Genomic DNA, 72,089 nt, shown 5'->3' with positions numbered 1-72,089 from the left:
AGTCTCCTCACACCAAACCCCACTACATGATCAACTCCTACCTCTTTAACTGGAATGGCCAGTGACCATCAGTATCAGATTTCGATAACTGAACAGTAATGAAGAAACAACTGAGAGAACTACACAAAAGAAAAGCTGTGGGGCCTCGAGTTCTTAAGGCCTGTACTGACCAACTTTGTGGTATCCTCAGTCACCTGTTTAGTCTGTCCTAAGTCCCCAGAACATGTCACTGCTATGGAAAACAACATTGTTCTGTTCCAAAGAAAGTAGGCAGGCCTTTTAATGACAACACACCAGTGGCACTTACGTCTCACATTATGAAGACCCTTGGAGAGGCTGGTCCTGGACTATATGAGTCCTGTTGTGGTAGACCACCTAGACTCACTGAAATTTGCCTATAGCACAAATATTGGAGTTGCTTCATAGGCATCAACATCATAGGGTGAATGTGAATATGTCTATATATAATTTATTATTCATCATTTTTCTAATTAGCTGTGTTCTGACTTCTTTTTCTTGTCTTAAACCTATAGAACTTAGTATGTATACTATGGAAAACACCACAATATCCTCTGGAGACATTTTGTTTCGTTAAAAAGAAACTAACAGAATTACTTTAAAGACTATCCATCCCTTTTCCCTGTTTTCAGTTCTCTTGAATCAGATTTTGGGTTAACAATATTTTCTAGTTTTTAAAAATCTATACAGTTTAATTGGAAAAAGAAAATGGGATGAGAGTAAGATGACTTTTAATATTACCTCTGGGCAGTACTGATATTTGGCAATGCTGTCTTCTAGGCCTTTGTTACTGACATTTTGAACGATCTACTAGTAATATATGATAACATATTTGTACTTATTTTTCTTCTGCAAAAAGCTGATGTAAAACCTGTTTTCAGGTTGAGGCAAAATAATGTTTTTGTTAAATTGGAGAAATTCAAGTTTCATGGCTCAGCACTTTTTTTAAGCATATTAAATACCTAGAACAACAACAACAATTTATGTTTTGTGTAGGTGTATCCAGCAGGGGGCACTAGCTCCCTTGTTGGAATGAGTTCTTTTTTAATTGCGGCATGTTACATAACCCGAAACCATATAGATATAATATGAAAAGACAATACCCCTCCCTTAGTGATACGGCGGTAAGAAATCACATAGGAGAAATAACTTCCATCCATCCATCCATTACCCAACCCGCTGAATCTGAACACACGGACACGGGGGTCTGCTGGAGCCAATCCCAGCCAACACAGGACACAAGGCAGAGAAATAACTTAGCTTTCTTTAATGACGGTTTATGCCTGCATAACAGACGAATGAAGCCATAACAAGAACCTAGTTCAGGAGTGGGGGCCCGATGTATACAGTCTGCCATTTTCGTTGCTGTGTTGGAAGGATTTTCTGGATCGGAAGACATTATCTCCCATCCGTCCGTCGGCTTCAAAGGTGTGCCGGGCAATGTTCCAAGGCTTTATACTCTTTCTTCATGTGCTGGCCCCCACTTACTGTAGGTGAACCATGCCAATCTAAACAAGGCAAAGAGGATACAGTTTCATGCTGAGTTTGACACACAAAAATAATATACAATGCCCATTTCGCAGTTGTCCCTGTCTTGTCTTTTAGCTTGCCTAGCAGTTCCAAATGATGAGCCCCTCTGCTAAATCTATCTTTATGTTATTTGTACATGTGAGTAGAAAGAAAAGTAGATTTATAAAATATTTTTGTACAGAGCACAGTGACATATTAAAAATATACACTTATTACAATAGCCCAAAATCACATAAGGAGTGCGGTAATGAGCTTCAACAGACCTTGTTTTTTAACAGACCCCCAGCCTTAAATCCCTAAGAGAACAAGAATAAACTCCCAAAAAAACCTTGTAGGGAAAAAATGGAAGAAATCTTGGGAAAGGTGATTCAGAGAAAGATCCTTTTCCAGTTTGGTTGGACATGTGGTGTCAAAAAATGGGATACATACAATACACAAAACACCCATCATTCCATTATCCAACCCGCTATAGCCTAACTACAGGGTCACGGGGGTGTGCTGGAGCCAATCACACACACACACCAAGCACAATTTAGGATCGCCAATGCACCTAACCTGTATGTCTTTGGACTGTGGGAGGAAACCCACACAGACACGGGGAGAACATGCAAACTCCATGCAGGGAGGACCTGGGAAGCGAACCCGGGTATCCTAACTGCGAGGCAGCAGCACTACCACTGCGCCACCGTGCCGCCTACACAAAACAAAACACATATAATCCTCTTCACAGATCTAGAAGGCCAATCTACCATTGCCACCTCAGGAATACAATACAATAGTACAATAGTAATAGGACAAGCTATAAAGTAACATGCAAGGGTAGATTATATCACATATGGGGATTTAGATTTGTTCTGGAAAAGCTGTCTCCGACCTACTGGCCATACCACAGCCGAGTCAGTGCTGGGCAAGCCAATCTAATGAAAGGGCCCTTCTACCTACCTACTTCCCTATCAGAGGTGACTTTTCCTTAGGCAGGCAAACAACTTGGCAATAGAGCAGTGGCACCAAGTGCCACATGTGAGTACAGACAAGAGAAACAAAGTAGGTGTGTGTGAGTAACAAATTATAACTCTCATATTACTTATGTTGTAGTACTGATGCAGTATGCACAGTTTATCAGCATCTCTAGTCTGGGCATACTGAACTGAAGTAATGAGTCTTCAGCAGGGATTTTAAAGCTGAGACTGAATAGGGCACCTCTTATGGTATCAGGCAGACCATTCCACAGCTTCAAGGCTCTGTAATTAAAACCTCAACCTCCCACTGTTTTTTGTTGAGATCTTAATGTGAGCTCCGGTAAGTAATGATAAATTCAGATAAGATAGCCAGATCCTGGCTTTTAAGGCTTTACATGTTAAATGGAAGACTATGAAATCTGTCCTAAACTTAACCAGGAGCAATTGTAAGGATATAAGAACTTTTGTTTGTATTTTCTTGTTCTTGTAATAATTCTTGCAGCAGTATTTTGAATTAACTGAAAGCTGTATAAAGAACAAGTTGAACATCCAGTGAACAATGCATTGCAATCCTTCTAGAAATAAATATGAATTAATTTCTCAGAATCCCACATATTTAGAAAACACCTTAATTTTCCAACATTTTTAAGATGGAAGAAACAAGCTTTGGACAATTTTATAATGTGCACTTTAAATGACATGCTAGACTCAAAGATAACGCTCAGATTGCTGGATGATTCAGTAATACTACTGGTGAATCCAACAGTTAAATAATGACAAAATATTGTTATGATCAGCATCATTCCCTCCAATTATTAACAAATCTGTTTTATCTGTGTTTAATGACAAGTAGTTTTCATCCATAAACTTCTTTAATTCACTAACACATCTAATTAAGGACAATTTCGGAGCAATGTCATTTGGTCTAAAAGAAACGTATTACTGGTTGTCGTCTGTGTACAAGTGAAAATTAACATTGGCTTCTAATGATAGATCTCAGTAGAACCATGTAAAGTGAAAACAGTAAAGGTCCCAGTACTGAGCCCTGTGGGACACCATATCTAACTTCTGAGTATAATGATGGAGCACCGGCACCTTTACATACTGAAATTGATTTGATAAATAAGAACTAAACCAGGCAAGGGCACTGCTTGTAAGCTCAATGTCGTTTTCCAGCCAGTGTGGAAGATGAATGTTCTCTTCGTTCCCTTGTACTAATCCTTGTCTAAGGAGTTAAGCAGAAGTAAGCTTTAAAAACATTCTTTGCTGAGCAAACAGAAAAATATTTGTCAAAAGGACTCAAGGTCTAAGCATTCCACACTGAGACTGCCTTATCACGGTTTCCCTTAGTTTACATCTGAACACCATAACAAAGGAGCCAAGGAATCAAGTTGCACAAGGAGCATTGAAGGGGCTCAAGGATTGTCTATAATAAAGTTTTGACTGTTGCATTTTCATAATGAATATTAAATCACGTATTCTAGGGGCATAAAAACTTTGCCCCACCCAACAAACAGTGTTCAGAAGAGCCCTGACGCTGTCATGTAATATTGATTGCCTGCTTTTCTGAAACCTGTTCACTGTGACGATGAGAAAATAAAGCTGCTATATGACCACACCTGCTGTCTTGTCTAAGTGATCGTCCACAGTTTTGGCACCCAACGTGGGGCAGGAGACGGGCAGACGACTCCTCGAGCAGAATCGTCCAGAGGATGTTCGATTCCGGCCGGATCGAAGGGGACCAGCTCCGTTTAAAAGTTAGGACTGGCATACCTTGGGCGTTTCCTGCGTGGGGAGTCCCTGACCTCCTCCTAGCCGATATGACGCACGACTTGATGAGAATTTCCAGGCAGGAGGATGGAGTCACAGTGAGTAGATTGGGGGGATTCCCGTTGGTTTGACTGGTGTGCCAGAAGAAATATGAGTATAAAAAGAATGAAAAGCATACTGTGTCAGAACCATAGGAGGGTTCTAGGGACTCACGGAAGGTGACGGCAAAGTGTGAATGTTAGCAAGTCACCCCTTGTGAAATGGAATAGAAAGGGCGAGTGCACGCTCCTAAAATAATAAAGAGGAATGGGGGTGAAAGGGCATAGTTAAAAGTGTGTGTCTAAATAAACGGGAGGTCAAGTTTTCCATCTGCTGTCTAGTCATACTCTTGTCTCAACGGGTTACTCAGGTGACGGAGACTATACTCTGGCAGATTGACGCATACAAGGTGTGTTTAGCGGAAGGACTCGGGGTATAAACCTCCATAGTCCAGATGCCATACTGAGTATTGATGTAGGATTCTGCTGACTCGAATAAACAGACACGAAGTCACCTGAAGTTGAAATCCGGGGATAGGAACGGACAGCGGGTAGAACGGAGAGTAATCGAGGGCTGAGTCACTTTTTGCTGATATCCCGCCGCTCACTATGGAAAAAACAAATAGCAAGCCAGTCAAACAGTTCCCCCAGGCTCCTCAAAACCTAATGTTAGAAGGATTATTTTCAGAGAATCACCAGGCTCCTAGTACACCGTCGGGATTGAAAGGCGGGTCCCCTAGAAAGTTAATAGAGAAGCAGACTGGGTTGGATTTTAAAAAGGCATGTAAGAAGTGGAATAAGCAGAGGCGTAACGACCTGCTGGCTGCTGAGGTCAAAACACGAAAAGAAAAGGAAGAATTGTTGCTAGCGTCGCAGAAAATGAAGGTAGAGACAGCGCCCAAGCCTGAAAGTAAAAGAAAGCAGACCAAAAAGAAAGACCCCTATACCCCATAATCTGTCCTCCCCCTCTTTACCAAACTCCCCCGCTTCCACCTCCTGCACCCTCTCCTCCAACTGTACCCCTGTTAACAGACGAACCTTCTGGAGCAGGTTTTTACGATGAACAATATCATTATGACCCGTCCTCACATATTGACCCTGAGGAAGATAATTCAGATCATTCACAAGGTGCTACTGGGTTGCAATGGCAGAAACCAGAAGAGTCATCTGTCTCCCAGCGCACGAGAAGTCAGACCCTCCGCTCTCAACCTAATGAGCGGTTTTACTTCCCCCTTCGGCTCTCCTAAGCCTTCTGGCTCGACATTCTCTTGCCCCCTCATTGAAGTCCCCAACCCCCGACATAATCCCGCACAACCCCCAGGCAATAATAATCCCACTACTGTAATGATTCACCGAAATTGGGACATTCAAGAATTAAAAGATGTGGTGTCTGAACTGCCCGACCCCAAAGCGGTCGGTGGACTGAAATTTGTGGAGCAGTTACAGCAGCTGGATAACATGTATAAAACAAATGCTGCAGAGTGGACACAGGTGCTCCGCCGACAGCTGGGTACCACATGGGCAACTGTAAATCACGGTGATCATAACGGTGCCCCTTGGCGTTGGAATGAAGCTCTTCCCCGAGGCTCCGGGAATGAAGGTCCTTTCCTCGCCCAGTGAGAGCCTTTGAAAGGAGCCCTGGCAGGAAAATATAAAAAGGGCACAGACTGGTCACTAATTTCAGCCGCTAAGCAGAAAAAAGATGAGACAGTGGATGAATGGGCTCACCGGTTACAAGATCTGATGGCTAATCACTCTGGGCTAGACAATGCAAATGATAGAACTCGTGCTGCAGTGCCTCCTTTCGTCTTGGGACTGAGAAGTGACATTCAAAGCAAAGTCTGCATGTCCTGCATAAGGCTGGGAGACCGCAACGTTCGAGGAAGTCAAGCGTCATGCAGAGCATGCTGAGAGACAGACTAAATTAAAAGAGTCAGACACACAGACCAAACTTTGGGCTGCACAAATAACTTACTATACTGGAAGAAATGACCCGGCTAGGGGGAAAGGATGCGGAAAATTCTTTGGAGGTCAAGGGCGAGGGTGCGGAAGAGGATGCGGGTTCCATTTATCAAACCCTAATAATCCTTTCGCTCAGGTGCCTAACCCTTCGGAGCAGACGCCAGCGTCATATGCCTGTTACGGCTGCGGTGAACTTGGACATTTCAGATGCAACTGCCCACACAAGCGCCCTCTGCCACCCCCTCTCCCTGAGCCTAATGACATTCCTTGGTCCTAGGAATTCGCAGGGACCCCCAGCCACTCTCTTCAGTTGCCTTTGCTCACTCGCCATGCGGACACAGATCCTTTATTGACTTTGCTGGTGAATGGCACTGAAACTGCTTTTCTCGTTGATACTGGAGCTACGCGTTCCATCCTTTCGCTGAAGGAGGTCCCTGCCTTGAAAGATACAGTAACAGTGCTTACTGCCTCGGGACAGCCTCATATTTTGCTGGTCTCAAAACCTCTGCAATTACAGCTCAGCACTGACAGTTCATCATTGACTCGTTGCTTTCTGTTAAATCATTTGTGCCCTGTGAAACTGCTGGGATGGGATCTTACGACTAAATTGTCAGTCTCAATTTCTTTAACTGAACAAGGATTTTACTGCTCCATTCCTAAGCTCCTGTGCCAAACTACACACCCTACGCCCTCTTTTGCAGCCTGGACCTTGAACATCTCCCCGCACACCTTCCTATTGAAAGCCCTTCATTCTTTCCCCTCATGCCTATTTCCCCACTTACAAGTCCCGGACACCCTGCATTGTACTGCCCAGTATTTCCCTGCTGAAGTGGACACACCTTGGTTAGAATCTTTTCTTTCCTCCAGCACATGCCCTAAAACTTTGCATATTCCATGTATTTTTGTTTCATCTGCTAAAGTTGTTGCTTCAGTTCACCTCACATATTCACAAAGTGTTTTCTATTTAGGAGATTCGGTTCCCCATGTTTCATTAGCACTGTGGTCCCAGGGGAAAAATGATTATGGAAGGATAGCACACTGTGAGCCACTGGTGATTTTCCCAAAATCTTCCTTCCGCCCGCACCGTGTCCAGTATCCTCTGTCTCCCGAAGCAGAGGCTGGCATCTCCGCCGTGCATTCCGATCTCATAAAACGTGCAGCAATTATTCCAATTACATACTCTCCAGTCAACTCCCCCATTTTTACCTGTTAAAAAGGCTGATGGTTCATGGCGATTTGTCCAAGATCTTCGACCAGTTAATTCTGCAATTTTTCCCAGAGCACCTATCGTTCCTAATCCTTCCACTATTCTTTCTACAATACCCCCGTCCGCCCGTTATTTCTCTGTTATTGACCTTGCTAACACTTTCTTTTCTATTCCTGTGCATCCTGACTCTCAATTCTGGTTTGCTTTTACTTTCCACAACCGCCGCTGGACCTGGACCGTCATGCCTCAGGTATACACTGAAGCCCCTTGTGTGTATGGTCAAGTGCTTGCTCGAAATCTAGAAGGATTCTGGCCAGATAAAGATAGTATATTGATACAGTTTGTGGATGATATAATGATGTGTAGTACTACTGAAGAAGATTGTGCACATGACACTCAGAAATTGCTGTTGTTTTTAGCAGAATATGGCCATAAAGTGTCGAAAACAAAACTGCAGTTAGTCCAAACTACCGTTAAATATTTAGGTCATGACATTTCTTGCGATACAAGAGCTCTCTCTAGCGGCCGTATAACTACCATTCAAAACCTTCCAAGACCGGTCACAAAATAACAGGTTAAGTCAGAATATTCTCTGTGGCCGCATAGCTTTTGATGGGAATGTTTTCTTGTTGTGGAGTTGTGCTGTGTGATTTCCCGAAGTGGATTGTCTTTGATTTGTCGCTGGAACTTGGGTCGCCACGGAAATGAGTGTTTCCTTGTTTGTCGCTGACCCGGTTCCGCCACGGACTTTTTCATGATCTGGAAACTAGCACGTATAAAACCACGGTAAGATGAATTCCTAATTTAAAAGTAGTACCAGCTTGCAGCCTGTGAAGTTGTTTGATTGTAAGTTTTTCAGGAAAAGCACAGCCTTTACAAAATCTAGCTAACACTGCCATCTGGCCGCATGCAGTAGAATAGCAGGCTGAGAAGGCTCTATGTGATTTAAAAAGTGCACTATTCTCCTTGACTATTTCTCGTCCATTCACTCTGTTCGTGGACGAAAAGGGGGGATTTATGAATGCAGTTCTAGCACAACTCCATGGAGATAAACAAAGGCCAATACCCTATTTTTCGACAACATTGGATCCAGTGGCTGCAGGATTTCCACCTTGTGTCAGAGCTGTAGCAACCACAACAAAGGCCGTGCTAGCCAGTACAGATATAGTGCTCATGAGCCCCCTAGTGGTAAAAGTGCCTCACGCCATACACTCCATTTTAGTACAGGCCAAAACCTCACATCTCACTACTGCTAGGGCAATACACTATCAAAATGTACTCTGTACGTTGTCAAACGGTGCCATAGAAAGGTGATCCACCTTAAATCCAGCTACTCTTCTTCCAACTGAAGAGGAAGGGGCGCCCCACAACTGTCATGACGAAATAACTAAGGCTATAAAACGTAGACCAGACCTACAGCAAACACCCTTAGGAACAGGGGAGATAATTTTTGTGGATGGATGTTCTTTACGATTGGAAAATGGAACATCTTCAACCAGCTATGCAGTGGTCAAAGGTGACCACCTGCTGGAAGCAAACCGAATTTCTTCAAGTTTAAGCGCGCAGGCAGCTGAATCGATAGCTCTCACCCGAGCTTGTCAGTTGTCAGAGGGAAGAAGTGTAACTATCTATACTGATTCTAGATATGCTTTTGAAGTCTGCCATGATCATGGGGCATTATGGAAACTCAGGGGATTCAAGACCAGTACTGGTAAGCCCACTCAGCATCAAAAACTAATAGAATCCCTCTTAGAAGCTATAACCAAGCCATCAAAACTGGCAATAGTTAAATACCAAGCCCATACTGGGAAACAGGACCCTGTCAGCAAAGGAAACGAATTAGCTGATCACTTTGCTAAACAGGCTGCTTATAATAGCACACCAATCTCTTTATTTCAACAGAAAGATGACAAAGACCCTGATAATCAAATTATCTCTTTACAGAGTGCAGCGACGGACAGAGAAAAGAGAAAATGGTCCAAAGAAGGATCCCTCTCTGATGGAGTCTGGACCCATAAGCAAAATAACAAACCTTTCCTCCCAAAAGCTTCTTTTCCAGGTATGGAAAAAATTGCACATGGCCTGGATCACGCTGGAAAGGATGCAATGGTTCAAGAAGTTGAGAGACATTGGGAAGCAGTAGGTTTCTCTAGATATGCAGAGCAATTCTGCAAACGTTGTGCAGTATGTCAGAAATTTAATGTAGGAAAGGGTATTCAGGTAAGTCCCACCGTTTCACCTAACCCAATGGGTCCATTTGAACACCTAATTGTTGATGTGTTCTCACGATGGGTGGAAGCTTTCCCTTCCAAACATGCAGACGCCAAAACTGTGGCAAAAGCTTTGATAAAGGAAATCATTCCAAGATGGGGAATACCACAGAAATTGCAGACTGATAAAGGCAGTCATTTTGTGAATTCTGTAATTAATGAATTGCCTACTTGGCTCCAAATTAACGTACATCACTATTACAAGTACCATCCTCAAAGTGGGGATATAGTAGAGAGATGCAATAGTACCTTGAAATCTAAATTGGCTAAAATCTGTGAGCAAACAAATTTAACTTGGCCTGATGCTCTACCCCTGGCCTTAATGGGATTAAGAGGAAGGACACACCGACAATTAGGGCTGTCGCCATTCGAAATTCTGACTGGACAGCCCATGCCAGTCTGCATGGTCACAGGTAATGTTACACTGCATACTGTGGACAATGATCTTCTTTCCAGTGTTACAGGTCTCCGAGCTTCTCTGAAGGTAGTCCACGAGCAGGTTAATCAGGCCTGGAGAACTAATCCTCCATCAAAGGACTCCCTGATTCCGTTAGGAACCTGGATTCTGGTTAGAGATACTCAAAGGAAACATTGGCATCACCCTCAGTGGAGAGGACCGTTCCAAGTTCTGCTGTCGACACCACACGCTGTTAAAGTTGATGGACTGCCTGCCTGGATTCACGTCTCACATTGCAAAAGATGGCACCCTTGATTGTGGTACTACTATGTCTTTCCTTGCCCCCCTTGTCGACTGCCCTGGTCACCTTGACCTTCCCTTTCGGAATCACCACATCAGTTAAGGTTGATTTCTGTTCTATTATTGACTGTGGGACTGGTCGACAAGTCCAGTTGATCTGGTCTGACAAATATGTGTGTGTAACTGTTACAAACTCTGGATTCGGAAGTAACTGTGATGAGTGGGAATGGGTTTTTGCTAATACTGGAACTGATGACTGGGGTTATCAACCCTATAAGGCCCAGAAGTATGGTCTGAAATATCGGTTTTCTATTATAAAAGGACATGCCCCTTATGAATGTGCCGAAAACCATTGTAACCCCTTGATCATTACTCTGAAGAACCCCTCTTTACATGATTCAGGAACCTATATCTTAGGGGCGTATGTATCTGGAACAGATACTCTAGGGAGATTTCAAATTAAGGTTGAAAACCCTGTTACTAACACCTCCCATTTCCCCACACACACACCCATCTCCCCTACTCCTGGTCCAGACCCGCCCCCTGTCAAGGTCATGAATATTTCCACACTTTCTTCCACTTTTTCGATTGAAACTGAGTATGGCGATCAGAACCATTGGCTGCGATGGGTATTGTATTCAGCTAGACAAGTAAATCAATCTGATTGTTATGCCTGTGCTACTGCTAGGCCACATTTGGCCACTGTCCCTTTTCCCTTTCTAATATATCTGATCCTACTGGCCTTCCTTGCCTACTTGCCCTTTTTATCTCTTCCTCCATTCCAACCTATTATTTATTGTATCAGTATGCTGCTGCTGAAGAATGTGAATTTCCCATTGGGATTAATAAAGTATCTATCTATCTATCTATCTATCTATCTATCTATCTATCTATCTATCTATCTATCTATCTATCTATCTATCTATCTAACCGACTCTAATTGCATTACACTTTCCCTTCTCTTTCCCCCCACTCTTCATATGACTCCCCCGATGTTCCAGCCTCATGAAGGTAATTATACCTGTTTTTTTTTAGAAACCTCACTTCCTCCCATGGCACTAATGTTGGTAATATCCCGTCCTCGTTCTGTTTCCAAACTTTTCCAGTTAATTCTTCCTCTTTAGCTTCCAAATTATCAATTTTTCTGATTACTCAGAATACTCCACGAGCCGGTATTTGGTGGATGTGCCATAAGTCTAAATTGCTTGACATTCTTCCGCCTGACTGGACTGGCACTTGTGCTTTAATACAACTTGTTATGCCTTTCCGACTTCTCCCTTTAACAGCCTCCCGTGTGTCGACCAATTCTGGCCGACGTCGTTGACCCCGTTCTGTGGACCCTTCCCAGTTTTCCCTACATGGCCCTGGGGTGTATTTTGATTCCATTGGGGTCCCTCTGGAGTCCCTGATAAGTTCAAGGCACGAGACCAAGTTGCTGCCGGATCTGAGTCTATTTTTCCTCAGGTTACTATAAACAAAAATGTTGATTGGATTAATTACCTCTATTACAATTAACAATGATTTTTAAATTTTACTAAAGAAGCTGTTGAAGGTATCCATGAGCAACTTGATAAAACATCCCTTAAGACCTGGCAAATTGATTGACATTAGATATGCTCCTGGCTGAGAAAGGAGGCGTTTGTGCTATGTTTGGTGATGCATGCTGCACCTATATCCCTAATAATACAGCTCCCGATGGATCAATCACCCGTGCTTTAGCAGATTTGACTGCTCTCTCTAATGAACTAGCTACTAATTCTGGCATTTCTAATCCTTGGGACCAATGGTTTATGTCCACTTTTGGGTCATGGGGTCAATGGCTTAAGTCAGTTTTCATTTCTCTTACAGTTGCTTTTATCGTTCTCCTGCTTGTAGCTTGCTGTATTGTTCCCTTGATAAGATACATTGTATCCAAGTATTTTACTGCCTCTATGGCAAAGGCTTACTTTTTACACGAAGAGAAAATGCTTCAGATCAGCACAGCCACCCCACACTCCTCCGCCCACTCCACTCCTTCCCCCTCTCCTACCCTTTCCCGCTCAACTCTCCCCTGATCAAGTATTTTTTGTTTGCTCAAAAGGAGGGAATGTGGAAGATGAATGTTCTCTTCGTTCCCTTGTACTAATCCTTGTCTAAGGAGTTAAGCAGAAGTAAGCTTTAAAAACATGCTTTGCTGAGCAAACAGAAAAATATTTGTCAAAAGGACTCAAGGTCTAAGCATTCCACACTGAGACTGCCTTATCATGGTTTCCCTTAGTTTACATCTGAATGCCATAACAAAGGAGCCAAGGAATCAAGTTGCACAAGGAGCATTGAAGGGGCTCAAGGATTGTGTATAATAAAGTGTTGACTGTTGCATTTTCATAATGAATATTAAATCACGCATTCTAGGGGTATAAAAACTTTGCCCCACCCAACAAATGTGTTCAGAAGAGCCCTGATGCTGTCATGTAATATTGATTGCCTGCTTTTCTGAAACCTGCTCACTGTGACGATGAGAAAATAAAGCTGCTATATGACCACACCTGCTGTCTTGTCTAAGTGATCGTCCACACCAGTGTAGTAAAATTTAATGGTTAATGGTGTCAAACACTGTGCTTAAGTATATCAACATAATTACAGAGAAATTTCCTTCATCAGATCATATCAGAATGTCGTTTATAACACACATTAGTGTTTTTTCTGTACTATGATTGGTGCGGTAGCCAGACTGGAATTTCACAAGTAAATTTTGATGTGTAAGGTGTGACTGAAGCTGATTGGCTGGTACTTTCTCAAGTATTTTAGACAGAAATGGTAAATTTGATATGTTGATATGATATAATTATTAACCATATGTGGGTCTAGGTCTGACTTTTTAAGTAATGGTTTGATGACTGACATTTTTAGTGCATCACATATTGTGCCATGTAATAATGAACTATTAATATTGCTAAGAATAAGTGCTGCAAGAACATCCATTGCAATTTTCACTAGATTTGTTGCCACTGGATCTAGGGAACAAGTAATAGGTTTAATTTTAGAAATTAATATTAAGACTTCATGTTCTGTTACAGGATTAAAATTTCTAAAGTATTGAATGCAAGGCAATACAGGATCTGCCAGCAGTTTGTGCTGTAATGCTGAGATATGGGATCTTATATTTTAAGTTTTCTCATTAAAGAAATTCATAAAGTCTATACTGCCAATGCCTGTTGGTCTTTTGCACCATAGTTGTTAATTCCCATTTGTTAGATTAACCACTCTTCTAAACAGTACATGAGGATTATTAAAGATGTTTTATATATTATTTTAGAAAAGTAGTCTGAGAGAGGTTTAAATAGAGCTTTTTTATATTTTTTAAACACTCTCTATCCATGCAATTTGTGGCTTTGTTGTTGTCCATCAATGCTCCAGTTTTCAACACTCTAATTTAAACTCTTGAATGCTCTCATTAAACCAAGGTGAGTTTTTAAGTGCTTTGATTACTTTTGTTTAAAGGGGGACCACTGAATCCAGAGCATCTCTCAAGGTCTTAGCATGTATTACAGTATGTAGGCTGTTCAGAAAAGGCCAATACCTACATTCAATGATGAGGTTAGTTATATTTTTCAAATTACTATTAATGACTTTTCAAACATTTTAGTTTGCTTATTTCATCTATCTCCAAGGAACAACAACAAAGGCATTTTGTTTGAACCCCCAAAGCCCAAGAAGCTTTTGTAAGACTCAATTCATTGTTTATTTCAGCTCCTGTTCTTCATCAACCAGACAATGTCCTTCCCTTTGAATCTGAAGAGGATGCCGTCAGTGTAAGGATATGAGCTTACATTTCTAGAGAAATGTTTCCTGCAAAGCATTTATTATGTCAGAGCAAAAAGAGAATTGTTGGCTGTGAAACTCACATTACAGGAGTGGAGCCATTGGTTGGTGGGGGCTGAACATCATTTTGTGATCTTCACAAATCAAAAAAATCTTTTTTATTTAAAGGCTGGAAAAAAATACATGTCCTTTTGAAAATACCATGTCTTTGTGTTGAATCTAAGTCTTCATTCTGAATTTTAATTTTAATTCAAGACTGAAAAAACAGTGACTCAGAAGGTGGGCAATGAAGTTATTGTGTGAGTTATTGTGTTATTGTCAGTTTCAGTTCCCCAGAGAGGGAACAGCTCATAGAGCATGTTTCAGAAGGCCAATTTGCAGATTTCTCCCTTCACAAGAGAATCCCAGTAAGTCCAGCGTGCGTCCAAATAATAAACTCAGATGGGATGAGTCTAACTAGCTTATGAAGAAAGGCGTAGCCTGTCATCATTGGATTTAAGTCACTTCCATCTACAAAATCAGGGTCTTCTGATAGGTGTGTTATTCTGTCCATCTTAGTTGTTATTCCTTTATAGGTCTTTGTTGTTGCTTGAGTCCATTTCATGCCTTCTGGCTCAAGAAGGTTGCAAAAGAGCCTTTGGAAAGATGTCAGTCCAATTCTAATTTACACCTTTGTTATCAAATGAAGTGCAGGCAAATCCTGGTACAGGCTGGAGTTCAGTCACTTAGTTTGGAATTCAAGTAGGAAAAGCAGTAGCTGGGTGACTGTTTAATCTGCTGCGTTAACAGGCCTGGTGTGCCCAATTTGTCCTACAAATTGTTATGCTCTGTGCGCAGGCACCCTTTCATATGCTCAGAATCCAGTAACTGGAGTCCTACCCAAGTGGTGGATTTAAACACAGAGAAAAAAAAAAATGGTAAAAACAATACTTCTTTATTGGTTGCCAGATTAGTATTCCAGTGTCATTCTATCAAAGACAATACAGTTCTCTGCAATGAAACAGAATGTATATACAAAAAACTAAAATAAGTGTTGGAGATGCTATGCAGTATATACAGTGGCTCTAAAATAAAAGTGCAGAAAAATGAGATAAGCAAAAATTCTTGTTTTCCTGCTTCCAACAAAATCAATAGGACAAAAATACTGTTATCAAAACTAAAAAGTGAAAAATAACACAAGCACAAAAACAGAAAAAAACACAACACTAATTTACAAGGAATGCTCATTATAAGCATATATTGCCATACACTCACTCTGCAGTTCTGCCTTCACAATCAGCGTAAAGTCAAAAGGTGACCCAAAGTTCAAGTCAAGTTGGGGAGCATGCAGTGTGTTGCTGCACCCAATACACGACGAAAAAACTCGGGATCCCGGTTGGCAACCCCCCAGGCAGACACGCAGTCTAGTCCCACCCTCCGGAAAAGACCTTCTATCTTCTGCAGCCTGGTATTACGTGGGCGACCCCCTTGGCCTGGTCCAGCCACTCAGGTCCCCAAAAATGAAGATGTTTACGGGGAAACGCGCCACATGGCTGTAGTGCCGTAACTGACGCTCCCTCACAATGCAGGTAATGTGCCTCATTCGGGACTCCATGAGCAACCGCTCATTCGACACAAAGTCAAACAAACAGTACCCAAGGATTTTCCAGAGAGACACAGTACCAAAGGAGTCCAGTCTTTGTCTCAGTTCACTGGTTAGTGTTCATGACTCACAACCATATAGCAAGACAGGAAGCACCAGGACTCTAAAGACTTGGACCTTCATCCTTTAGCATAGATATTGGGAGTGCCACACAACCCTTTCCAGCAACCTCATGACCACCCATGCTCTCCCTATCCGTCTACTGACCCCAGCTGGTTCTAATTGTTTTATATGCCATGCACTGCTAACCTGGCCAATTTCCTTACACAACTGCCTGGCACAACCAATCAGAGAAGACTCTGTGATGTCCACTTTCTATCCTGCAGATGTATGCCCTCTATAATTTTGTTTTCTCTGTTGTGCGCATGTACTTGCCTCCTGTTTCTGGAACCTCCTGTCTCTTACAGCTCTTTGCACAACTGTTTTCCTCTTCAACTCACACGGACTTAAGTGGAAATCTGTTCCTTTGCAGCCATGGAGTAACACCAGAATGTTGGCACTTTGGCACTTGGTGTACGTGCAACTTGATAGGCCTCACCACTAGCCATCTGCAGCTCCATCTGACATGTAAATTCATATAGCTGCCCAGCCATTTCTTCCCAGAGCCTATTCCATCACTACCTCCTAAATACACAATGTATAACTAATTATAAAAAAATATATAATAATAAATACAGTGGTGCCTCCTAATAGAAAGTGAATTAATCAGTTCACAGACCCTAAACAACATCCATGCCGATAAACTTAAACAGGAAATACACATAATTTAAGGTAAAAATAACACAATTATGTCCTAAATAATAAATTAAAACCTGAAAACAAAAAAATAAAATTCATAAATACTATATAACAAAATGAAAATTGCATTTACTGCAACCTAGTGAGGAGTGGTGATGTCCCATGTGGCTGGTGGAGAGGAAGAGAAATATTACTGTTTGGAAGTGGGAGTCAACTTCCATAAACATGCCAAATAACTGGACTTCAGGATAAGTTCCGTTTCCACCTCAATCGTCAATACTACAACCTTCCTCTTAGGCTTTGTTCCTTCCACACTCTTTTTTGATGCCATGGTTAATAGATAGGGGTTATATATATGACCCAACACACCAAAAATAAAGTGAAAAAAGCACTGAAAACACCCAAGTGTCACAGAGAGAGTGAGAGACAGCTTGGGTGCACAACTGATGACTTCTACGCTTGCTGTGTAAACTCCATCTGTTGCTGCATTTTATTCTCACTGCATGCACAGTTTGAACGTAGAAGCATCATTCGAACTCTGGATCATATTTCTTCAGAATTTAGCATTCAAACTTTGAAATGTTCAAAGTTAGAATCGTTTGAAGTACGAGGCACCACTGCAGTTATAATACATAATAAAATCAATAACTGTGATACAGTTTATCAGAGGAATATATAAACATGTCTTTTCAGCACATTGGCAAATTTTAAATGAATTGTCTGCCTGCACACAGGGCTTGATGGAAATGAGTTGAGCCTTTTTATAACAATCATTTTAGGCGAGCATCAGACTTTAAAAGTTAAACTGAATTAACTGAACCCCACCCCAATGACGGTAAAATGCTATGTTGATTTCATTAAAAAATGTATTCTACTTTTGACAATCATTTAAATGAAGAAAAAGGGAGCTTATAAAATGTGTGAATGAAGTTAATATTAATTTTTGTACATAATGTGTGCAATATCCTACCTTCAGGTGATCACAACACATTCAGTTGTCATAATAAAAATGACTGCAACATACAAATTACAGTAAGGGCTCACAGATTTTTAATCAATTTACATAATTAATTCACGTGAGCACTTGTGAAGGTTGCTCTTCATGGAAACTGTTGATAGTTAATCTGGTGACAAGTGTCCTCTGATCCTCGCCACCACCCTCCTTCATTGTCATGGTCATCTCATCCCTGGGTTGCACCCCTTTCTTGGTGTGTCCAGGCATCATTGGTCTATATATTTCCCACTTTAACTGTTCAGGGTAGTAATAAAGGTAGGTCAGTGCAAAGTGGACTCCGGTGGGGGTAGCCTCACTCTTATCTTCATAGTTTACTTCTACTTTTCCCTTTTGGAGAGTTATAACTTTATTATTGAACATTCATTTCTGTAAACCTTGCAGTTTTTACATGCTGAGCTTAAATAAAAATTATGCCACAAAAATGGATTCTGTTGATATGGACAGTATGTATATTTCCTCTGTGTATACTCTATTATTATATTGTTTTAATAACGTAATTCATCTGGAGAGGAAGCGGATATTGCAATGGAAACTAAAGTAACAGTGAAGGGAGCAAGCCATGGAGAAAGACAGATACCAATACAGATTCTCACTTGGTTGCTACGGTAATACTTCTCAGTTTTGGAAAATATTCCATTAACAAAGTTTTTCTTATCTGACATTTACAGCTGTCTGAGAATAAGTAATGCTTTATTAATGTAGTTTTACCATGAACTACACCATTATTTTACAAGTATTTATTACTTTTTTTATTAAAGAAATGCTTGCTAGTAAGTAATTTGAGTCATACTTGATTAACTGTGTCTTAATTAAATCACAGATTTTGCAGTATCTGTTGTCTAGAACCGGCACTTTGGCATGAAAAATAGAATAGCAATGTATTCTTGTTTAAATATAATATTTAATAGCCCCACTATAAAGTTTTAGTCACTGCTGATTATTTTTCCTCATAGAAATACATCAGATTCAACTTGGTTTCAAGAATTAGCTACCCAGAGACCCCATCCTGGTTACTTTGTTTGGTGGCTTAACCTCCTCTGTCTACATTACATACTGTTTGATTGTGACAAATGAAAGAGAAAGATATTGCAACTGAGTAATTCATTGGAAACAGTAATGGCATAAATGCAAATCACATCCCTTTGAATAATTTTGTGAAATTTCTGCACTAATTGAATGTATGTACAGTACATTAAAATATATGCATTCAAATATGAAATGTTAAAATGATAGGAAGCCCACAGATTGTATATTTCTGCATACAAAGAACAATACTAAACATATAAAACACACTCTGTAGTTCCTGGTATACACTTTTATTTTATACTGCATCATATATGATTTATAAAATAGTTCATGTTGTAAATGTACAAGCATGACACAAGAATTACACTTTTGTCTGTCTGGTTATTCTTTATATTAGCTTTCTGTTGTGAAAGCTGAACACTCCATTGAATAATTTAATATTGTTTATGTCTAATGAAATACAGAATGGTCTGAAATATACGATTTTAAAAAATCAGCTGAAAACACAATAATGTCCACTTGAAATGACCATAGCAAGCATTTCAAGGCAGAATCTGCCTTCTTTTGATACATATTGAAATGCATGATTCAAATATCAATTTATCCATCCATCCATCCATCCATCCATCCATCCTCTTCCGCTTATCCGAGGTCGGGTCACAGGGGCAGCAGCTTGAGCAGAGATGCCCAGACTTCCCTCTCCCTGGCCACTTCTTCTAGCTCTTCTGAGAGAATCCCGAGGTGTTCCCGGGCCAGCCGGGAGACATAGTCTATCCAGCGTGTCCTGGGTCTTCCCCGGGGCTTCCTCCCGGTTGGACGTGCCCGGAACACCTCACCAGGGAGGTGTCCAGGAGGCATCCTGATCAGATGCCTGAGCCACCTCATCTGACTCCTCTCGAAGCGGAGGAGCAGCGGCTCTACTCTGAGCCCCTCCTGGATGACCGAGCTTCTCACCCTATCTTTAAGGGAGAGCCCAGACACCCTGCGGAGGAAACTCATTTCAGCCGCTTGTATTCGCAATCTCGTTCTTTCAGTCACTACCCATAGCTCATGACCATAGGTGAGTGTAGGAACATAGATCGACTGGTAAATTGAGAGCTTTACCTTATGGCTCAGCTCCTTTTTCACCACGACAGACCGATGCAGAGCCTGCATCACTGCGGACGCCGTACCGATCCGCCTGTCGATGTCACGCTCCATTCTTCCCTCACTCGTGAACAAGACCCCGAGATACTTGAACTCCTCTGCTTGAGGCAGGATCTCACTCCCAACCCTAAGAGGGCACTCCACCCTTTTCCGGCTGAGGACCATGGTCTCGGATTTGGAGGTGCTGAGTCCCATCCCAGCCGCTTCACACTCAGCTGCGAACTGATCCAGAGAGAGCTGAAGATCACGGCCTGATGAAGCAAAAAGGACAACATCATCTGCAAAAAGCAGTGACCCAATCCTCAGTCCACCAAACCGGACCCCCTCAACACCCTGGCTGCGCCTAGAAATTCTGTCCATAAAAGTTATGAACAGAATCGGTGACAAAGGGCAGCCCTGGCGGAGTCCAACTCTCACTGGAAACGGGTTCGACTTACTGCCAGCAATGCGGACCAAGCTCTGACACCAGTTGTACAGGGACTTATCAGAGGGTCCGGTACAAAATACTCCCGGAGCACCCCCCACCAGGATTCCCCGAGGGACACGGTCGAATGCCTTTTCCAAGTCCACAAAACACATGTAGACTGGTTGGGCAAACTCCCATGCACCCTCCAGGACCCTGCTAAGGGTGTAGAGCTGGTCCACTGTTCCGCGACCAGGACAAAAAACACACTGTTCCTCCTGAATCCGAGGTTCGACTATCCGACGGACCCTCCTCTCCAGAACCCCTGAATAGACTTTTCCAGGGAGGTTGAAGAGTGTGATTCCTCTGTAGTTGGAACACACCCTCCGGTCCCCCTCCACCCTGGTCTGCCATTCTAGAGGCACTGTCCCTGATGTCCATGCGATGTTGCAGAGACGTGTCAACCAAGACAGCCCTACAACATCCAGAGCCTTGAGGAACTCCAGGCGTATCTCATCCACCCCCGGGGCCCTGCCACCAAGGAGTTTTTTGACCACCTCGATGACCTCAGTCCCAGAGATGGGGGAGCCCACCTCCGAGTCCCCAGGCTCTGCTTCCTCATTGGAAGGCATGTTAGTGGGATTGAGGAGGTCTTCGAAGTACTCCTCCCACCGACCCACAACGTCCCGAGTCGAGGTCAGCAGCGCACCATCCCCACCATATACAGTGTTGATACTGCACTGCTTCCCCCTCCTGAGACGCTGGATGGTGGACCAGAATCTCCTCGAAGCCGTCCGAAAGTCGTTCTCCATGGCCTCCCCAAACCCCTCCCATGCCCGAGTTTTTGCCTCAGCAACCATCGAAGCCGCATTCCATTTGGCCTGCTGGTACCTATTAGCTGCCTCCAGAGTCCCACAGAACAAAAGGGACCAGTAGGACTCCTTCTTCAGCTTGACAGCATCCCTAACCACCGGTGTCCACCAACGGGTTCGGGGATTGCCGCCACGACAGGTACCGGCCACCATACGGCCACAGCTCCGGTCAGCCGCCTCAATAATAGAGGCATGGAACATGGCCCATTCGGACTCAATGTCCCCCACCTCCCTCGGGACGTGGTCGAAGTTCTGCCGGAGGTGAGAGTTGAAGCTACTTCTGACAGGTGGCTCTGCCAGACGTTCCCAGCAGACCCTCACAACACGTTTGGGCCTACCAGGCCTGACTGGCATCCTCCCCCACCATTGAAGCCAACTCACCACCAGGTGGTGATCAGTTGACAGCTCCTCCCCTCTCTTCATCCGAGTGTCCAAGACATGTGGCCGCAAGTCCGACGACACGACCACAAAGTCGATCATCGAACTGAGTCCTTGGGTGTCCTGGTGCCAAGTGCACATATGAACACCCCTATGCTTGAACATGGTGTTTGTTATGGACAATCCGTGACGAGCACAGAAGTCCAATAACAAAACACCACTCGGGTTCAGATCGGGGGGGCCATTCCTCCCAATCACTCCCTTGCAGGTCTCACTGTCATTGCCCACGTGAGCATTGAAGTCTCCCAGCAGTACGAGGGAGTCCCCAGAAGGTATGCCCTCTAGCACCCCCTCCAGGGACTCCAAAAAGGGTGGGTACTCCAAACTCCTGTTTGGTGCATACGCACAAACAACAGTTAGGACCCGTCCCCCCACCTGAAGGCGGAGGGAGGCTACCCTCTCGTCCACCAGGGTAAACCCCAATGTACAGGCTCCAAGTCGGGGGGCAATAAGTATGCCCACACCCGCTCGGAGTCTCTCACCGGGGGCAACTCCAGAGTGGTAGAGAGTCCAGCCCCTCTCAAGGAGATTGGTTCCAGAGTCCAAGCTGTGTGTCGAGGTGAGCCCGACTATATCTAGCCGGAACCTCTCAACCTCACGCATAAGCTCAGGCTCCTTCCCCTTCAGAGAGGTGACATTCCACATCTCAAGAGCCAGCTTCTGTAACCGAGGATCGGACCGCCAAGGTCCGATTAAATTATCAATTTAATTAAGGATTAATGATTTTGCAGTACCAAAACAGATAAATCTGATGCATAACCTTAAGGACAAAGTGTATTCATTTTAAAAGGGAAAGTCATGCCACAAATCTTTTAAGTAAATAAAAGAGTAAGTCTTTTAATATGTTGGTGCCAAATAAAGAACACAATTTAATCAGTAGATAGTTATGACCAAGGGTTTAGGCTTGGGGCACAAAGCACAAACAATTTGCATTGTTGAAGAAAGCATTCCTTCACTTTTTCAACTTGTGCTTCTGATAAAAATTTAAGCAAATTGTTGATTAGATTGGAGATACAAGTTATCACAACTGCATGAAAAAATTAGTGTGTTTATATAGAATTTTAAAAAACAGTGATTCACAGAAATGTTACATATACCCTTAAGAGAAACTGGGATATGAAATACTCTGTCTCAACATTTCATAAATGGGTAAATTTATGTTGATGAGCTGAAATCACAGCCACACAATCTCTGGAGACACAAACTTCATGCTTCATGCTTGTTTTAGGATTCAGTTGATGATGTTTAATCTTTTTTTCAGTGAAATTTATGACATCGGACTGAAGTCTTTGTAAGGCATTTGGATCTAGCTGTGCACTCGGTGGAGCATTTTCTCAAAAGGAGAACTCATGCATGTAACAGGGAAACCAAATTTCTGCCGTATCTGCGTTACTCAGCTTATCTCAGTTTTGCTTGTGTGTGTGTGTGTGTAAACGTACTCAATGATGACAAATCTGCCCATTACTGAGGAGCATAACTCTTTAGATTGTAAATTCCATTTCATAGCTTGTATGTCTGATTGTCATATTGGCTTATTCAAAGATATATCCAGCAGCCATACCCAATGCACTTCAGAACAGGTCGTTCACTTGAAGCTAAGCATGTTCGAGCCTGATCTGAATTTAGAATGGGAGACCAACTCAAGAGAGACCAAGAAGACCCAGGAAAATCTTGGTCTGCTGCTGGAACAGGAGTTTACAAGGCCAGCAAGGGGCACTTACCTTGTGGTCTGAATGTGGATGCCAATGCTGTAAAACTGGTGCCATCATTCAGATAAGACATAAAAGCGAGGTCCTGACTCTCTGTGGTCATAAAAGATCCATGGGAATCCTTCCATCCCAATGTCCTAGCTAAACTGCCCACCTTAGTCTAGTCATTCTGGCCCCCTAATTATCCCTTGTCTCTAATTGGCTTATTATCTCTCACCCTTTCAACAGCTATTGTGCAGTGAGTGTACTGGCACAAAAATGGCTGCCGTCACATCATCCAGGTGTATGCTGCACATTAATGGTGGTGGAAGTGGCTCCCAACTCACCATATAAACCGCTTTCAGCAGTGAGAAAAGTGCTATATAAATGTAAAGAATTATTATTATTATTATTATTATTATTTTCTGATGTGGTTCAACACTTGTTCATCATAGTTCCCCATATAAAGTACATTAGAAGCTCAGATTTCATAATAATGTACACACTGTCTGGTGATTATTTGATTCTGTAATAATTCAAATTTTAAAACTACTAATAATGAAATGAGTTATGTAGAAGATGACGCCCGTTTTGACAGCAATGAGAGCAAATCTTTGTGTGTTGGAAGTGTATCATAGCTTCTACATTTTCTAACACGTTTGTAACACTTTAAATGTGATTATTCAATGTTCTTAAATATTATAAATTTATTGTATTTGTCTTCAAAACATCAATAAAAACATAGATTCAATACATAATCTTATACACAACAAATGATTCTGTTACATAAATATATTGGTTTGCATTCCATTTATGCACTTTTAAAACTTATACATTTTAAACACAGGCTTGACCCTTTTAGGAGTATCAAAATAATTTACAATTAGAGTTTAATTCTTTGTTATTGCAAGTAACATAGACCCAGTTCACATTTTTGGTCAGATGCAAAATCCCATGTAGTTAAAAACTGAGTTCCATACATATTTTTTAATTTTTAAACAAGGAAAAAAAATAGAAACTCTTTGGTGGCTAAGCAAAAATAAACAATATGAAAACAGAAAGTAAAAAAAAATATATAATACAAAATTATAAAATATAAAGTAGCCACAGCACTATTCAAATGCTGAAAAGCCCACCTATGGCAGTCATATCAAAAGAATACTTTAAAAAAAAGCCATTTTATGGGTGATGATGAGTCTTGTAGTGTCTGAATCACAGCCACTCATTCAACACAAGCACAACGTTTGAGGTATATTTTCATTAACACTGTCAAGCATTATGCACATTGAAATTACAAAGAAAAGTGCATAGGCATTTAAAATCCATACCACTAACATAATAAAAAGTACATTTGGAATTTTTCATATACACTCATATTCTGCTTTGGCATTCAAGGACCATTAAAAAATAATTACTAAGTCACAGCAGCACTAATTCTTCTCTCTCAGTGACAGAGGCTCATGTCACCTGGTAGAACTGTCTTCAATAAAAGTCATTTAGAAATAATGTGTACTGTAAACATCCTGAAGGAGTTTCATACATCAAGCACCATATCATAATGTTGTTCCTTCTTCCGCTGACCACACTTTGTGATAAGTATCACATATAAAGTCAAAAGCATGACCCAGTAGCATGCATATAATATTGCACCGATGACAAGGTAATTTTTTTCTGTTTCAGAAAAAGGTCTCTTAACTTGCTGATAAACTGTGTATATAACGCCACCTAAAAGAATGGAAAACCAAACAGATATAGGAATAAGTCCTATGAAATTCACTACAATTGTTTTTCTTCCTGATGTTCCCCATCCGGCCTTGTTAATTGTTGCTATAGCAAACATCTTGGCTGGAAGGAGACTAGACATGTATAATACTGAGTAAAAAGACATGAAAACCATGATGATATTGCCACGAAGACAACTTGCAAAGGAAGACTTTATCAGTCCCACAAGCTGAACAGTCAAGAGAAAGAGAAGAATGTTCCATATCCTTCCACGGTAGAAAAGCTGAATTACAGTGGCAATAAGAAAAAATGGAAAAAAGCCAGTGATTACAGCTTCATAGGTCATCCATAGATGGTGCTTATGGAACCACATTGCATTGTACAGCCATTCTCTAAAATAGGATTTACTCCAACGAGTTTGCTGGTTGAGCCATCTCAAGTATCGGACCGGAGTTTCAGTAAGGCATTTGGATCTAGCTGTGTACTTGGTGGCATACCCAAGGCTCAGCACGCGATTGGTAAGATGCCTGTCGTCTCCAAAGCTACACTGGCTTCCCATAAACTCTTGGTTGTACCAGTCCTCAATAAATTCATGCAATAATGAATTTCTGTACATCCCCAAAGGTCCACTTATACACTGGACGCAACCAAAATAAGACTGACAAGCTCGTTCAATGTTGAATGCCATCCAGTACCTCACACTGCTTAGGAAGGATATCCAGGATTCATACTTATTCAGAATCTAAAAAGAAAAAAACGATTACTTATTAGCATAGTGTTTCAGTATCGTCTATTTAGTCATAAGATAATGAAATGTAAATATTAATCTTGTAGTAAATTATTATTGAGAGCAATGCAAATTATGTACACAATTTTCTTTCAGTTACACATTGTGATTTTCAGGAAATACATTATAAGCATGATTTGTTTTTGTAATGGATACAATATGTGTAGCTTAATGTAAAAATTAGGTCACAAACACTTTTATTTTGCATGAATAATTTTTAAACATATTATTGTTAACATATCTGTTCACCTGTGTATAGTGAATATTATACATTTCCGGCTTTTTGAAAATTTTAGGTTATTTTTATAATTCAGTCATGGGAAAGTGTCAGCAACATCATAGGTACAATAATCATAAAGAATGCAGTTACCAAGCAGGTCTATCTATCTATCTATCTATCTATCTATCTATCTATCTATCTATCTATCTATCTATCTATCTATCTATCTATCTATCTATCTATCTATCTATCTATCTATCTATCTATCTATCTATCTATCTATCTATCTATCTATCTATCTATCTGTCTTTCTTTGGGTGTTTTCCTTTATACAGATGGTAATCATTTTCTTTTTGAGATATTTCTATAGCAAAGAGTCTGCCCTTCAACTTAATAAGTAGAATTTACTTTTAAACTTTACATTAAAGTGACAATATAAGTACAACTGTTAATAGATGAAAATTGATGCAGCTTTTAAAGGTTTTTAACCATTAAGTCTGAGGCTGACTCAGGTGCAGAATTCTATGTAATATGGTTATTCTCAAGTCACAATGGGAGTGACATTTAATGATATACTTTACATTTTTAAGCCCATATAACTTTTGGGACAGCATTCTTCTGCCTTCTAGTGGGTGAAATGACATCATGATGCAAAAACTAATGAATATTTCTATGTGTTTTGTAGCTCTAAGCTAACTCATTAATATTTATGAGTGGGATGGTGCCTGCAACCAAAACACAATGGCATGTAAATGAGAAGCTGTAAACCCAGTTTTAGAACAAACTAAAACTGAATCATTGTTTGAATCAAGCAACAGTATTGACAATATGAATTAGCCATCAGACACTGGTACAGATAATGAAACTGAAAGCAAAAATGCAAAATTATTGTGATCAAGTAGAAGAACAAGAAAAAAAGTTACCCCCCTAAGAAATGATTCATATGGCGCTGTACGGGAAACTGCCATGATATACCAGATGAATTTGACGCTAACAGGTTTACTGTGGTACAAGTAGATGCATGGCAAACAGGCAATAAGTAGAAGGACAAGAAAGAAGTTAGTCCTCTAAGCACTGCTTACAATGTAGCAACTGTCAATGTCCGTGTCAGAAGAAATGTGGAAATCACCAATCCACTTGCACTTTGGTAGCCTACAACAAAACAAGGGGTGTGCTGATCATGCAGATTCTATCCTTTCATGCATAAGCAACAGAAAAAATATTATAAGAAATGTGTGTGAAGAAACACACTTTTACTGATTGCAACATCGGGTGGTGATTGTTTCAAAACATCACACAAAAGATGTCTACTAAATCTCCATCAGTACAGCAGTGGAAACTAGACATACTTTTCCTAATGTATTTATGTTAAAATTTTGGTATTGACATGTTTCTGTTACATGTACAGTAATCCCTCGCTAAATCGCGCTTCGACTTTCGCGGCTTCACTCTATCATGGATTTTATAGTAAGCATATTTAAATATATATCGCAGATTTATATTCGTGGTTCGTGGGTTTCAGTGGACAATGGGTCTTTTAATTTCTGGTACATGCTTCCTCAGTTGGTTTGCCCAATTGATTTCATACAAGGGACGCTATTGGCAGATGGCTGAGAAGCTACCCAATCAGAGCATGTATTACGTATTAAATAAAACTCCTCAAATATATTGTGAGCACGGGGGCTGTTTGCACCCCTAGAGGATACGGTTGCTCCTCAAAAAACGCTGAAAGACTACCTTCACATTGCTCCCTTCCTTGCTGGGCTTACTCGTGGTTGCTTTGTTGTGTGATATGCTTCTCGCACGGTGCTTCACATACTTAAAAGCTCGAACAGCACCTATCGGTTTTTGATTGTTTGCTTTTCTCTCTCTCTCTCTCTGACATTCATACTTAAAAGCCCAAACAGCACCTACTGATTTTTGATTGTTTGCTTTTCTCTTTCTCTCTCTGACATTCTCTGCTCCTGACGCGTACTCCTTTGAAGAGGAAGATATGCTTGCATTCTTTTAATTGTGAGACGGAACTGTCATCTCTGTCTTGTCATGGAGCACGTTTAAACTTTTAAAAAAGAGACAAATGTTTGTTTGCAGTGTTTGAATAAAGTTCCTGTCTCTCTACAACCTCCTGTGTTTCTCTGAAAATCTGTGACCCAAGCATGACAATATAAAAATAACCATATAAACATATGGTTTCTACTTCACGGATTTTCACCTTTCGCAGGGGGTTCTGGAACGCAACCCCCGCGATCGAGGAGGGATCACAGTAATAACATTTTTATTGTTGAAAAAAATCAATTAATTTTCTATGGCTAAACATAACGCAAAAGAGGCTTCCATATTATATAGAATACAAGACTATAAAATGCTTCTAACCATTACAGACAAGATCTCTCTTGTTTTCTATGGCAACAGAATCCAGTCTGCAATGCTGTATTGTGTAGTTTTTGTAAATGCCATAAAGGACCCCTGCTAACCTCTTAAAAATAATACAATAAGATTGTCTTTAAAGTTGTTAATCCAGAACTGCTTGCATTAAATATTTTGAAGCATAATAAACTATATAAAATTCAGCAGGGAAATCTAGGCAAATTGGACAGATTTAAATAATTTCACATGGAAGCTAAGCTTATTTTAGCAGCCACTTTCCCCAAGGCAGAAAATCCTTCTCTGGTGGCGCATAAAAAGTAAACTGGAAAAGTTGAGCAGAAGGAAATTTTAAGGCAGAAAAAAGAATCTTATAGGGAAAAAGAGAAGAAAAAATCAGAAATAGATGACCAAAGAGTGAGAACTGGAGAGCATTTCCAAAACATTGAATTAAAGAGCCCTGGGCATTAACTGCGTGACCCCCCTAGGACCATGAAGTAGTGTCAGGGGGTTCTGTACATGGATGACTTTTAGGCTGATCTTATAATATAAAGTTATTTGTTTGTACTCTAATATTTGTACATTACATGGCAACTGTTTAATTTTGATGTTAGAATCACTGAGTTTCTCCTACAGTAACAGTACAAAAAATGCCACTCTAGTCCCTTATTATGTATTCTGTCAGATGGCACTACATGTTGTGGGAAGTAACCACACAGCCTAGGTTTTTTTTTCTGGAATAAAACACTGCCATCTCAAGTTTGTGCTATGAATTGTAATATTGTGGAAATGGAGAACAGACTCTCCTAGTCAAAAGCAGAGTAAAATGGAGAAAAAACATTCAACAAAGCAATAACAAAGGATATATAAAGAAAAAAGAAAAAACTTTGTTAAAGCAGAGCTCAAGAATTGGCCAGCTGTGACAATTGCTGCCTTTTTTATTCTGAATGACCACAAAATAATCAACTGTGTTGCTGCTAGGATGCACATACACCAACAAATGATTCACCATGTTGATGTGAGTGATGTCATGAATGAAAAACAATAGCAATAAAAGCAAAAGAGTAACCTTTCCAACAAAGTAGAATTAGTTTCATCTGCATTGTTTGTAAACAGCCAGTGACATCTTCTTAACTAAGACACAGCATGGTAGTCATAAGCAGGGATTCAAGAATCTCTCCCTCTGAAGCACATCCTTTGAACTGAAGACAGTGCTGCTGCCTTAAACCAGGCCTGCCAAAACCATATCATGTTTGCAATTGCTTTACAGTGTTGGTAAGCTCCAGTTTAAAATAAGGGTAATCTTGATTTTAGATTTTCCATCTAACATTTGTGATTTGCACAAAAAAGTCTTTCTAGTTTTAATTACACTTCTGCTTTACTTCAGAAAGTGTAGTAAACCAACAGGAGACAGAAAAACAAAGTCATAAGATGAAGCAACAGAAAACCCACATTTTAAAACAATGTGAGACGTTTAAGGTAAATATGTCCATTCAGTCATCCTGAAATTAAAAAATGAAATGTTCTGAACTGTGATTTACTGTTCTAGTAGAGCCATTGGTATCTGACTATTGAAGTTCATATCCTGGCCCAAAATATCCTCCAAATATGTCATATGAGCTCTTATGTGAAAGTGCACTCCATAGAAAACTGTGTTAAAAAAGAGCTTATCAACAAATAATTCCATGAATACGTTTATACCAGGTTATATCTTTACTTGAATAAAATGAGCAGCTTTATGAAAAAGGAGAGCAGCAGAAGTGTATGATGATTTTCATTGGATGGAGAAAAATATGTAACAAAGCCATTGGGTGAGGAGCATGGTAACCCAGCAAGGCTTTGCAGGATACATTTTGCTTTATTACTTTAAACACAAGATTTAGCATGTTCCCAGTAAGCTGTTCTGTTTTTCTGCGAACTATTATTTATCTTGTAATAAATTCTAGGGTTCACTGAACACCAAGGTGGCTTACAATAAGTAAATTGTAAAATGAGTTGATTCTGGGACAAACATCAATTCTCCAAGATCTATTATCATTTTTTTATCTGGCTTTCGCAACAATTTTAACAGAATCCATGGAGATAGAAATGTATCTTCACAGAGAAAGAATTCACATTCAGGGGCATTTACTATTTTACCATGTTTTCTTGAAAAAATAATTATTTTTTATATATTTAATACTGGATGAGGAGTATGGCCCATTTAGACTGGAACTGCAAGTGTATTCAAAAGGTAGGAGATGCCTTGATACACTGGCAGTGGCAACTTGTCTGGCGGTGTCATTGTAACATAAGCACCATTACATAAGTGCATTTGGTTCCTTAATAATTCAAGGATTCTTTGATGTAAACATCCTACAGACATCAAAAATAATGGAAGGGGAGTGGTTTTGGTATTGCTTAACAGAGTAGATGTTCCCAGACCCATAGATGACAGCAGAAAGGCTCATTATGTTTTACATGCTCCCCTGCGACGTGGACTGGCCTCTGTGGGCTCTCCTGGCAATTGAAGTAGAGATTGGAGTTCAGGACTACAGAGACATCTGGGTCAGCCATTGGAGTTACAGGCAAGCAGCCCTAGGACTTCAAGTGGGAAATACTGACACTGCAAATTGTCCATGGTGCCAACCTGGAAGAGATTTCCGGATGGGCCTTAAAAGCCTTTCCAGTCATTAGTTTGTTGAACTGTGGGTCAGGAGGTGAAATGAACAAAGGTTTAAAAGACTGGAATTTTAAGGTAAAAAGTGAGGAATATTTGGGAGCGAAGTATCAATTTGGTGCTCTTTTGAGATAAGCTTACTGTAGCTCACAAGATTCCTCACGTGGAAACAGAGAAGCAAGCCTTGGTAGCTACACCTAGTAGGACATCTAGGGTTTTCTTTTCTGTCTGCTTTGTTTGTACTTTATTCATCCTCATGATTCAGCTTCCTTTTATTCAGTATTTTTGTTGACAAAAAACTTTGGTTGAACTTTGGCACCCTTGGTTTTACATCTAGGTGGAGCAGTGGCTGAAGATCACCCCTTCTGTTTCAAATTTTTCATTTTGAATTAAAAAAGTGAATTTTACTGAAGAATAAAGGTATTCTGGGTTTAGGTTTCTTGGCTGTTTCTGGATACAATAAATGTAATGATATGTACATAAACAAACTGGATGCTGGGACAACTGCCAGTTGTGTTTGGTATCTTCTAAAGCTAACATAATTGTTAATGAATCCATATTAGCGTTTTCTTAATTTCATTGTATTGAGCTCAAGTTTTGAAAGAGTCATATATCTCTAAGTACTTGTGTTGGAACATCTGCAAAATAGAGCAGTGATTCTTGCTGATACCTTGACTACCTTGTAGGTAAACTCAACAAGAGTATCAGGCATAGAGAAAGGTATTGAACAATGGAGAGCTTGACAGGTGATAGCAGAGAGTTTTTACTAAAAAATCAATGAGATACGGCTGACCAACTTAAAAAAGAGATAGAAAGCCTCCTTGCAGACTGAGTAAGATATGGGAGTAGTGCAGCGTTTCTCAACCTTTAAGTATTTGCGACCCGAGTTTTCATAACAGTTTTAATTGCGCCCCCCTTTTTGAAAGGAGCCCACTAATACCAATTTGTTCTTTTTTAATTAATGATATATCATAGATGCATATTTTATTATATCTACTTAACTTTTATCAACATTTATCTAACTCTATATTTATTTTTCTAGCATCAGAATGTAGTTTAAGTTAATTTGTTTTGGTTTCAATAAATGTATTTTTCATATTTTCGATTCTTGTTTTCTTTTTTTCACATCTTCGCACCCCTCTATGGGGGCCCACCCCACAGTTTGAGAACGACTGGAGTAGTGGCACCAAAGGTCAATAAGGACAGAGCTTTGGATATGTAAACAGAAGTGTGGTATACAGAAGTAAATTGAATTAGATAGGGCATCACAGCTGGGTATTAGTTATACAAGTGCAAAGTGCTACATACAGACAAAAGGAAACATTTGTTATAAACACATGATTGGGAACTGTAACAAAAATTTTAGAATTTTAAAATTTAGTCTGGGTGAGACAACAGTCTATCGCAGGGCACACTCATACAGATACGAGTTTTTCTGCCACATAGGAAATAAAAGCCTACATAAAATTAAAACAGGACCTAAAGCATGTTATTTAGTGAAAAAAATCCAGAAGATCAGGTTTGTGCATATCATATTTTCTTAAAAGTTAATTTAAGTTAAAATTGTGTTTTTTGTATACATACAGAAATGTTGAAGAATTACAAAAAAAAATTTATCTGAGCGCTTTACCTGCACATCTCCTCCAACCCCTCCAACCATGGGATCTTCTTCAAGGACTTTTACCATTTCAACTGAGGAAGCAGGGTCCAGCATGGTGTCTGAGTCACAGACCTTGAAAAACAAGGAGAGATTATTTTAGGACAAAGGGATATAAAATATAGATCATGAATGTTCTGTTTGTATCTTGAAACAATTACTGTTCACATCTGCTAAAGTAATGTGCTCATGGAAAACACTGTAAGGTTGTTTTGTGGTCTCCTAAATGCAAAAACCTTTTGTGCTATGAAAAGTTTGGAGTTGTTTGACAATAAACAGGACTTTGTTTTTTAAGGCTTTTAGATACCCACATTAGTTATATTTTAATTACATGTAGTTTTTCAGTAATATTTTTAAATATAGTAGTACAATGCACTGCTCATTTAATATTTATAATAAAAATCAACTGAATACAACGTTTATGTTGAAAAGGCATGTTACTAACATGAAAGGGCTTTTTGTAAACATATATTCAAGACTGACAACACTTATACTTTGAGATCCAAACTCCAGTCCTGTAAAATATAACTGACCTCAGGAAAAATGTCTTGCTTTATACCAAGTAATGAAGAAAATGTTTGTGCTCTATAAGAAACTGGATTTAATGTCATTAAAAAAGAATGCTGCAAACATGATGCTTTGACTGGAAACAGAGGAAGATTGCAAGGTCCATAGCCTTTCCAGAGGAAATCTCTCAAAATAACTGTCTTTGCTTCTATAAATGTATTCTTCTTTACATTCTTATTTAAAAACAAAATTGAGCATATTTCAGGTTGTTAAAATGTTTAATTTTTGGAACAGTAGGTAAGTATAAAGATAAAAAAGAAATATCTGTCACAATTCAATTCTGTCTTTGTATGTAATGAGCTTCTCATTGACATGCTGTAAGAACTACACATGTTCAATCACGCAGGCTAAGTCTGTCTTTTATGCAGAAAACTTGCAAGGGTACATAGGGTAATGATATGGGAGGGACACTGTGACGTGCCTGTCTTCCTTTTCACCAGAAAGAGGAAGACACTGAAAACAACCTGTAACTCCACCTCTGACCCTTCCTCTTCTGGTCCACCCAATTTTTAGCAACCCACAGGGAAATATTTTTCATTTTGTAGACCACTTGAAGAAAGAGGATAGATCTTACTGACATTTTATATATATACATTTGTCTAAATTATCTTGTATTTATCAATTACCATCTTTTGATCAACGGGCTAATAAACTGAGCTATCTATTTGATACTCCAAGCCTTTTTCATTCTCCAATGTTCTACTTTTGCAACACATTTACGAATATTATACAGTGTGATAGATACATAAGTCAGCAAGGGAAGCACAGGTACTGCCACAGGATTAAAATATTTGGTTAAGTATTAGCTAAGTAACATCTTGTCAAAGAACTTTCAAAAAAGAGAGGAACAATCAGTGCTTTGTCTCACTGTTACAGGCGAGTGTCTGACCCTCACTCCCAAGCACAAAGGGAGATGCCTGTTAGGCATGACATCTCCAGGCTGTTACATTTCAGACCACCCAGAAACTGCCTAACCCTTCACTAATTAAGAAGTGTATGGGCAGGAGAAAAAACCTTCTGCTATCAAGAGGACACCCATCCAAGATTGGGTACATGTGGAGCCTGCATGTTGCTTGTAACATCTTGCCTTAAAGGTGCAGGGAAATCAGGGCCACTAGAGGGTGCTCTCATGCAGTGTTTCTGTTAGAATTAACAAATTGCTGTCACTCTGGAAGGTGTGCTGCTCTGGGAGGAGCGTTATAGCCTTCTCCATAACAGTCAAGTTAAAAACTTCTATCAGAACAGGAACAAGCATTTCAAGCATTTTCATGAAGAGAAGCTCAAGCATAGTTAGGATGGGGTATGTAAATGAGAAGTTGAATGGCTACCAGGATGGTAACAGAGCTATTGTTTTCCTTGTTTAAAATGTGCTTTATTTTCCCAGGTGTTAATACTTCACTCTGACTTTGGTTTTGCATTCTAATAAAAGTAGGACGAAATATTATCTGTTACCTTGACATCTGTCCTTAAAAATCTGAGGGAGATGAGGAACCAAGACAAACAGACAGACCCAAACTGCCATGAACTCAGAACCCAAGTTTTCCAATCCAATACGTGAGCTGCATGCAGTGATGATGTCGGTTGGACTGATCAACTTTAATGATGTGGATAATTAAAGGGGGGACACAGAGCCAGCGGAAAACTCTCAGAATTGTGACAAACAGGGTATGATACAGTATTGTCCATTTGTAAAACTGGAAACATAGTGCTAAATAATTACTTTGATTTACCCAGGCTGAGTGCACCTGAAAACGTTCAAGTTGTGCTGCTATGTATGGATGTGGGAGTCTCTACTGAAGATGTGCCTCAGTTAGTTATACTGGGTACAGAATGTAAGGGCATTCTGGGGCAGCTACATGTCCTAATCCAGCAAACATAGGATTTTAAGGAAAACTCAACAATGGAAGAGGAGATTCTTTGTACCTGTTCTGTCTCAGATAGACCAGGGAATTCAGGATATATTGAATACCCGTTTGCATTACAGAGGATCTCAAAAGGCTTGTCACCTGACAGTAACAGCACTGGGCATCTTCACCACAGACACTGAGCTTTAGGAGTATGGAGCAGCTGGAGAAATCTAGTCCCTCTACCTCCAACCCAGAAAACTCACACCAAGCCTTTTCATTACATAATATCAAAGAAGAAGACCACTAATAGGGGTGATATTAATAAAGTCAAATGATTGCTCACAATTCCAAAACTGACTTACAAGTAAGAGTGTGCCAGAAGCAAGCCAGCTAGAGAAAGACAGGGAAAAGCTGTTAATAATGTTCATATGTGTTTTAAGAAAAATGAACGCCAGAAACACACCTTCTACAGATGTTTGGATTGCCTCATGAATGGCCAAAATGCCCTTTGGGAGTTGAGCATGTTAAAGATCGTAAGTGGAGTTACATTCATAGGATTGGAATCACCACATTTACTGGTTTCCTTATATTTGGTGCCCCATGATTGGGTCCTAACTGGTTCACTCCCAATAGAGAAGACTCCTTTAAACCCTCATAGGCTAATGATTCTTAGCTGCATTTTTTAATTAAACCAAACAGTATTTCTTCTGTCATGATATTATGAAAGCACTCTAAGGAGTTAAAACAATATAGGAATTCAAATTTCTGTTTCTGTTACTGGGGAAATTCTATCAATAGCAAGCTAAAATTCACAGCATTTAAAATCAAGTCAGTTAAACATTTTATAGGTCTTGTTGATGACATATTTATTAAAATGTAAGATTGTATTTTGTTGTATCTTCTCATTGTAACTCTTCCCAATGCCTGTCTTCACACCTAATTGTGAAATGCCAATAGGTTTCTGATTTTAAAAGGCCTCCTTTTCAGAATGAAATGATGCTCAGTCAAGCAATGGTTCTACAAGGAACCACACAACTCAGTAAAGAACCATAAAATGCCAGTAATGAATCATTACGTTTAATAGTGTACCTTGAACATCTTGAAATATTTTTTGAATGAGATACAGTATTTTACTTCAGTGGAAATATTTAAAAAAAAATGATTATATACAATATAGTCTTTATTTGCAGCATGCTATGATTCATTCCTTTTATCACTTTACATTTTCTATTAAACAGCTAGATGGCAAAATGCTCAAAGCAGGAATCAGTTATGGAAAGGGCACAAGTCTATTTCAGGCTACTTTCAACCATAAATTCACACATTTTAGATTTAACAATTAAGCTAATGTGCATGCTTTTGGGATGCTGAGGAAATCACAGTATTCACAGAAAGGCTAACCAGACATTGGGAATACTTGAAAACTCCATCTGGATCTGACTGAGAATCGAAGGTCTGTAGATCGATGTGGCACCAACAAATAGGAACTGTGCAACAGCAACTACAGGGAAGATATTTAAAAATATTTTTAATCTTCATATTGAATATATTTACTGGCCTTGGGTAGTTTTATACTTATTTCAATTTAATGCCAATTATTTTACAAAGATTAAAAAACAATTATTATAAAAAAAAATACTCAGTGGGACAGGTAATTCTTAATCATGTTTCCAGCATTGTCACTTTCAATCAAATTACCCTACAGGGCTAAATAAGAGGAGACTGGTCAAATCAAGGTTCAAAGGTCTTCCAATTAAAATCTTGAACCATAGCAACTCGGCAGGAGTCATCTTTTCCTACTGCCAAATGCTAAACCCATGATGTTAATTACTGTGGTTGCTTGAAGAGTACAGGCATTGCTACCATTTCTCCATTGAGTAACATGGTTTTAAAGAAAGTGATTTTTCAACCTGGAATAATTGTAGCAGGGGGAGAATGAGCAGGGGGAGAATGAGCAAACTCCACACTGATAGGTAAGGAGCCAGTTTATTTGACCTGATAAGGAGCAGCATTAAGCACTGCCCTACAATGCTAACTCTAAAAAATAGAATGTTAACTATAGCAGACACAAATATAGTGAAGTTAATCTTAAATATTTAATGGTGATATTAGTAAGAGCAAATTATATGAGAATTGAGACTATAGTAGTTTAGCCTAAAACGCAGCTTTTAACTTAAAGCTGGGTCAACGGACCATGTCAGAAAAGGGGAGTGTAGCATTTAAGTGTTCTTGAGGCTTCCTACTTCATCAGTGAAACAAAAAAAAAATTCCTTGGAAATTCTCCAGTTTTGGTTTTTGTCCTGTAGATGCAAAGATTAATGCCATGCTGATATAGAAAAACAAAGATGAGCATTAACTTTGGGGTGAAGAACAATACTATACAGAGTTTTCACATAAGTAGGGCACTGTATGCTAATCTATAAAATCTAACTATTTTGAAGTTACTACAAACTAATGAAATCCCTAGGGACAAGAAACTAGCCAACACTACTCCATTATATAAAAAATCAGATTATACCAATCATCACAGATAATTGTTTAAAAAAATGAACAATTTCAAACTGCCACAATGCAATTCAGGTTTATTGCAGCTGGAGTCTATCGCAGGAATATTAGTTACAAGGCAGGAGCAAACCACTCTGGTACTTGACTTCAGTTCAAGCATATTCTCAAAATCATACTCACAAAGCACCAGGTTAGAAATCCCACATCTATCTATCTATCTATCTATCTATCTATCTATCTATCTATCTATCTATCTATCTATCTATCTATCTATCTATCTATCTATCTATCTATCTATCTATCTATATGGATATAGATATAGCATAAAGTATGAAAAAATTAGTAGACTTACTCTAGGACTGTAAAATGTGAACTATGATGAATAACTGAAACAGATTCATCTGTTCAATTTGAAATAAGGAGACCAGGTTCATCTACTGTATCTATCGATTATCAATGTGACTTACAACAATGCAGGGTGGAAGAAACTGGAACAAATACATGCATATATACAATATATACAGTACTGTGCAAAAATTTTAGGCAGGTGTGAAAAATTGCTGTAAACAAAGAATGCTTTCAGAAATATAAATAATGATTGTTTATTGTTATCAATTTACAAAATGCAAAGTGAGCGAACAAAAGAAAAATCTAAATCAAATCAATATTTGTTGTTACTACCTTTTGCCTTCAAACCAGCATCAATTCTTATAGGTACACTTGCACAAAGCTCAGGGATTTTGTAGGATTCTAGTCAGGTGTATGATCAACCAATTCTACCAAACAGGTGCTAATGATCATCAATGTCACACGTAGGTTGAAACACAGTCATTAACTGAATCAGAAACAGCTGTGTAGGAGGCTTAAAACTGGGTGAGGAACAGTCAAACTCTGCTACCAAGGTGAGGTTGTGGAAGACAGTTTCATGTCATGACAAGATTGAGCACAGCAACAAGACACAAGGTAGTTCTACTGCATCAGCAAGGTCTCTCCCAGACAAAGATTTCAAAGCAGACTGGGGTTTCAAGATGTGCTGTTCAAGCTCTTTTGAAGATACACAAAGAAACGGGCAACGCTGAAGATCATAGACGAAGTGGTCGGCCAAGGAAACTTAGTGTAGCAGATGAAAGACACATCAAGCTTATTACCCTTCAAAATCGGAAGATGTCCAGCAGTGCCATCAGCTCAGAACTGGCAGAAACTAGTGGGACCCAGGTACACCCATCTATTGTCCGGAGAAGTCTGGCCAGAAGTGGTCTTCATGGATGAGTTGCAGCCAAAAAGCCATACCTCCGACGTGGAAACAAGGCCAAGCGACTCAAGTATGCACGAAAACATAGGAACTGGGGTGCAGAAAAATGGCAGCAGGTGCTCTGGACTGATGAGTCAAAATTTGAAATATTTGGCTGTAACAGAAGGCACTTTGTTCCTCGAAGGGCTGGAGAGCCGTACAATAATGAGTGTCTGCAGGCAACAGTGAAGCATGGTGGGGGTTCCTTGAACGTTTGGGGCTGCATTTCTGCAAATGGAGTTGGAGATTTGGTCAGGATTAATGGTGTTCTCAATGCTGAGAAATATAGGCAGATACTTATCCATCATGCAATACCATCAGGGAGATGTATGATTGGCCCCAAATTTATTCTGCAGCAGGACAACGACCCCAAACACACAGCCAAAGTCATTAAGAACTATCTTCAGTGTAAAGAAGAACAAGAAGTCCTGGAAGTGATGGTATGGCCCCCACAGAGCCCTGATCTCAACATCATTGAGTGTGTCTGGGATTACATGAAGAGACAGAAGGATGTGAGGAAGCCTACATCCACAGAAGATCTGTGGTTAGTTCTCCAAGATGTTTGAAACAACCTACCAGCCGAGTTCCTTCAAAAACTGTGTGCAAGTGTACCTAGAAGAATTGATGCTGTTTTGAAGGCAAAGGGTGGTCACACCAAATATTGATTTGATTTAGATTTCTCTTTTGTTCATTCACTGCATTTTGTTGATTGATGAAAATAAATGATTAACACTTCCATTTATGAAAGCATTCTGTGTTTATAGCATTTTTTCACACCTGCCTAAAACTTTTGCACAGTACTGTATGTATGTATGTATGTATATATATATATATATATATATATATATATATATATATATATATATATATATATATATATATATATATATTGTAAGAGCCATTTTCCTTGTTCTATAAGATTCATGAATGTTTATTAGATGACAATGCATAAACTATGGAAGGTTCCTATAACCTCCATGAATAGAATCATTTTGGTATGTTCTTGCCATTTCTAATAGCTTGGAGTAAACATTATTCTCCTGTGAGTTAGTGTCAGCCTTGTGTTGTATAAGGTGTAGAGGCATATGGTTTTTAACCGTGATTGCACGTCACCGTGCCTGGGCATTGCTTATGTGCCAACTGGCTTACGAGCCTTTAGAGTGCGTGAAGTAAATATGCACTTAACAGCACTTAATTTATGTGTTGTGCCGTACGTAAAGCATACAGAAGAAGAACCTTTAAGTAGAAAAGAAGAAATTAAGAACCTTTAAGTAGGACAGAAGAAATTAAGAACCTTTAAGTATAAAAATACTAAAGTCTCTCAAGAAAAGCTAAGTTTATAGAAGATTCATTTTTCCCTTTTTTGCCTTTTATTCTACGTGTGTAAATATTTTTTCTTTTATTCTTGTTTGGATCATTCGCTTTTAACTTTCACTAAAAACCTTTAAAACGAACTCTTGGACTCTGTGAATTCTTTTGACACGCGTCTTACCCGTGCCTGATGACACCTTATATTTTTGAAGCTACATATATATATATATATATATATATATATATCCATCCATCCATCCATCCATCCTCTTCCACTTATCCGAGGTTGGGTCGCAGGGGCAGCAGCTTGAGCAGATATACCCAGACTTCCCTCTCTCCGGCCACTTCTTCTAGCTCTTCCGGGAGAATCCCGAGGCGTTCCCAGGCCAGCCGGGAGACATAGTCCCTCCAGCGTGTCCTGGGTCTTACCCGGGGTCTCCTCCCAGTTGGACGTGCCCGGAACACCTCACCAGGGAGGCGTCCAGGAGGCATCCTGATTAGATGCCCGAGCCACCTCATCTGACTCCTCTTGATGCGGAGGAGCAGCGGCTCTACTCTGAGCCCCTCCCAGATGACTGAGCTTCTCACCCTATCTTTAAGGGAGAGCCCAGACACCCTGCGGAGGAAACTCATTTCAGCTGCTTGTATTCGCGATCTCGTTCTTTCGGTCACTACCCATAGCTCATGACCATAGGTGAGGGTAGGAACATAGATCGACTGGTAAATTGAGAGCTTTGCCTTACGGCTCAGCTCCTTTTTCACCATGAGAGACCGATGCAGAGCCCACATCACTGCGGATGCTGCACCGATCCGCCTGTCGATCTCACGCTCCATTCTTCCCTCACTCGTGAACAAGACCCCTAGATACTTGAACTCCTCCACTTGAGGCAGGATCTCGCTCCCAACCCTGAGAGGGCATTCCACCCTTTTCTGGCTGAGTACCATGGTCTCAGATTTGGAGGTGCTGATTCCCATCCCGGACCAAGCTCTGACACCGGTTGTACAGGGACCGAACATCCCTTATCAGAGGGTCCGGTATCCCATACTCCCAGAGCACCCCCCACAGGTTTCCCCGAGGGACACGGTCGAACGCTTTTTCCAAGTCCACAAAACACATGTAGACTGGCTGGGCGAACTCCCATGCACCCTCCAGGATTCTGCTAAGGGTGTAGAGCTGGTCCACTGTTCCGCGACCAGGACGAAAGCCACACTGTTCCGCCTGAATCCGAGGTTCAACTATCCGACGGACCCTCCTCTCCGGAACCCCCGAATAGACTTTTCCAGGGAGGCTGAGGAGTGTGATCCCTCTGTAGTTGGAACACACCCTCCGGTCCCCTTTCTTAAAGAGGGGGACCACCACCCCGGTCTGGCAATCCAGAGGCACTGTCCCTGATGTCCATGCGATGTTGCAGAGACGTGTCAACCAAGACAACCCTACAACATCCAGAGCCTTGAGGAACTCCGGGCATATCTCATCCACCCCCGGGGCCCTGCCACCAAGGAGTTTTTTGACCACCTCGGTGACCTCAGTCCCAGAGATGGGGGAGCCCACCTCCGAGTCCCCAGGCTCTGGTTCCTCATTGGAAGGAATGTTAGTGGGATTGAGGAGGTCTTCGAAGTACTCCCCCCACCGACCCACAACGTCCCGAGTCGAGGTCAGCAGCACACCATCCCCACCATATACAGTGTTGACACTGCACTGCTTCCCCCTCCTGAGACGCCGAACGGTGGACCAGAATCTCCTCGAAGCCGTCCAAAAGTCGTTCTCCATGGCCTCCCCAAACTCCTCCCATGCCCGAGTTTTTGCCTCAGCAACCACCGAAGCCGCATTCCACTTGGCCTGCCGGTACCTATCAGCTGCCTCCAGAGTCCCACAGGACAAAAGCGACCGGTAGGACTCCTTCTTCAGCTTGACAGCATCCCTCACCGCCGGTGTCCACCAACGGGTTCGGGGATTGCCGCCACGACAGGCACTGACCACCTTACGGCCACAGTTCCGGTCAGCCACCTCAACAATAGAGGCATGGAACATGGCCCATTTCGACTCAATGTCCCCCACCACCCTCGGGACATGGTCGAAGTTCTGCCGGAAGTGGGAGTTGAAGCTCCTTCTGACAGGGGGCTCTGCCAGACGTTCCCAGCAGACCCTCACAACACATTTGGGCCTACCACGCCTGACCGGCATCCTCCCCCACCATCGAAGCTAACTCACCACCAGATGGTGATCAGTTGACAGCCCTGCCCCTCTCTTCACCCGAGTGTTCAAGACATGTGGCTGCAAGTCCGACAACACGACCACAAAGTCGATCATCAAACTGAGGCCTAGAGTGTCCTGGTGCCAAGTGCACATATGAACACCCCTATGCTTGAACATGGTGTTCGTTATGGACAATCCATGACGAGCACAGAAGTCCAATAACAAAACACCACTCGGGTTCAGATCGGGGGGGCCATTCCTCCCAATCACACCCTTCCAGGTTTCACTGTCATTGCCCATGTGAGCATTGAAGTCTCCCAGCAGTACGAGGGAGTCAACAGAAGGTATGCCCTCTAGCACCCCCTCTAGGGACTCCAAAAAGGTTGGGTACTGCGAACTGCTGTTTGGTGCATACACACAAACAACAGTTAGGACCCGTCCCCCCACCCGAAGGCGGAAGGAGGCTACCCTCTCGTCCATCGGGGTAAACCCCAATGTACAGGCTCCAAGTCGGGGGGCAATAAGTATGCCCACACCCGCTCGGCGCCTCTCACTGGGGGCAACTCCAGAGTGGTACAGAGTCCAGCCCCTCTCAAGGAGATTGGTTCCATTGTCCAAGCTGTGCGTCAAGGTGAGCCCGACTATATCTAGCCGGAACCTCTCAACCTCGCGCACAAGCTCAGGCTCCTTCCCCTTCAGAGAGGTGACATTCCACGTCCCAAGAGCCAGCTTCTGTAGCCGAGGATCGGACCGCCAAGGTCCCCGCCTTCGGCCACCACCCAACTCACACTGCACCTGACCTCCTTGGCCCCTCCCATAGGTGGTGAGCCCATGGGAAGGGGGACCCACGTTGCCTCTTCGGGCTGTGCCCGGCCGAGCCCCATGGGTGCAAGCTGAAGTGCAGAAATCAGTTATTCTACAGATTATCTAGGTAATGTGCAGATTAACTAGGGTTATCCGTTAAAGTGCCAAAAATTGTTTCATTTCTCAAATTACCCAGGTAATCTGCAAATTACCTAGATAATCTGCACATTACCTACTAGGCACTTGTTAAAGTGAAAATAAGATCTTTGCTGGAACAACAGCAACGTTTCTGTACACTTAAATTAACATAATGTAATTTATTTATTTTTCGATATCTAAAGAATCAAGTTAATACAATCAAACAATCAACAAATTAGTTGATAGAATCAATCATCAATCAAAAAACTATAATACAAAGAATCAAACGGTTTAAAATATTATTACAATTAAGGAAATGAATTTGCAAAACATATGATAAAATTATGCTTACTTATTAGTGCAATCTAAAGATTGTTGACACTTTGAATTACATAGCAATTAGTTTTTGCAACAAGCACACCTATTTGTGGTACATTTAGATTTGCAGTCACATTTTCTGAAACCCTGCCCAGTACCAAGGGATTGTTTATTTATGGTTAATTAACCATTTTGATTTTTGGCCACAACTGTGTTACACATTCTAAGATTTCATTACAAAATTTGCGTCCGATGAGATCGATGAGATCCACCTGGCATCTGCTATTGAAATGCGATGAAATAATCGGCTTTACAACAATCCCTTTTTTCGCACTTTTTTGTTTTTGTTGACAAGGTTTGCATAAATCCAAAAACATTTTATTTGGGCTTGGGTTATGTTTTTATAAAGTGTTTTTAATTGCTTGATCATTCTGTCTCTTCCACCGTGGCCAATTGACAAATGAGTAGGATACAATATGTCAAACAATTCTTCGGCATGTACAAACTTTTTCACACTTTCTCGCGCATCTGACAACAGCTCAATGAGTTTTTCACAGCCTTGTACAGTCAACACATCATACCTTTGAATTATTCGATAATCTCGAGATGATTCTTTCTTCTTGGAAACTTTTATTCGCTTTACATCTTCAATTATGGAATCATACTTTCATTTTGTCATTAAAACACTATTATATTTTGAATCTTCGCTAAAGAGGTTTGCGAAGAATCTTTTCTTCATTTTACTCACCATTTCGGTGCTTGCTTGCATACTAGGAGTTAAATTTATCTGCTTTAAAAAAAATCACAACACAAATTCACACGCTAACAGGCAGAAACGAATTTGAAACCAGAATTAGCTATGCTACGCACTGGCAGCCGAAGCAAATTATGAGAAATAAAAACAACCGGTGACAACAAGACGCTGGCGAAACCAAACTAAAAGTGGAGGGAGAGGGGGAAGGAGTAGGGAAAGGAAATGAGAGAAACAAACTTTTGAACTTTAATGATACGGAAGCCGTTAATGTGCACATTACCTAGGTAAAATGCGGAAAACTCTTGATTCCGCACGTTAACGGAGCAAATCAGTTAATCTGCAGATTAGCTAGGTAATGTGCACATTAACGGCTTTTGAGCTTTAGCGGTAACATATACTGTATATCCATCCATCCATCCATTTTCCAACCCGCTGAATCCGAACACAGGGTCACGGGGGTCTGCTGGATCCAATCCCAGCCAACACAGGGCACAAGGCAGGAACCAATCCCAGGCAAGGTGCCAACCTACCGCAGTATATATATATATATATATATATATATATATATATATATATATATATATATATATATATATATATATATATATATATATATATATATATATATATCATTTACTATGTGTATTACATAGAGGCCTTAAACTCAATCAGTCAGTAAGCCCTCTGAAGGTTCCTTAGACTCAGATGTCCTACCAAATCCTTTACTACCTTGAGGCTGCTATATGACCAGATAGCTGCAGCTGACTTTTGTCAGACCACGTCACAATTCAGACAGGAGTCAAACATGGTGGGATCATCATGCCAGCTTTTTTTTTTGCCATTTACCTCCAATCTATTCTGTTTCTTGTCTCTGAAGGCTCACCCTCTGGTATTGAGATTCAAAAATATTTTGACTGGATGCTTTTTAACCTACAATCTAGTAAATTTTAGAAAATCATCAACTTCCAATATCCAGATGACTGTGCCATTTTTGACTCCTTTTCAGAATAATTCAGAATACATTGACTGTCTTTGATAAGGTCCACAAGAGTTTAGGACTGCCCCTTAGCATCAGGGCAAAAACAATATCATCTTCCATGATGTCTCTGGATAGATACCTACATTCTCAGCAGAGGACATCTCTGGTGAAGATTTGTAAGTTATCTGACCACTTTCTATAACTCAGCAGCCAACTTTTCCAAAAGACAACTATCAAGAAAGAAGTTAAATACTACATCAGCTTTGTCAGCACTTTGCCACTGGAGAGCTATGACTTCAAAAAGAGAACCAAGCTAATAGAAAGCTTTGCTTCTTAAAGGTTGTTTTTTATTTTTATTTATTTATTTTTTCTCCACTACTCACCCATAAGATAGTGATATCTGGATTAATTACCATTGTCACCTAAAAACTAGTGAGAGATTCAATCAGCACAGCTTCGAAGGGAGTTTTCCTTATAACAGTTCCGGCATTCTCAATGAGGCAATCTTAACCACCACTAAATCCTTGACCTTGTAGAAACAACTCTGCCTTAAGGGCCATTGCCTCAGAATACCTGACTTTTATCATCCCACACATGTCCTGTACTCCCAGCTGAGCCAAGGTCACAGAATACGGGGTGGCCAGAAGCAGTGGTTCAAAAACACCACCAGGTTCTGTTTTACAAAAGATAACTAACTGAGTAGACCCTAGCCATAGAATGATCCCATGTCATCAAGTGGCAGTTCATTCTGAGACAGACTCTGATAAGTCAGACAAAAATGTTAATAGAAGGAAATGAGATGTTAAACCTGGGAAAGTCATTCTGAAATGGAACCTCCTGCCTCTACTGTCCCAAGGTCTATGGCTGAATGGCTGGACTCCTCTGCTTTTCCAAGTCACACACATAAACCTGATGGTCTGTCAGCTGTTATTTTACAATATGTCTTTCAAACAGTGCTTGAAGGCACAGATGAAGGTAGATTAAAACATGACTTTTGGACATATTATCTGAATGGAAATTTGCAAGATACTGTATGTTGCATGCAAAATAAATGGATGTTTGTCTTACAGTCATATATATGTGAATACATTTCATGATATCCAGAATAATGACCTCATTACCCTATTCTCATATAAAGTCTAAAAAAATTAAATTCTTCATATAGAGGTTTGTTATGACTTGAATCATTTGTTAATAAAACAGATTTTTAAAATTGCAAAGAAGATTACTGATTGATTTTGTCACATTAGTCATATTCACCTGAAAATTAAAATTATCCCATTATTGAAAGTTTGGGCAAACACTTTTTCAGCTTACAGCTAGGTTTTATATAAACATTCCTCAAATAATACTGAAATTATGATCTATAAAACATGGGTAGATGCTTTTGCTGCACCACACTTCAATAAATAAATGCACTGTTCATGGTTGGTTGTGCTATATTTAAAGTAATACATGCTAAGCTGAAATTCACAAAAGCTGCTTTATTTGGCTTCTATTTAATTTGGCACTTGTTTCTATTTCTGTGACTTACCTGTACGTAATCCACACTCCTCCCAAGAGCTTTAAAGGCTGTGTACATTACTTCTCGCTTTCCACCCCATTTCTGCATAATGCAGACACACTTGTTCTGCAAAACCAGCTTTGTTACATGCTGCATGCTTTCCAAATGGGCTTCATCAGTTTCATCTGGACCCTTATGGTGAAAGTTACTTTTCCAGATGTAGCTAGCAGTTTTATCTCTCCCCATCACTTCTTTAAAGATGTCCATCATATAAAGATCATCATCATTATTTCCATCAATGACCATAATCACTCTGACCCCTGGGTATGTCAGTCTTTTTACAGAATTTAAACACTTTCTTAAATAATTAGGGTCTTCCTGGTAGGCAGCAATGCACAAAGCAACTGTTTTGTTCAGCTTGATTGGAGTTTCCAGTGATCTCTTCATTTTTCTGTGCTCTAAATAAGCAAACAGACTTTGTATAATAAGGTGCAAGACTAAAATGGCTCCATATAGACCAAAGGAGAAATAGCAGTTGTCTGTTTTGACAAATTGGTAGCTCTTAATATAGGCAGCAGTGATTCCTAGAAGAAGCGAAACACCAAATAATGTGGTCCCAGCAATCTTCAAGCCTGTTACAATCTTCTCACACCTCATCTATTAAAAAAGCAAAATATGCATTTCAGAGATAAGAAGAAAAGCATCTGTACGAATGCAAACACATGGTCAGATAGGGTGTAAGGGTAAGGGGGATAGCAATGATATTAAGTAGAGTATGACATTGAAAATGGTACTGCAGATACTACAACACATCTTTATGCTGTGAGTGGAAAACCCAGAAAAAAATCAACACATGCAGGAGAAGGATGTGCAGACTCCATATTGATCACAACCAGGACTGGGAATGAAACCCAGTCTCTTGGAATTGTGTGGCAGGAGCACTAACCACTGTGCCGTTGTGGACTTGATTAATTAACCTTTACTGTTAATGTTGTCATGTATGACTCTTAAGGGGAAGATGGAAAAAGCTAATCAACAGGTTTCTGCTTTACTTAGGAGATTAATATAAATATTCACATACTTTATGTATGCATATTTACACATTGTCTTTGCACTACTGTATGTAGGCATCGTGAGACTTAATTGATTTCAACAATAAATCAAATATGCAAAACCAGAAAGCAAGTTTTATCTTAATCTGAAGTACAAAATAACTACTAAAAAGCTACATAATAAGCAGACATTTAGCATCCATCCATCACCTGGAGTTGAACCTGCAGTGGATGATATGTCAGTTCATTACTGAACACATATGAGCAAAGTCACACTGAATCAATTTAGAGACATCACGTGATATGAAGTGATTTGTTTAGACAAGAGGAGGAAGACAGATCTCAGCTATCCATTTTCACATGCCACTTAGTCTGGCCAGAATCACAGGATGTCAAAGCCTGGGCCAGCAGCAGCAACAGCAGAGAAAAGGATGGATAAGGATAAACACACCCGTCAATCACAAACCAAGTTCTTCAACAGATGAAAGAAAACAGAGTCCTCAAGGGAACACCAACATGCAGACAGGGAGAACATTACAATTCAATTCAGATGGTAGCTCAGCTCAAAACTTAATCTGAGACCATGGTGCAACATTCTTATCCTCTATGCAATGTAGAGAAGTACCATATACTGCAAATAAAATTATATTGCAAAAACGTTTTAATGTATATCATGTGTCATTATGTGTAGACTATGCAAGTCCGTAGTGGAGAATCATATGCAATTCTGGTCACCAAACTACAAGGAAGGCATAGCAGCACTAGAAGATGTGCAGAGAACAACAATCAGATGCATGCTGGAAAGAGCAACAAAGTGCTTTCTAGAACTACTGAGAATATCAAAGGCCTCAGTAAACTTGATCCAGCAGACGTCTTTCAGTTAAGTAGTGAATCGAATACTCAAGGACACCAGAGGTGCATTCAATTACAAATTAAGGAAGTACATCTTTAAGCAAAGAGTCATGGTAACATGGTGCATTTTTCTTGCAGCTAAAATAGAAAACCTGTTAGCTTTTTGGATAAAATGTTGCCATGATCCAGCTATCAGTTATCCAAGCTAGCCTGATAGACTGAATGGCCTCCTTCCACTTGTCACATTTCTTTGAGGTGGCAATAGTTTCTGATGAGATGCCATGGCATAAAAAGTTTAAATGTGAAATGTAACAAAGTTAGCAGATTTAAGATAATAAACCTCACATACTGTGGATGGCACAAGCTAAGAAAAGTTGTTTTCAGTGGCTGGATTTAAAATTTAAATATCAGATTCTAAAATGATTTCTTGGTTAAATGAACAGTGTAGAAAATCTTCCACTCCATTTAAATGAGCAGATTTAAAGAAAGAAAACATAATCACATAGATATTTCAAACATTTTAGACCATCTATTCAGATACACTGGAAGCCAGAGCCCAGTCTGAGAGCAGTGGATGCAAGGCAGGAACCAAACCTGGATATGGTGTCAGTCCATTACAGTGCCTATTCGTGTGCACACAGGGTCAGTAAAAAGTCACCAGTTTCATCTAGGATGTATGTCTCTGGGTTGAGCGAAAAAACAAAGTATTAAGAGGCAATGAATGCAGGCATGTGGAGAACATGCCAACTCAACATACTCAGCACCAACCAAACGTTGTGAGTCATGGTGGCACAAAGGTTAGTGCTGCTGCCTTTGTGTTGCAGGATAATTGGGTCTGAATCCCACCTTGGGCTGGCGCCCTGCCTGGGGTTTGTTTCCTGCCTTGCACCCTGTGTTGGCTGGGATTGGCTCCAGCAGACCCCCGTGACCCTGTGGTTGGGATATAGCGGGTTGGATAATGGATGGATGGATCTCACCTCGATCACTGGCTGTGCCTAGGTTTTACTCCTAAAAAGGGTCCAGTTGGGTTAATTGGTACCTTTAAACTTGCCCCACATGAGTAAATGCGGGTCAAGGTGCCCTATGTTGAACTGAGGCTTCTTCCAGAACTGGTTGAATCCTACTGGGCTAGGTTCCATCCCATCATGATTCTGAACTTGATTAAATGTATTTGAAAATGCATGAGTGGAAAAAATGTCAACTAAATCCCTCCTTATATTTTTGAGAAACAAATGCATGGGTGGATATAGATGAGCTTGACATTGTCACAATCAAATAACAGAAAATGTATCTTAACAACGGCATGTGGAGAAAAAAAGAATGCATGTTTTATTGCAGATGATTATTTAAATAAACGTTACTTGATGTGACACACCCATGTTAATTTTTTTTTACAAATTAAAACATCAAAAGAAATATGGCTATTTCATATTAGGTCACTCTCATAAAATAACATGTCTTTTAGTTAACATTGCCATTGACGTGTTCTTGCAACGCCTCCCTACGTCATGCTAATGATGTCCACATGTAAACCTTTATTTTATCTTCCTTGGAGTACTCATTAAGAAAGTCAGGCTGATAGGTTACATCTGGGCTTTATTTATTAAAATATAATACAAAGGACTGTTTATGCACCCCTTTCCACTTATCATAAGATCTGAAACCTTGTAGAGTGCAAGGGGTATGGGCAGCTTGACGGAGACAGTGTAGCATCCTGTACTAATCAGTTACAAAATATACAAAGAGAGCAGGCAGACCAATGGCCATGAATGAACAGGATTAAAGATAAAGGCAGCTCAAGTTTTTAAATTTGTGAGTGTCAGTACTTGAAGTACATTAGGGATGGCCAGTTGGTCATCAAATGAGTAGTCTGTTTTGTTAATAGAATAAAACAATGAAAGGGAAAGTGGCATACAAAGACTCGAGTTCAAGTTGTCTGCTTAGTGATGTTAAGTATGCCAAGGTCTTATTGTGTGCATGGTTTCCTTGACTCCTTAGTCAACATAAGCAGCAAAATGCAGGAAGGAATAAAGATTTATAAACAGACACATTTGCTTATCATGTCACAGGCAGAAAGCACTGAAGACAAGTATGCCCAGTGTATCACTTGGCTCTCCACTAAAAATAAATAAATACGGACACTGTGCCATTCAGAAATCTTCACATACACTTTTATTTCGTAGTGAAGCTTTTTTACTCACATTACGGGAAATTTTGTATTAATTATCGAGCACATATCATGTAAACGTATCTGTAATATTTTATTGAACGCATATTTATGCCAGTAATATTTAGTTCAGGAAACTGCAAAGCAAAGTGTTGAACAGTGTGTGAAAGTCTGACATCTGCCACCGCTAATTACATTCAAAGTTGCCTTCGTAGGAAGCACCTTAAGGGATCCCGGCGCTTATAAGAAAAAGAAACTTGAGAATTTCATACCCATCTATACCTATTGTTAGATGTAAGGCAAATGAAACTTAAAATATTTAACAATGTCTTGAAATGATGCTTTACAGTGAGACGCAAGTTCAGGCTTTCACAATTTACACATCAAGTTATGCTATTCACTGAAAGGTATGGCATTAAGCGTCAATTAACGGTTTTTAAGAAGTGAAATGCATTTCATTATTATTATTTATTTATTTTAAATAATGGTAACGCAAGTATTACCTTGCAAAGCTGGAAACCGAAGGTAATTTAGGCTGATCTGTGTGGTCCCTTTTGCAGACTGGCGAAGATGTCTTCTTTCAAGTCAGTGGTAAAGTTGGCAGAAACCTTTCAATGGACCTTTTATTCTTTCCCAGCACACAGAAATCCCACAAAAAGAGCTTCATTAAACGCCAAGACGCTGAACAGTTCCATGTTTTCTTCGAACTAAATAGTCAAAAATCTTTTTATTCACTTTTGGTCAAGTTTAAGGTATAGTAAATTAATAAAATAAGTTAGTCCTGATTTATAAATAGCCAGTGTTCATCAAATAGGTGTTTAGAGCTCTCAGTGCCTGTAGTCATCAGGTTAAAGTTGTGAAGTGCTCTTCTACTCCACTAGCAACTGTTTTTCCCCCCTTCGTTTCGTTTCTGGGATTTCTGTTTTTTTCTTCAAAACGTTTAACAGGACGCTTTTGGAGGTGGTATTAAATAAGTGGGTAGGGGTGGTGGGAGGGTAAAGGGCTCGAAAAGGAGGAGGGAACTTCTTAAAAAGCTACCCATTCAAACTTTGCTTCAAACTTACAGTGGGATGTCTTCTGCCGCTGAATTAATCCGTACCGATTAACGGGCAAAATAACGGCACGTTTCAGCGCGCACTAGGACAGTATTTATAGATATCCGGCAGCATTTGGATAAATAAAACGTGCAAGTAAAACGATGCTTTGTAAGAACTCCACGAAATTGATGGCCGTCAGGCAGCAAATTCAAGAACTGCATTTTTCGAGCATTTTCTGTTCTCTTTGCCTCCTTTCACATGTTATGAGCCGCTTTCTTTTCACTTCTTGTAATACCTTAACATTACTGTATTGTATTATTGTTTTTGCTACTTAAATGATTCTGCTGTAGAATAATAACAGAATATAACTCAGTAAGTATTTTGTAAAACTACTTCAGAAGCGACTCATTATATATATATAAAATATTGTGAAAATTGTTATTATCCTCAATAAAAGAATGCATTATAAGGGGATATTCTTTCGTTCGGTCAAACAGTGTATTCGATTAAAACTCGAACAGTTGGTGATGTTGTTACTGTTATCATCATTATGATCACATTAGATGAAGCCATCTAAAGCATCAGTTTAAGTTAGCCTGAAATAAATTAGGTAATGCAGAGGGTTCGTGAATTTGTCAACGGTTTTGCAAAAATGTATCTTTCTCTGTACATAACATAATCTTCGTACTTCTTCTTTATCTGCGATTTTTTTTTTCATTTGTGAAGAATCCAAAATGCGACATGAACCTTTGATGTGAGTACTTTTGAGATTTCGTTGCGTGATTTCTAAACACATGCACTATTTGCCCACCAGGGAGCGTATTTTAGTGCCTTTGGACTGCTGTGTGTTCAAATTTCCTTGGCTACTGCTTTTGAGTAAGAGAAAGTAACTTATGTGACATTATTATAATCAGTTTTCTCTCGATGACTGCTTGACCATGTTATATTTATCTTTTATGTTTAATTATTTATACATGTCCTGTTGCTGTAACACTGCGTTTTCATGTGGCACAATGCAGTACTCGGTACTTCTGCCGTCTCATGTTCGTTCGAGTGATACCTTATCATACAGGGATCGTGAAACACGTCTGGATATAGGGTGTGATAAGTTAGGCTGATTCACTTATTGCAACAAATTCAGCGTTCCGTTATGGGAGTGTTCTGTAAGCTTTAGCAAGTTTGTTCTGAATTTCGATGTCACGTATGGCTTTTTTTCAGATTTAAAAACATTTATTATGATTTTTGGGGATCATCCTACATATATATATATATATATATATATATACAGAACAGATAGACAATGTAACGCCGCATCTCCGAGGAAACCGCACATCGGGTCGTTACAATAGATAGATAGATAGATAGATAGATAGATAGATAGATAGATAGATAGATAGATAGATAGATAGATAGATAGATAGATAGATAGATAGATAGATAGATAGATAGATCATTTAAAAGCAATGTGTATTGCAGTGGCAGGGCATGGGGCGTGTGATAACACACGTCAGCCACCCGTCTGTCACAGGCTCTATTGCTCTGCCAATTGGTCTACTAGCTCTAGATATTACTTCAGCGTTTGTTTGTTTCTCTCTATTATCACATCAATGGTTTTTCTCATTTACTACCTAAGTGCTGCAAAAAGTGTGAGTTTAAAACAAAGACACGAGTGTAATTGCTTTCGAAAGAGATTTTAGGTCTTTCAAACACCTAAATGCTAAGCAAGCATCTGTCTTGATTTAATGTCTTAAGGATGTATAAACAGATGACAGGCTGTTTGGGTAAAGCAAAACAAAGAGAAGTCAATTCGATGTGACTTGTAATAATGCACTTCTTTTTTTGAAAGATCGGGTTATCTTTTTATATTGCTATGCAGTTAACTTTTTTCCTCAATCCAGAAAGTCTCTAAAAAGCCAGCTCCTTCCATTTGAAAATGTTGACTTTGTTACCTTGTGTTTTAGGAACATTTATAATATACATGTTTCCTCTGTATAGGTTTCCCTTATTAGATACAAAATAAGGTATGGTATTAAGAGTTGTGATCTTGCAGATTATGCATTAAATATTCAAAAATATATACAAACAAATCTGTGCGGGCTTAAAGTAAAACGTTTGTCTTTTCTTTCTGGGTAAGTAGAGTCAAACTACATCAGTCTGATGATGCCTCACAAATAGTGCTATTTGTTGTTTTGAGTGTGTACAATGTAGTTGAGGAGAATTAATCTGATAATACACGCGTGAAATATTATACTGTATATACAGTCAACGATCTTAAAAAGACTTTGCACATCTGCTTATATTTACAACTGACTTATTCAAAAGCAGTATATTTTAAATGTCATTTAATACACTGAACACACACACACATATAAACAAAAAACAAACTGGAATGGTGAAATTGACATAGGTGGTTGGTATTGACAAAAGGCACAAAGCTCCCATCAGGTCATTTCCCCATCCTGACTGGCTAAGTGGTCAAATTACAAACCACAAATTAACAGGATGACAAAATCGTGAAATGAAAAACAAAACGGCTGCTGCAAGCAAATAATAGCATAACCTAATATATCTTAGTTTTTAGAATATATTTTATATTACTTGTGGAGTTGTTCTCAGCACTGCTGCCTCAAGGATCGATCCTGCATCATGACTTCAAATCCAGTGCCTGGTGGCTGTCTGTTTGGGGTCTGCACATTCTTCTTATGTTTGTCTGTGTTTTCCTTCCTTGTGTACTCCAATTTTCCCCCCACATCCTACAAGAATTGCAAGATGGGTTCGTTTTGTAATTCCAAAGAGGCATCCAGTCCAGGGCTAGTTCTTGCCTTGTAAATGGTACTCGCTGGTGGCCCTCTTGTGTGAGAATTTGAGTAAATGTTTTAAAAATGTTATTTTATTTTGTGGCTTTCTTATTAAAGAAAGAATGTTCCTATATATACGTAACATAACAAGATTTTGAGTTTTTGATTATTAGTCATTTAATATTTATTTATCTGCTACTGTTTTTAAAAATTTGATAGGTGTTTCGGCAACACCATGCATGAGTCCATTGATAGATACATTCACAGACACACCAATACTCATCTCTTACATGTGTGTTTTAGTACATCTGTATTTTAACATTAACTTTTATTTTCTACCACAAGCTATTGACTGCTGCAATGTTTTATTCACCTGCTCAATAAGTTGTTCTCTTTCCAGCCTGCAGTAAATTCAGCATTCTCCTCACTAGAAATAGGAAGTATAACTATAAAGCTCTACACTGACTTCCACTTAAGTTTAGAATTGATTTCCCTGTCCTACCTTTGACTGTGTGAGAGCTCAGACACCTTTACTAACAGATCTTAATGATGCATTGTGATTCTAAAAATTTCAAAGATCAACAAGACTACTGGAGGCAGCAGAGTCTTCGGCTAACGTGCCTCCAAAATTTGGAATGATCACCTTGACAGTCTTAGCTTTTGCAGTACACCCAATCTAAATACTTTAACACAGTATGGGGTTTGTAGAGATGCGAATTTGGCTGCTCACACTCCATACATGTGTCTTGGTATGTTTTCTTAAATTCAATTTTGTCAGTCACCATTACCAGTTGCTGCTAACCTGTTTTGCCATCTTGTTTTCTGCTGGTTATCAATAATGGGCCACTGCTACCTTGATCGAGCTCCTGACACTCAAACATGACTTCAGAAATTCTGCCAACTGTGTTGAGAAACACAGCACACGTCCAATGTACCATTTTATGGGTCCCAAAATATTGCATATGATACTTTTGGATACATAAAACAGGGAAGGTGGCCAATTGGCTTAGGTCAGTCAGACTTTGATTTTGCTTGCCACAGAGTAGAGTGGACCCAACAGAGTTTTATTCCCTTCTGAAACATTGGTAGAGTTGTTGTTTTCATCTCCTTTGTTGCCAGCTGGCCAGGTCATCTGTCAACTTGGTTTCTATTACACTTACTACATGTTTTCTTTTAATTCATTATCTGAGGAGAGCCAAGATAAACTTCATGGATCTATTTCAGTTCATTTAAATACATATGTGTGTTGATGTATGTAGATGCTTTTAGATAATGCACTTTTCTGTTGCTGTTATGCATTTATAAATCTATGCAAAAGATTGTCTTCAGGGAATATCAGTTTAAGATCATTTAATACAAGTTTTGACTTTAGAACTTCTGTAAGTCTAAAGAAAAGTCTCTAGATACATGTTATCTGTGAATTACTGTGCATGGTGCTTTGTGTTTTATTTCATGTATGTTAAATTTGTAAACCCTATAGCGCTCTGAACTTGCAAAGGAGATGTGCACTAGACAATTAAATACAAAAATTGATTTAACTTATTTTAACTGTTTGAGAATTGGATTAAGTTTTTCAGGGCTAATGAATGGAAAGATTAATTTTAGCAGTATATAAAGTAATCTATTAGCAGTGAACATAGTGTTGATACTGTTAAATTGGCAGCAGTGAAGTGCCTCTCGACTCTCCGACCCAATGATTAAACTTGTATACTCAAAGGTCTATGCTTTAGATTGCACATTGTGTTCAATACCATAGTCATGAGTGTGAAAATGTCTTGGAATATGTGTGTGCAGTATATTAAGTTTTTCATTTATTGTGTCTTGGAAGAACTGTCTCATAGCTCTAGGGACCGGGGGCATCATGTATAAATGGTGCGTACGCACAGAAATGTTGCATACGAACGTTTCCACGCTCAAATCGCGATGTATAAAACCTAAACTTGGTGTAAAGCCACGCACATTTCCACAGTACCTCATACCCTGGCGTACGCAATTTCTCCGCTCGGTTTTGCAGCCTGGCGGCACCCAGTGTCAAAGCAGTGCTACTGTTCCTGTGTGGTTACCCTTTCTTTCTTAGACACACATTCCTGACGCGGCTTTATGAATACACTGAAACTAACTGCATATTGTTTATTAGTGTAATGCATCTGATTGTAATTAACCTGTAGCAATATAATGGTCCAGGGAATAGCCATAGTATTCCAAATACCATAACTGCTTTAGCGTTGTTACTCTCAATGCATCTTCTTCTTCTTTCAGCTGCTCCCGTTAAGGGTTGCCACAGCAGATCATCTTTTTCCATATTACTCTCATGGCACCACTCGGAGTATTTATATCACTGTATCTGAGTGGGGAATCACAGCAGCAGCTGATCGGAAAGAGAATTATCGGTATACAGTTTCAAGCATACACTACCTCAGCCATGGCAAAACACGTCAAAGCCTTTCCTGTATGGACCTCGCGTTTCAGAAACAGTTTCTTCCCAAGAACTATAAACGCAATCAATTAAGTGCTCCTTGTAAAACTGTTTGTACTTATAAGTACAATTACCCCACTGTAAACTTGCACTACAGTTATAATATTGCACAACCTGCGCCACTTTATAAAGCGCGTATGATAACGATATCATTTTTAAGATGAAATGCAGCAAAATATGTTGCTTATAGTATACAGATAAAACTTTAACTTCATTTAAATAATCTGTATTGTTAATAATTAAACATATGAGGACACGGTGCCGCAGCGCTAGCTAGTTCATGGATAGCTCCTGCCTTGCGCTGTATTATTGCTGGTGCTGACGCAACACTGGAAGGATAGACGGATAGAATAATTAAACATGTACTACGAAGATATTTCAATGTTCCTTAAAAGTTTTGAAGAATCGGCGTTCTAAGCTTACAGATGGCTTAACGTCTATTACAGAGCTGATTGTGTGGCGATTGGGTATTTGGAGAAAGAAAAGTAAGGACAGGAATTGGAGGTTAGTACGTTTGAAAGAGACAGTACTTCTGTAATAAATTATTTCATCGATGATATGAACAATCACTGCGCCACCGTGTTCCCATGTTTAATAACATGCTTTCATTCCTATCATCATGAAAAAGATATCACGTATACATCTCAGTATTTTAATTATTCAGAGAGCTGTAATATCATGAATGTAATGGATTCTGTGTCCTGTTGGAGAAAGAGAAAGAACGGAAGCACGTAGTAATTCACACACATAGAGCACATAGAAGATCAAACACAGAACAAAGCATTTAACGTGCTACTTGAGAAACTAGTAAAATAAACGATTTTAAGATGAAGTTAACGATGTTCTACTTTAATGACAAAATAAACTACGTGATTAAAGTGGAAATTTCAAGATTAAAGTTGACATTTTGAGCTTTTTTCCCACTGTGTGCCTGTTTTTTTTCTCTGTACCCTAATAAGCTTTCATATGACACTCAGACGGTCCTCTGCGAGTCGCAATTTCACGTCGACTTTGATATGTGACAACTTCTTTTTTATTTCGGGCACTGTGCGACTTTGTGAACTTGAGCTTTCAAGTTTCTCTGACACTCTGTCACTCGATCAACTTTCTTTTGTTGATTATACCACTGTTTAAACCAACAAATAGAACGTTTTTACTTTGCCTCCACTTGGTATTCGCTGAAATTCTTATATTTTCCCCCGTGCTTTTCCCATTGTCTTTTCACAGAATGCTATTTATATCGATTTGCATATTCAAAGAGGCATAATTCTGGGAGGAGTTGGGGCAGGACAGAAGGCGCGTGCACGTGCATTACTTTTCACGATGATCGGGATTTATGTAGTGGAAGAATGTAAAAGTTTGCGTACGTACAGATTCCTGCATCTGGATTTTTCTGTGCGTACGCACATTCCCGCTTTTGTGCTTACGCCATGTTATAGTGTGAGTTCTATGCACGGCATTATACATGAGGTCCCTGTTCTTTACAAGTCTCGGTTGATGTTGTTTTGGGTATTCCTGGTCCTCCTATATCACAGGGGTGTTTAAATGTGTGAAACGAAACAGTGTTAGTAAATAATAATAAGTGTGTGAGTGGCTTCTATAGTTAGGCACAAGGCACCATTCGTTGTGGATGGGTTGTGTCTGACTGTAAACTCCAGGGTGTGGGTAAGAATTGTAGTCGTGAATAAGCACCTTTCTACTTTAATGTAAAATGTTTTTTCTTTAGCTTTAAGTAAAAATGTATGGGTTAGCAGACTCTTTCTTAATTTGAAATTGTAATTCTTATTTTTTTTCTTATTTTAAGGCCTTGCACACAGACCCTGAATTGCTCTGTATCTTGTCCTCTAACTTTACTTACCTTTAGTACCATTTCTTGCAACACCTCCCTTTATCTTCTTCTTTGCATAAGACTCTTTACAAAATTCTCATGCTACTTACAACATAATTGCTATATCATCATTTTAAACACTCCCACTTTTATCTTTTAGTTCTTCTACTTGATTTCATGTTTTTTGGGGGGAGGGGGAAGCAACATTTTTTCTTCTTTGCTCACTTTTCTGTTAATAAAGTATTTCAGCTTTTCCCTTTACAACTCGTAACTCTCAATTTACATCCTTTCTTTTCCTACGTGGAATAATTCTTCCAACTCTAAGCAATTTCTTCTTTTTCAATATTATTTTATCTCAAAGAATTGTGCTTTCTCAATGAACGCATCCCACATATGTCTCACACCAATCTTTTAATAAATTTCATTAAGTATGTAATTCTTCATACTCTTCATTAACATATTTGATTTGAAGTAAGCTATTCTTATGAAGATCATCATTTTTTGGCCTAAAAAAGGGCTGTAGAACATTCCTAATTTATATGATGTACTGTAGCTGCTAATATATAAATTTTGTTTTTTCTGCTCCTTTACATGTATCTTTTTTTGTTTTCTTACCTAAATGTTGGTCTCCTTCTTTCGATGGGGCAGTTAAAATGTCTCACCAATATAATTTATTTTTCATTACAGTACTTGACTTGTGTACCTTTGAGAAAATTGGTTTAATAGAAAATTGGAACACTTGTAGGAAAAGTTTCTTAAAAGAGAGACTCTACTTGCCTGCTGTGAACTGTGATCTTAAACTGTAAAACTGTGAAAAAGAAATAAATATTTGAGGAACAAATTTAACCAGAAATGATTGTTTCCAAACCACAAGTTATCCTAATCAAAATTAAAAGTGTTTTTCCTTCTTGTTTTCCTGAACTTAACTTGCAGGTATCGCCATCACCCTGGTTTTCAGTTGCTTTGACTGTATGTCTCTGCTGTCAGTGATGTTGAATGCCAGCTAACTCAGGTGAACACTGACAAGGAGGCCATTTCTTGAAGTACTGCCTGCGAGATACTCACGAATGAAGAGAAGTTTTCAGTATGTCATTTGGCATCCATATATATGATGTTTTTTAATTTATTTTGTTGTCTGTAGTTACCACTGAAACATTGCATAGTTTCCATTTATGTCATTTGCCCAGTGCCACATTGGCTCACCTTCTGCTCTCCATTCCTGCTATCAAATGTTGCTAATGTTTATTTATTTTTTAAACACGTTTTGTTGTCTGTAGTTAACATTGAAACATTTCATAGATTTCATTTATGTTATTACACGCTGCCACATTGGCTCACCTTCTGCTCTCGCTCCACTGTTATCAAATGTTGCCAAAGCTCAATCAGCTAAGCAGCTAATATTTCACTTGTTGCTATGGCATAGTGCCAACTATACTGTTGAGTTTTGCCACTTGTTTGATTTGACAGTGTGCTTGAGCTATGACATCTTTATTTACAGTAGGCAAACCAGATTTTGCCTGCTGTTGAAGAAACATTAGAAGTCCAGGGTGCAGTGATTTTATTTCTTGTATCTTCATACTCATTTAAATAAACGTGTGATCACGTTTCCTTGTATAGATATTAATCTATAATGTAACAGTGTTAGCCAGCTTTGCAATTCTTAAATTTATTGCAACCTATGGTACAACTTGTATATGGTTTCTACTACACTTACTTGAAATTGCAGACAATGAGTACAGGGAATAACTACTCTACTCTGTGATGTTCAGTAGTTTTGGTGATAAACAAGTATGCATGCCTGAGTGCAACAGTGCAGCAATAGCTTGTCGTGTTCTATGTTAAGACAAAGTAAATAAACTTATATGCCTGACATTTGCCCCTGCGCAGAATAATGCTAACTGCTACAAAAAATCCATTCTTTATATGTCAAAGCTGTTCTAATCAATGCTCATGAGAATGCAATAAGACATTTTTTAATGTATTTATAAAAAATTGTCTGTGTTTTGCAGGTATAAGCTGAAGTCACTCTATCTGTTTGCAGATTTTGTTACTGATCTAAAAGCGTTACGTGCTAAAATAATAATGTTAAGGCACATCAAAGCAGATATTTATTAAGTGAAATACTCACCGACTTACAGAGATATCAGGTGACAAATACCATATGTCACCCTTGGCATATTGTCTCAACTACATTCCAAATCTGGCTACTAGCTGTAGAAATCCAACTGCTGAGAATCAAAGACCTCTTAATAAGATCCTGTTTTATTATGCACTTGCTGCGTTTGATATGTTTAAATTGGTTTCCACTTAACATAACATTAAACTTTGCACAATATTTATAAAATTGCTGCCACTGCACTGATTTGTTGGTCACTGCCTCTGTTATCTCTTCTCTGTAGAACCTAAAGTACCTCTGCTCCTCCGCTTGGTGCTGTTGTCCACTCTTTCCCTGAAGAATTCATGCCACTGTTTACTAGAAGAAGATACTTTTAAGGTCATTATTAAGCAAAAAACCTACCATATTTTCCACTAGGACATAGTACAATTGGCGTTCTTATTAAAATTTTATGAAATGTTTTTGTCTTCTGATTCTGGAAGCAGCAGCTTTCTTCTGCTTGACTTGACCATCTCTTTGATTGATCTACTGTTTTATAAGCAAACTAGAGGGTTCGCCCCCTGCTCGCTTCACTTGCTAACCCCTCCCCCCCGACCTGCGCTATACAGCAGCCACTTTGCATCTCTGCCGCTCGCATTGTGAGGAGGGGGGCTGAACGCACCCCAAGGAGACATGGTCGCTCCTCTGAAACCCCCTCTTAAACGGTAATACAATAGGAAACAAATGCAGTTTTTTTTTTACCTCCTCTTTGCTCAATCAGCTGCTGGCTTGCTGCTGCAGCCGTTCCACATGAGATGCATCTCACGCTGCACTTCGAACATTCAAAAGCCTGTACAGCAGCTGTCCTACTCTTTGTCTTTTATTTCTGGCCCCAGGTGTGGTTAAAGCTCTTGGAAAAAAGTGTCATCTTGCGGGATGTGAGTTCTTGACATTTTTTAGTTTATAATTTAAGAACAGAATAAGAATCTGAAAATCTAACGACATCACATTAAAGTTCGATAAATTCTGAAAAGAATGATACCAAACATATATATGTAGGTTTTAAAATAAGCCGATTTAAAGCGTGACAAAAACGTGACATAAAATCATTGCACTTTTAGGCTTGGGATTTTATATATAGAGAGTAGATTAGGTTTTTAGGTCAACTCCTCTCTTAGGTCCAGTCATGGTGCTACAGAGTGCTTCACCACATCACTCAAACTCATAATAAGCACTGAGGGACCTACATTTAGATAAACTGAAGTTTTATTTATTCACAAAATGGATGGAAACAGGAAACAAATCACCCATGCAGTGAAAGCAATTAACACTATCTGGCTTTCAGGCTGACTAAACAAATGACAGACTCCCTATCTTTAACCTAGGGGGCCATCTTGTTGTTCCATTAGAGTTCCATGTTTTCTCACCTCCTGTTCACTTTACATTCACTTCTTCATCTCCTACAGTATCTGGCCACCCATTCATACTGCCTTCAAGCAAGTCTTACAGAGGCCAGAAATATCTCGGAGGTAAAGATCCATGACACCATTACCACCAAGGCATTTCAAACTCCTAGTCTCTATAGTTCATTTTTAAAGGTCAAGGTGCCCAGGACTGCACCTTGGCTACCTGTTTTTGACAACCAGGTTACCTGCTACCACCACACACAAAAGAAATGTTTGTCTATTCACTGGCAAAATGTATACCACTTTTTAATGCACCTGCTTATATGCCAAACCCAACCGAGATAAACACTAAGTTACTTACTTTGTTAAATGCAAGACTGGCTCACTCCCATAAACCAACAATTGTTAGCATGCTGGCTTCATAATGCAATACCTGAATTTGTCAAGTACTTGGGAACCTTCTTGCATTTGATGAGACATACCAGCATATGTCATGATTCCTCTTCTCTGGTTTTGATCATGCTCCTAAAGCAAGTCCTCAAGTGACACCATTTCAAAAACAGAATTCAATATATGTAAGTTAAAAGCAGCAACTAAGGAAGAATGGGGGTATTTAGAGACTTGCTCTCAGTAATGTAGCCTGGTGATCCTATAGTCTATGGCAGAATTCAGACTACGGCCTCAAGGCTGAACAATGTTTTTTAAGGGTTATTTGTTGACTTGTCATTTTTTCATAGATATATTCGTTGATATATATTTACATCTTTCTGATAAGTATTATTTCTGCACATCTAAAAAATATTGTGAAGAATATACTTTCCATCTGTAGACTTTTACACCTGTTTGTAGGAGACTATCCTGTTAGCATTAGGTGCAAGGCTGGGATTAATTATAACATGGGTGTCAGCCCACCGTTGGAAAGATTCACATTGAACCAACGCTTACTCACACTGGGCCATTTTAAAGCAGCCAATTGACCTAACACGTTGTTGACATTGACTAGGCTGAGATTCAAAACACAGACACCAAGTTTATAATGCCTAGTTAGTACAAATATTTTATAACTCCTTCTGCAAAACTGAATTGATTGATGTACCTAATTCCACAAAATACCTGTCAGATGCTAAAAGGTAAAAAGCATGCTATTTATATCACTGCACTGGCTTTTTTTTTTTTTGCATTCATTTTAGTTTTAGTTCAAATTAAAGCCTTAAATTGTCCAGCACTAAATCAGTTCCATTAGATCTAAGCAAACTGACTGTTCTGTTCCTCCTTGTACATTCAATAGACGTCTTTGTAGCACTGTGTTTTATGTGGTTTTGGTGGACTCATATGATGGTCTGACACTGCTGATGTCACTGTTGTGCTTTCACTCTGAGGTTCCGTTTCATTTTCAGCAGTCAAATCATCAGCTCTAACAAGAGCCTGCTACTCTAATGTAAGTGACATTTATCCTTATTTGTCACAAATGCTGAGACTATTGGGCATTACTTATATTGACACATAGACCATTCAGATGTCTGAGGGAGCTCAATTCTCTGCCTAATGTGGTATATTTTATTGACTTTTGTAAGTTTTATCTTGTATTATTTTTGTAAATTTCATTATGCAATCACTGTTATTGTGCATTATCTATACTAATAAAAGTCAAAGCCCTCACTGACTGACTCACTCACTGACTGACTGACTCACTCATCACTAATTCTCCAACTTCCCGTGTACGTGGAACGCTGAAATTTGGCAGGCTCATTCCTTACAGCTTACTTACAAAAGTTAGGCAGGTTTCATTTCGAAATTTTACGCGTAATGGTCATAACTGGAACCTCTTTTTTGTCCATATACTGTAATAGAGTGCACCTCCATGGCCCTGGGAGGCGGAGTTGCATATCGCATCATCACGCCACCCGCGTAATCACGTGAACTGACTGTGAATGCAGTACGTACAAAACAAGGAAGAGCCCCAAAGAGCGCTGAAGAAAACATTCATTACACAATTGAGAAGGCAGCGAAACAATAAGAAGCGAGCGAGTGACATGTACAAGCATATTCATAAGTGCAGCTACTGCGAAAACAAAGCACGGTGTAAACCGTAAGTTTAAATTAAGTTTATAGAAACGCTTCTGCTGCCGTTTACAATACCATATTCGCGACATACAAGTTTAATGAGAAGACACGAGGTATAAACAAGACTTTGGATCACAAGAGCCCCAAAGAGCGCTGAAGAAAACATTCATTACACAATTGAGAAGGCAGCAAAACAATAAGAAGCGAGTGAGTGACGCATACAAGCATATTCATAAGTGCAGCTACTGCGGAAACAAAGCACGGTGTAAACCGTAAGTTTAAATTAAGTTTATAGAAACGCTCCCGCTGCCGTTTGCAATACCATATTCGCGACATACAAGTTTAATGAGAAGACACTAGGTATAAACGAGACTTTGGATCACTTTGTAACGGAGTTAAAATTGCTGTAGCGAGAAACTTTTAAGTGCCGGGTCTTAGCTAACATTAAATAAAGCTGTGGACATCGCAACATCACACAAGAGAGCGGCTCACGTGAACATATGAAGCGACTGACGCATACAGACATATTCATGAGTGCAGGCACTTCGGAAACAAAGCACCGTGTAAACGTAAAGTTTAAATTAAGTTCATAGACCTACAAAAGGTTGCCATTGATTTGAGGCAAGATTGCTTTTCTCCTGTACAACTATACGTTGCATTCTCAACAGTAAGCTTGCACGGCTTGGTCATATTACAACCAGAGTGCTGAACTGACAACGTGGTATACAAAGAGAACTATAACAATCCTAATAAATGAACAAAAAAACAGCGGAGAACCCGTGGATTAAATAAAAAGGCTGCTTCCTTGGTGAAGCAAGGAAAAAGGAATACCTTATATAGCGTTCGTTTATAAAACAGCGGAAAAGCTGTGTAAAGGCTACTTCACAAAAAAACAGCAGAGCGCCTTATATGAGCAGGCAGTCAGCTAAAGAAGGGAATCAATAAATAACTATAATTGTAATAAACAAACAAAAAATAGCGGAGAATCTGCGGACTACATAAAGGAAATGGGTACCCGAACAGAAAGTGAGTCTCAAATAGCTACACAATAACTATAACAATCGTAATAAATGAACAATAAAAGAATACACAACCGCTAAGCAAGGAGAAAGGACAGACTTATATGGCGTTCGTTTATAAAACAGCAGAGAGGCTGTATAAAGGCAGCTTCACAAAAAAACAGATCCTTAACAAATTGTTATTGGTATATTTTCCCTCAATTTAAAAAGGTTTTCTTTTCTTCTTAATATAAATTTAAAAGCAGTATTTCGCCGCTGCGAAGCGCGGGGATTTGGCTATATATATATATATATATATATATATATATATATATATATATATATATATATATATATATATATATATATATATATATATATATATGTAGATATGTATATGTATATATATATGTGAATGTATGTACAGTATGTATATATGTATGTCTATATATATGTATATATATATATATATATATATATATGTAGATATGTATATATATGTAGATATGTAAATATGTATATGTATATATATGTGTCTGTATGTGTATATATATGTGTGTGTATGTATGTATATATATATGTATGTGTATGTATGTATGTGTATATGTATATACTGTATGTATATGTGTGTGTTTATGTATGTGTGTATATGTACGTGTATATATATGTTGATATGTGTATATGTAGATATGTATATATATGTATATTTGTATATGTATATATATGTTTACATAACCTCTTTAACACACTACTTCTCCGCTGCGAAGTGCGGGTATTTTGCTAGTGTAAAATATATCCAAGCCAAGAGAAAGCAAATCTTAGATGATATGCAATTCTGATAGCTAACAGTTAGATTCTTGTAAAAGATGATTCTTAAGTTTCATGTGGATTAAACCAGACTGACCTAAAACACTTTCAAGCTAAGGACTGTCAGAATTCTACTGCTGACTTTTCACCAGTGAAAAAAACCTCTATTTTTTCAGTTTAAGAATGAATAGCATTCACTCATTCACAGTTTCAAATCAATACAACAATTAATTAGCATAGCAGAATAGCTATCAATTAATTTTATTCATAAAACTGCAGAGTATCATCAGCATGTAAATAAACATCGTAATTATGTTCCTGAATGTTACCTTCTACAGCAAATATAGAGACAGAACAAAAATTAGTTCCAGCACTGAACTGTGAGAAACATTATACCTAACTGCAGAGAGGTAAGAGAGTGTACATTATGTTCAGACTTCTGAAATGTTTTGATAGGATTTATATTAACTGAATACTTGAAGCACATGCAAAAATGGTAAAGGAGCTGTTGTAGACATGTTTTGGTTCAATACATGGAAAAAACAAGGAATTATTGTACCAAAACAAGCTTGTTACAGAATCGAAAATAAAAAAGAAGTGACATCTATGAAGAACAGAGATTAAAATATATCAAAATTACAGAAAAAGCATTACTTCCAGGCATGATAAGTACAAGCAGTGGAAGTCTGTCAAAAAGAGTGAACATCTGACTTGACACAAGCTTGACTTTGATTGACTCCTAAAGAAATACAGAGCTGGTTACAAGGTGCTCATGCAACAAGGGAAAATATTTTAAGCTTAGGAAAAAAGGTTAGAAAAATAGTAGCAGAAAAGACTTCCATTTTTAACGACTGACATGTGCTGCAGCAGCAGCTGAACAATTTGCCAGGAGAAGTAAGTTAAATAAGATGGCTGTCCACCACCACTTAAGAGGAGAGACTGACAAGGCATCTGTTACATTTGACATTTGATTATTCAGTAGTTTTGGACACTGTGGCCAACTGTATCTCTGGAAGTTTTCTTACAAATGGTTTTTGCAATTGGGAAGTCAGCTAGCAACCCTCCATAAAAATACACACTCTAGTTAATTAATAAAACATGCAAAAGCGTAAGGGCTAGAGTTATGAGATTATAGTTTTAAGGAAGTTGGCATTATATATTATTTAAACAGTGCAGTTTGCTGCTTGATAAAAGGATATTTTTGACACAGTGTAAATGTGAGTTAGCATTAAAAGCATCAGAAATTACATTCAGGTAATTCCATTTTAAAACCCAGTAAGGACAAAGACTTACCAGTAAGATTTTTTTAACATTTATTCCTAATTTAATACTAGAAAATTCATTATCCAACAGTGTGACTGTAATATTCTTATTTTACTGTTACACAAATGAAGTGTTTTTAGGTGTATATTGTTAAATAAAGGCCTGATAATTTAGTGACATATATATTGTTTTCCTACAAACAGTATTTCTGTATTTGCCCTTGGTGTGCACAATGTGGCCTTGAGGTGGCAGAATATATTTTTACTCTTAAATCATCTTTGCACTTTTTATTAGTTCTCACATCTTGGTCTGTTGAATGTTTGATAACAAAGTCATTGCTACAAGGCATGTGCACCACATAGGAAGCAGTGGTTAAAGTGGTCAGGCTTATCATGTGGCTGTTATTAGTGCTTCTGGGTTAAGTACATTAAGATTTAACTATGTTTATTGCTTAATTATGGTTATTAATAAACCAGAAACTTCTTGACCTTGTGATCTTTGATGTGTTTATAAGGAACGATACCTTAGGAAGTAATAAAGAAAAATGCTACCCACAAACCCTGAATAATGAAATGTATCATGTAATTCCTGAGTCTTATCTTTCAGTATACTAAACTATTAATTAGCCTCATAATTTCCTTTCAGTGTTGTAGTGAAGAATTTGTACCCCACTCTCCAAAGCCACAAATATATAAAGAGATGGCCTATAAGTATTCAAAATACAGTTAAAATAACATTTATGATTTGAAGATTTTCCTTGCAGTGGAGAGCAGTGTGATGCTGTTGCCCTTTCCATGCTCCATTTTTTGGTATTTCTTGAAAATTATGGTACTTCTATGGTCTGGTGCGATTTCTTCATTGCTCTACTTCTTACTTGTGAACTCCTCAAACATACATACAGGTCTCTCAAGACCTTTCATTTATGAGCTGGCTGAATGAGTCTCTTGTAGGAATGGTGAGCTCTCCGGAACCGCTTGAATTACATCATCTCCCACTGGGGTTTTGTGATGCAATCTCATTTTTGCCTGTGCAAGTACACTTTTCTCTTATGGCATAGGAGCTCCTGGATTTATTAATCATTGTCATCAAATCAGTAGTGATGTTGGTGCACTTTTCACGAGAATTCTCCACTGCTGTTTAAAATTTGTATCAATGGATATTAGGGCTTTCAGTCAAGCAGAGTGGAGTTCTTAAGTTAGACCTGTGGTCTACAAGGACTCTGATGATGAATTTTCTGCTTCTCTTTGAGTGCCTTTGCTGCTTATGAACAAGCCATATAAACATTCATAATTGCAATGATTGCTTACTACATCAATTATAGCCCAAATTGATATAAATATACTTTTAATTCCAGGTTTTGATGATTACATATTGCTGGCTTCAAATTATTTGGATGATATCTTAGAAAGTAAACAATCTATCATATAAGAATGACCTAATATTGCATAGTTGAAACACTAACAAGCCATGAAATTAAGTAAGATCTGTTAGTGGCAGGGATTGTTTTCTAATTAAGCAACTGGATTGGAACAAAAAAATGCAGCCACTGCAGCCATCCAGGACTGACCCTGCATTAGAACATTGTAAAAAAATCTGACGTGGCCATGACATGGCTTCCTCCATATTTATGACATGCATACAGCATATAGTGTGAATTTACCAAAATATATGCAAGGTGCAATACCACTAAAGCTTCTTTTTTACATACCAGTCTGCTTTAAATCCAAACTTTTAAATAAAATATTTAATTCATATTTTATATGTTATTAAAAATGAAATATTTGTATTTAAACTTTTTTGCCCTAAATTTGTACACTTAATTCATGAATGAATGTGCTTGCAGCTATGTGTATTTCATAATATCTCCTTTACTTATGGTTTGTTTCATTAAAGATGTTAAAAATTAGATAAGACGGAGTAGAAAGCCATGCAACTTGGATACTCTTAAGACTAACACCCTCAATTTATACACTGAACTTGCTAAGTCCATACCTCCAAGTAGAAGGACCTTTTCTAAACAAAAAGAAATCTCTGACACAAACAAACAAGCATCAGGGGAATTTAAAGAGAGCATAATATGTAATCATTGTCTTCTTTTGTAATACGCTACCGTGGCTGTCTGTTTCTCTGTCCAGGATTTTAAATCACCTGTAACTCGCAAGCTGTTTGTTTTCAAACCTGAAATTTATTACACATATACTATGTGATGTCTGCTATCCACTTTCGGGGTGATGATTGACCTCCAAGGTTATTCCTCTTTTTATTTTATTGTAGAATCAACTCTCGGCAGCAGCCGGCCATGAGGCACATGCATATGGGTGCCATTGTCATCCCTATCACCTTCGCCATCACTACCTCTACCTCTTCATATCTTAAATCATTCTTGATGCAGACTGAAGACTTAAGTGAAAAATTAAGGAAAACGTACTAAGTAATTGAAACACAAACACTGACTTAATCAGTTTTAACTCGAAAGAAGAAGAGAAGAAGCGGGCCGCTAGAGTGGAGAAAATGAGCTGCTCAGGAAGCAGCAAGCGCATCAGCCTCTGAGCAAATGAATGCTAAACGTACAGAGAAAGAGTATGAAAACTATAAGTCAAGCGTATTCACTGCACGTTATCGTGCAGTCCGCCATTACTGGTTTCTTTATAATGGGAGTTTACCTGCTGTGACTACTGCATTTGAAAATTATGAGCTGTAAATTATGAAAATTATGATCCTGATGGAGGATCGCAGGAATCGTGGGAAAGAGGGGTCCTTTCATTGGACTGGCTGGCCCAGCACTGTTTCACCCGTGGAATGGCCAATTGGGGGAGGCAGCTTGATGGATGAGGTCTCCAGGACTCTAAAAATAGCCAAATTTTATTATATGATATCATCTACTATTAAATTCTGCTCCGTACTTCTAAAATTTAAAATTTTTTTTTACTTCTAAAAAAACTTTTTATTTTATACTGTATTGAGGATTTGTTCTGTTCTGTGTATTGTATTGTATTGACCCCCTTCTTTTGACACCCACCCGCAGCCCTGTGCTGGCTGGGATTGGCTCCAGCAGACCCCCGTGACCCTGTGTTTGGATTCAGCAGGTTGGAAAATGGATGGATGGATGGATGTTTTTTTTTGGGAGTTTTTCCTTGTCTTCTTAGAGAGTCAAGGCTGGGGGGCTGTCAAGAGGCAGGGCCTGTGTGATTTTGGGCTATATAAAAATAAACTGTATTGTATTGTATAAGGTCAAAGCTCCAGCTTTAGACTCAACTAAAAATTCTCAAGTCAAAGCAACTTTTAAGGCTATTTAGTGCAGATCATCCACAATTTTTATAAGGTTTGGTTTATGATTTACAGTGTCCACAAAATGTTTACCACAGACATACTGACACACTAACACATTGACAAACACCTTTACAGAAATGATTCTAAGACTTTCAAAATGTGTTTTTCCACTGAAAACCTAAATTAAAGTCCATTTTTTTCTTGAAAGGCAACTCCTCCATATATAAAATATGGAGAAAGTAAAAAGGTGTCAGAGAAGCAAACATTTGTAGACAATTAATTTATGATTCAAATAAAATAAATAATTTTATTTACTTTTATAAACAAAATATATTTCCTATTTAATTCTTTTGTCTGTTTTTACATATGTAGATCAAAGAGGCAGTTGAGGAAAGACGGACATGTTCAAAGCATTAGTCAATCAGTTCAGTAAAGGGTGCAAAGCAGGAAGCAGCACCTAGGTGGAATTCCATTCTACCCTGGAATTGTTATCCCGTTATGTAAAAATGGTGATTGGGTGGATCCAGTACACTTAACATACAAGACAGGTAAATTAACAGAAGCAATTATTAAGAGAACAATTGACCTGCAAGCCTCAAGAACAGGTGTATTAGCACATAATCAGCAACAGTGATCAAGAAAAAAAATACAAAATTGGTTTAACTTTTAAGGCAAAAATTGGGTTTTGCTACTGAAAGTTTTATGTCATTATGAAGTTAGTTCAAAAATAAAATACATAATTCATTCATTCACAGTGACATGACCAATTGCAATTATTTTAACTTGTCATGAATTTGATTGTCAGAGAAAGAGTTTGAAATGCTTTTTATACAGTACTATACTTAACCTCAATAAAGGACCGAGGACTTTGTGTTCATCCTCTGAACGTAATGGATATGGTTGCAGTTGTCCGTTGAACCATCCATACTTTTTTAAACTGGCTTATCCAGTTCAGAGTAGCCAGGAGCTGATGCGTGTTGCACTGGGTACAAAGCAATGGGGTCAGCTTTGGATGGGGCAACATGCTTGCATATGTCCACACTTATTTAAATGGGACCAGTTCAGAGTAATCAGATAATTCATTCTGCATGTCTTTAGTGTGAAGAAACAAATAATTGTTGGCTGTGCAAAA

The 72,089-nt window shown here is 39.1% G+C and overlaps 1 protein-coding gene across 1 annotated transcript; it reads right to left on the bottom strand.

Moving 5' to 3' along the window:
• Window positions 1-23,909: 23,909 nt before the first annotated feature.
• has2 (hyaluronan synthase 2) lies at window positions 23,910-52,251 on the bottom strand. Its single transcript, XM_028817799.2, has 4 exons — window positions 51,419-52,251; window positions 46,875-47,501; window positions 32,603-32,704; window positions 23,910-25,684 (listed from the first exon to the last, which is right to left on the bottom strand). The coding sequence occupies exons 2-4, from the start codon at window positions 47,499-47,501 to the stop codon at window positions 24,755-24,757; spliced, it is 1,659 nt and encodes a 552-aa protein (XP_028673632.1). The 5' UTR covers window positions 51,419-52,251; the 3' UTR covers window positions 23,910-24,754.
• Between the last annotated feature and the right edge of the window lie 19,838 nt (window positions 52,252-72,089).

The sequence above is a fragment of the Erpetoichthys calabaricus genome, chromosome 13, assembly GCF_900747795.2.
Source record: "Erpetoichthys calabaricus chromosome 13, fErpCal1.3, whole genome shotgun sequence".
Taxonomy (NCBI): domain Eukaryota; kingdom Metazoa; phylum Chordata; class Cladistia; order Polypteriformes; family Polypteridae; genus Erpetoichthys; species Erpetoichthys calabaricus.
The sequence above is the reverse complement of the archived record's forward strand: the minus strand, read 5'-3'. Positions and strand labels throughout refer to the sequence as shown.

Excerpts from the sequence above, each read along its gene's own strand:
- has2 (XM_028817799.2), bottom strand. The coding sequence starts at position 47,501 with ATGAGGTGTGAGAAGATTGTAACAGGCTTGAAGATTGCTGGGACCACA. Across the intron at positions 32,705-46,874 it reads GGAGTGTGGATTACGTACAG|GTCTGTGACTCAGACACCAT; the intron begins GTAAGTCACAGA and ends TTGTTTTTCAAG. Across the intron at positions 25,685-32,602 it reads GGGTTGGAGGAGATGTGCAG|ATTCTGAATAAGTATGAATC; the intron begins GTAAAGCGCTCA and ends TTTTCTTTTTAG.